This window comes from Hordeum vulgare, chromosome 7H, assembly GCF_904849725.1.
Source record: "Hordeum vulgare subsp. vulgare chromosome 7H, MorexV3_pseudomolecules_assembly, whole genome shotgun sequence".
NCBI classification, from domain to species: Eukaryota; Viridiplantae; Streptophyta; class Magnoliopsida; order Poales; family Poaceae; genus Hordeum; species Hordeum vulgare.
Genome location: NC_058524.1, coordinates 524,724,264 through 524,796,352, shown reverse-complemented (window position 1 = coordinate 524,796,352; position 72,089 = coordinate 524,724,264). Strand labels below are relative to the sequence as shown.

Genomic DNA, 72,089 nt, shown 5'->3' with positions numbered 1-72,089 from the left:
TTGCCGCACTAATGACCAAAGAGTTTGAGATGTCTATGATGGGAGAGTTGAAGTTTTTCCTTGGATTCAAAGTCAAGGAACCTTCATCAATCAAGCAAGATATACTCAAGACATGCTCAAAAGGTTCAAGATGGATGACCTCAAACCATCCAAGGCAAACACTCCCATGCCTCTCAACTACCATCTTGACCTCGATCTCAATGGTAAAGCTCTGGATCAAAAGGTATATCACTCTATGATTGGCTCCTTGCTTTACATTTGTGCATCTAGACGAGATATTATGTTGAGTGTGGGAATTTGTGCATGATTACAATCCTCACCTAAGGAAAGTCACTATGTCACTGTCAAGCGAATCTTTCGATATTTGGCTCATACCCCAAACTTTGGCTTGTAGTATCCCAAAGGTGCTTCATTTGATCGCATATGATACTCGAATTAGGATTGAGCAGGATACCGTGTGGAGAGGAAGTCAACTTCCAGAGGTTGCCAATTTCTTGGTCGCTCTCTGGTAAGTTGGTCTTCCAAGAAACAAAATTGTGTTTCTCTCTTGTCCACTGAGGTCGAGTATGTCGTTGTTGCAAGTCGTTGTGCTCAGTTGCTTTCGATGAGGCAAACTTTAAAGGATTACGGTGTCACATGTGACAAAGTGCCTCTTTATTGTGATAATGTAAATGCAATCTCAATCTCCAACAACCCGGTTCAACGTTGTAAGGCAAATCACATCAGTATTCATCACCACTTCATCCGAGATCATATCAAGCATGGGGAAATTGATCTCATTTACCTCAACACTAATGATCAACTTGCAGATATTTTCATGAAGCCATTGAATGAAGCCAAATTTCATGTGTTAAGCCATGAGCTAAATATCATTGATTTGAGCAATGCGGATTGAAATTAGGCACACCCCACCACTCTCATCATACTATCATGTTTAGGTGTAGGCATGAATTTAGGGGGAGTGTTGTTCTCTCAACGAAATCTCCCTCCCCCTATTATGCATAAATAGATCAAGTCTTTCACTTTGATCATGTTGATTCGTACTGGTGCTTCAAAGATGAGTTTTGGTCATGGGCCCAAGGTTAAAATCTTCGCGGTGCCATACCAATTGACTCAAACATAGGTGGCCTCAGCCACTACCCCCTCCTAGTGAGACATTTGCTTTTCACAACTTCTTCATTTGCGGCGTAAATCTTGGTCTTGTTTCTCATCTTTTATGTCTATCTTTACTCCCTTGGAGTATGTTCTCTTTTTTCTTTGTTGGAGTGTCTCGCTTTTAACGATTTTTATTGTTGTTTGGGCAGGGTTGTTACTATGAGAGAAGCGGTATTACCGCTCGAACGTGGCCAGTACTACCGCACAAGCGGTACTACCGCTCATTTTCCATGGTACTACCACTTCGGGAAATGCCTCGGGGTTAAGAGATGGGAACGGGGTTCTAACTTCCCCCATACCCATTCTATCCTCCTCCCTCACGTTCTCCTTTCCACAGGCGACCGCAACGCCCCCGGAGGCCGGCTCCAGGTCTCCCTCTCCATGTCGTCCCTCGCTCTTCTGACCGGAGGGGCTCATCCCCCTCTCCTCCTTGCGCCATGGATTCTGGTATTGCCCGCGTTCTTTTCCCATCGGCTTTGTGTTTTCACATATAGTTCTAGGGCAATGCATGAGATGTTTTCTTGATTTTTTAGTGGGTTCCAGGCGTGAGTAGGTCGGAAGTTGTATCCATGTATAGAGTACTCTCGCTTTTCACAAAAAGTGTGAGATTTTTCTCACCGGTACTTCCGTTCCCGTGTCGCGGAAGCGTTTTCGCCGCCCGAGTGGTAGTACCGTTGTTGTGTGACCGGTACTACCTCGCAAGCGTAAGTACCACTCCCGTAGCGCGGTACTACCGCTCGTACTCTAGAACCTCTGTTTTGTGTTTTTCTTTTTCTGAGGCCTTTCTATTTCTTGCATTTTTGTTTGTTGTTTGGAGTTCACTTGTGTCTTGTCTATTTCCGCTATTTTTTCTGCGTTCCAGGTCATGGTATCTCCGCTCCTCCTCGTTGAGTGAATCTAAAAGCACATATGCTCCCTTGGTGATTTTGATAATTCATGACAACATACATTCTCTCTTGGACTAACATCTTTGCCTAGATATTTCAGGAAAAATCCATAGAGTGCATTGGCTAAAGTTTTGTGTGGAGACACCCCTGGATGCAAGAAAGGAACAATATTGGCTCAAGCTTCAAGCTAGAAGACTCTTCATTTTATATTTGTGAGAAATCACTTTTGAGTCCATAGGAAAGCCAATACTATTAGAAGGGGGTGAGGTAGTAAATGAACTTATTGCTCATATGCTCAAAGTTAGCCACCAAAACACTTAGTCATTTTTTCCACATATCAACTTTGTCAAGTTCCACAATCACAAAATCGATGTAACTAACATTGCCACTTCGAACCCACCGAGTTTGAACCTCAGACAAAACCCTAGCCATTCCCACCAAATCAGTGCAACCGAAATTGCATCGGTGCTACCGAGTTTGGGTGACCAACATCATGTTGCCAAGATACAAAAAATCGTAATTTCCGAGTTTGAGTATCGGTGCCACCGAGTTTGTGTTGGAAATATGCCCTAGAGGCAATTATAAATAGTTATTATTATATTTCCTATTTAAAGATAATCGTTTATTATCCATGCTATAATTGTATTGAATGAAAACATAGATACATGTGTGGACACATAGACACAACAATGTCCCTAGCAAGCCTCTAGTTGGCTAGCCAGTTGATCAAGGATAGTCAAGGTTTTCTGACTATATGCAAAGTGTTGTTGCTTGATAACTAGATACATCATTAGGAGAATCATGTGATGGACTAGACCCAAACTATGAACGTAGCATATTGATCGTGTCGTTTTATTGCTATAGTTTTCTGCGTGTCAAGTATTTGTTCCTATGACCATGAGATCATATAACTCACTGGAACCGGAGGAATACCTTGTGTGCATCAAACGTCACAACATAACTGGCTGACTATAAAGGTGCTCTACAGGTATCTCTGAAGGTGTCCGTTGAGTTAGTATGGATCAAGACTGGGATTTGTCACTCCGTGTGACAGAGAGGTATCTCGGGGCCCACTCGGTAATACAACATCACACACAAGCCTTGCAAGCAATGTGACTAAGTGTAAGTCACGGGATCTTGTATTACAGAACGAGTAAAGAGACTTGCCGGTAACGAGATTGAAATAGGTATGCGGATACCGACGATCGAATCTCGGGCAAGTAACATACCGAAGGACAAAGGGAATGACATACGGGATTATATGAATCCTTGACACTGAGGTTCAACCGATAAGATCTTCGGAGAATATGTAGGATCCAATATTGGAATCCAGGTCCCGCTATTGGATATTGACCGAGGAGTACCTCGGGGCATGTCTACATAGTTCTCGAACCCGCAGGGTCTGCACACTTAAGGTTCAACGATGTTTTAGTATAGTTGAGTTATATGTGTGGTTACCGAATGTTGTTCGGAGTCCCGGATGAGATCACGGACATCACGAGGGTTTCCGAAATGGTCCAGAGACGAAGATTGATATATAGGATGACTTCATTTGGTTACCGGAAGGTTTTTGGGCATTACGGGGAATGTACCGAGAGTGACGAATGGGTTCCGGATGTTCACCGAGAGGGGGGCAAACCACCCGGGGAAGCCCAAAGGCCTTAGGGGTGGCACACCAGCCCTTAGTGGGCTGACAAGACAGCCCAAGAGGGCCTATGCGCCAGAGAAAGAAAACCAAAGAAAAAAAAGGAAGGTGGGAAGGAAGAGAAGGACTCCACTTTCCAATCCTAGTTGGACTAGGATTGGAGTAGGACTCCTCCTCCTCCCTGGCCGGCACACCCTTGAGGGCTTGACGCTCAAGGAAAGCCTCCTCCCCCTCCCTCCAATATATAGTGGTGATTTAGGGCTGATTTGAGACAACCTTTGCCACGTGCAACTCAGATCTAGACACCATAGTTTTACCTCTAGATCGTATTTCTGCGGAGCTCGGGCGGAGCCCTGCAAGAGTAGATCCTTCACCACCACCGGAGCGCTGTCACGCTGCCAGAGAACTCATCTACTTCTCCGTCTTGCTTGCTGGATCAAGAAGGCCGAGATCATCGTCGAGTTGTACATGTGTTGAACGCGGAGGTGCCGTCCATTCGGCAGTAGATCGGAGCGGATCGTGGGATGGATCGCGGGACGGTTTGTGGGACGGTTCGCGGGGCGGATCGAGGGACGTGAGGACGTTCCACTACATTAACCGCGTTTCTTAACACTTCCTTCTGTGCGATCTACAAGGGTATGTAGATCCAAATCTCCTCTCGTAGATGGACATCACCATGATAGGTCTTCGTGTGCGTAGGAATTTTTTTGTTTCCCATGCAACGTTCCCCAACAGTTTGGTCATCTGACCGTTAGTCACATTTTTGGTGCCACCGAGTTCTATATATCAGTCTCACCAAGATTCAAAGTTCACACCTTTAGTACTAGTCGGTACCACCGAGTTGTCCACTTTGGTTTCACCGAGTTTGCACTTTTGTGTGTAACGGTTGGATTTTGGCTGCTGCCAATATATACCCCTTCACCCACCTCTCATTCGTGGGAGAACCACTTAAAACACACACTTCATTTCCAGATCCATTTTCTGAGAGAGAACCACCTACTCATGTGTTGAGACCAAGATATTCCAATCCAATCCTTTGAAACTTGATCTCTAGCCTCCCCAAACTGCTTTCCACCAAATCAACCTCTCCTACACATGCATATTTTGTGAGAGAGTGATTTGTGTTGAGGAGACTATCTTTAGAAGCACAAGAGCAAGGAGTTCATTGATCTACCACATCTATTACCTTTTGGAGGGTGGTGCCTCCTAGATTGGTTATGTGTCGCTTGGGAGCCTCCTACTGTGTGTTGTGGAGTTGAACCAAGATGTTTGTAAGGGCAAGGAGATCGCCTACTTCGTGAAGATCTACCGTGAGTGAGGCTAGTCATGTGTGGACGTAAACCGTAGTGGAATAGACAAGCTTCTTTGTGGACCCCTTGTGGGTGGAGCCCTCTGTGGACTCTCGAAGCCGTTACCCTCCGTGGGTTGAAGTCTCCACTAACATGGACGTACGATAGTGGCACCTATCGGAACCATGCCAAAATTCGTCGTGTCAACCTCATGCGTTTGATCTCCCTACCTTACTCCTCTACTTTACACTTGCATGTTTTACTTTCCGTTCCTATACTCTTAGAACTGCATGTGTAGGGTGACTTAGACTTGTTACAACTGCTAGATTTCTGCCCCTCCTAGAAATTACGATATGCTAGATTTTTAACTTGATAAGTAGTCTATTCACCCCGCCCCCTCTAGACACATCTTCTATCGATCCCTAAGAATCCTGGCCGGGCTGGTGCGTCCAAGCGTTTCCGTACATCTGAAGATGTCGGGGCAAGTGCTAGTTCCAATCAACCACAACAATATGTGAAGCGGCATGTCACCAAGAAGAAGGCTCCCAAAGGCCCTGATGAGATGACAAATGCTGAATTTGTGGAGTTCCGCAAGCGTAACTCGTACCATCAACCTCGGGACAAGAACATGGTTGGTCGTCCCTTCTAGAACAATTTTTCATTCTTACATAGGTCCTAAAGAACAAAACCAATCTATTTGTGCCTGATGCCAAATGCATCGACACGGAGCACAAGGGAAACAATCCCCATACCGCCTACTTTGCTCAAGCCCGGGCTTTATGTGCTTAATGGGATGTGTCTCCCATCATCAGTTTCAACAAGGACTTCGATTGCGAGGTTCTGGCTCAATTTCTGTAGTAGTTCGCTTTCACGCAGATGAGAAACGCCACTTGACTTGGATGACTGGTGACAAAGTTCTACGCTTCGACTGGAATAAATTCATGAACTCTTTGGGCTATGAAGATCATGGTCTGGATAAGCCTATCAGACTGAGGCCACACACTCAGGAAAGGGCTATTCACAAGGCCAAGCTTGTTCGTTATTTCAAGATAGTCAAGACTGTCAAGGGTACTCGCACTGAGCTTATTCCTTTTCTCGACATTATCCGCATCTTCCGCAACACCCTGTTTGCTCGGGTTGGGAACAAGGATCGGGTTCACTCCTATCTTGTGAATCTTCTACTTTTGTGCATTAAGGAGAAAGGTCGTGATTCTACTTTGGATGTTTCCCACATCATGTGGAAGGAGCTCCGGTTTGTGGTTCTTGATAGGAAGGTGCCCATCTATGGGCCATATCTGTTCAAACCCATTGAGGATACCTGGGCTGCTACGTTTTCCTGGTGAGCTCATGGTGACTGATCATATGGTCATGGTATCCTTAATCTTTGTGTGAAGAAGAACTGGGGAGTTGCACCTTCGATTCCAGAGATAGCTCCCACTGACTCTGACAATGAGCCTCAGCCGAGCTACTCTGATGATACTTATGCTCATACATCTGAGCATGTTCCGTCTTGGGCAGCCAAGCTAAAGATGAAGATGAAGAACCTTTTGTGCTTCCAGGTCAAAGGATAGTACAAGTCCCATGTGGAGTCCAAGAAAGCTCGCAGCTGTGACAAGATCATCATGAGGAAGATGGGATTAACTGTTGACAGCGGGTCTGAGGATCGGTTTACTGATGAGGAGGTATGGGTCAAAAAGAATTTTCAGTGGGCTGAGTCAGATGAGGATGTACCTGTTGCCTCTGATGAGGATGATGATGATGAGGAGGACTGATCTCTTTGGGCTTGCCATCACCTTGTCTCGTTTTTAGTTCTCTTTGCCCCTTTTGGTGTCTCGATGCCAAAGGGGGAGAAGGTTAGGGATTTTCTTTCATATGCTTGCTGAGTCACAAGTGTTTTTATCTACGTGTGTTTCCTCTCTCTCTCGTAAACTCATTTATTGCTTGTTTTGGTTTATGTTTGTCCAAGACTCATGTGAACTAATGTATGGTGTAAGGCATATGCTACCCCTTCTATCCTATTATGTCTACTTTCTTTATGTTGTGAGATTTTGTGTCTCATATGCTTTCTTACTTGCTTTTACCATCTTCTGATTATGCAATTATATGGTTGTGTCTATAAAATATAGGAGGAGTGTTGATCCTAGTGTGTGCTCTTTTCTTTCCAAAAGCATATTCAAATAGATCACATATCTAGAGGGAGCCTGTCTATATTTTATAGGTATTGGGACTGCCTATCCTTACTGTTAAATCCTACTAGCAAATCCTGTGTTGTCATCAACCCACCAAAAGGGGGGGGAGATTGTAAGAGCATAATTTTCCCTAAGTAGTTTTCCTGGTTGATGACAATACCTTTGCGGACTAATCATGTGCACTGAGCTTTCAGAGGTTATCACGTGGCACGAGACGGTTTTTCTACCCCTCATATGTTAAACGAGAAGACAGAGTTTTCGTATGATTTAGTGTTGGTGGACTTGAGTCATAGGAAATTCCGTACTATCAAAAGGGGGTCTGCAATTGGAAAGGTTGGGAGAATATCTCACGTGCACATTCGTCTCCTACCTTCCTTCCCGACACTTTGGAGTTGTTCTCTGCCCTTAGGACCATATGCACCATCATAAGCGGCAGTACCTCTACCATGGGCGATAGTACCGCTCAAGCGGTAGTGCTACCCTGCGGCACCGGGTCATGTACCGCTTATGACTGTGTCTGGTGTCTTCGGCATTTGTTTCTTGGTAAGCGAAAGTACCGTTCGGAGTAGAGCGATAGTACCGCTTGGGCAGTACTGCCGCCCTCCACTTCCGGCCCCACTTCCTCTTATGATTTTCCCTTTGTTGTCTTCTGCCTCGAGTGGATTTTTGAGCGACAGTTCTTAGCGGAAGTATCGCTCAGGGTGGCACTACCGTACTGCCCCCTCTTTCCTACTCGATAGGTGTGTCTGTCAATGCTAAGCGGAAGTATCGCTTGCGGGAGCGGTAGTACAACTCCGGTGGAACTACCGCCTCCTTGACCCTTGTTAGTTGACTGCACAGCCCAGTACTTGCATGCAAGCAGAAAACGATCAGTTTTCTTACCACCATATAAGTGGGTCTTCTTACCCATGGAGACTCATCTCTTATCCTTCCAAAAGCTGCATTGTTGCCCCCTAAGCTCACTCTTGCCCGATCTCTTTCCCAAGTCATTGATTCTTGTTGATGTTCTAGGGTTTGGAGGAGAAGGCCTCGATCTATAGTTCCACCAAGACAAATTTGACCCCCCACTAATTTCTTACGGATCTTGTTACTCTTAGGTGTTTGAGCACCCTAGATGGAAGAGGTCACCTCGAAGCAATACCTCGAAGCAATATTCCATTGTGATGAAGCTTCGTGGTACCGCTGGGAGCCTCCAATTGAGTTGTGGAGATTGCCCCAACCTTGTTTGTAAAGGTTTGGTTGCCGCCTTCAAGGGAACCACTAGTGGAATCACGACATCTCGCATTGTGTGAGGGTGTGAGGAGAATACGATGGCCTTAGTGGCATCTTGGGGAGCATTTCCACACCGCTCCAACGTAGACGTACTTCCCCTCAAAGGGAAGGAACTTCGGTAACGCATCCTCGTCTCCAGCGGTTCCATTTGTGGTTACTTTTGATCTTTACTGTGTGCAAGGTTATTTGTTGTTATTATTGTTGCTAGCATCATATAGGTTGTTCACCTAGTTGCATATCTAGACAACTTATTTGTTGCTAAACCTAAGTTTTAAAAGAAAAGCTTAAAATTGATAGTTGCCTATTCACCCCCCCCCCCCTGCTCTAGTCAACCATATCGATCCTTTCAATGAGTCATAATAATCTAACAAGCTACACAAGGAGAATAGTTAAGAAAGTAATAACAACAAGTAAATCAAGGGTTAGAGACAGTTGAAGTTAGAGAGATGAAGATGTAAATTCTAAGTTCACACTATTGGGGGAGTGATAATCTCCATTGAAGAGGTGAAGAACAATAAACGCTTCCACTACAACAAATGTATCACCTAGGTCTCCAAGAACCTTGGTCAACGAATTCGCAAGTTACCTCTCACTAGGGATAACTTATATGGATTCTATCTATTAACTCCCAAGCCTGAGCAATAGTATACTCCGTAACATCTCCTCCAGATGGTAGATCTATTTTAGTTTTGTGTTCGTCATCTTGTCCTTATAAAAGATATCCACACCAACGAGTGGTAAATTTTGAATGCTTGCTCTGCAACAGTTCGAGTAGACTCAGATTAATCTCATAAATCTCTCCATTAGGTCTTGGGTTCAAAGGTGTGAAGATATATTTTATTGGCGGTGTTGAGAGCTTCATTGTAGTGAGTTCATACATATTTTCAAACTCAGCCATGGTTGCTCAGAACCTGCAAAGCAACTTAGTACACAATAATAAACCAAAACTTGAAACAAATGACCGAAGGCGCTTAGCTCCCCGGCAACGATGCCAACATAATCTTGATGTCTTGCAAGTGCATAGATTAAAATTGTAGCCTTTTCTAAGTAAGTGTATCGATCCCATAGAGAGTTTAGGAAATCGCCTTGTGCCTCTTATAGAGGTTTATCAAATGTGCCTGGAAGTTAGCTACAACACAAAGCAAAGTGATGTGAATATGGAAATACTGCAAGTGTATGTGAACACAAATTAAATGTGATAGAGTAGTACCAAAGAACAAGAGAGTAAATGAGAGCAATGGAAACTACAACATGGCTAGGCGTTCTTAGGGAGGCCGGATTCACCACTAGCATTTATGTTACTTAACCATGTGAGAGCACAATTCTTAGGTTAGATATATAATCTTTCTTATATGTTTTTGCATGTGGGTGGAGCTAAATAAAGATATTTGTGTACTATTGCAACCATGTATCATCAATGCCACAATCGTCCTTCCACCTCTTCACGGAAACAACGATTATTAAGGGTCTCCTAGTGGATGCGACTTCAAGTTCTTGGGTCTAAGTTATTCCCATACCAGGGGTTGACTAAGGTGAGCGATAACTTTTCTCACCATAGTACCTCAACTCCATTCTTCGCAATGATAGTAGCATCACTCATGTCCATGAGGGATAAAATTTGTGTGGTCGACTTCACGCAACATCATGAAGAATAGATTAATACAAACATACGTCATGGATCGAATATCAGTTCAGTTCAATTCATACACATACAAGGATTCGTTCATATCCTCGAGAACTAGGGAACTACTCAGACATGGAGACACAAAGCATCACCAAAGTATTCATGGAAAAGATAGATGGATGAGTAATGTAATACATGTATGAGTCCACACTAGGGTTTGGAGTTACAATGAGATGATTGGAGAAGTCCATGTTGGGGATGTGGATGATGATGGTTGATGTCGTAGTCTCCTTGATCGAGGCAATGGCGTGGTGGTGCCCTTCTACAGATTCCCCCTCTAGATCCCTTTCCAGAGGTGAGGTTTTCTTATTTTGTTTTGTGGTTGTGGCCTCTCTGTTCGTTCAACGCAAGATCCGATCGCACTAGGTTAAGTAGTCGGCTAGAGGAAGACCAAACCACATGGTATGACCAATTTTGGGCGTACCACATACCGTCTCCTCTCCTAGATAGTTTTGCGCGGCTAGTTTTCATATGCAAGTTTTTTATGACATCAATTAGCATTATTTATACCTCATTAAAGTATCTTTCTTCTTTGGCATCATGGTGAAAGCAGGCAAAAAGGGTGTGCGAACTGGTTCTAAAAAGGATGCTCAACAGATTGCATCACCTGGAAATATGCATCTTGGTGAAGGCGACATGGAGGAGAGGAGTAGGATAGGGTCGAATCCTCTACAAACTTTTTTCCGATAAAGGGTGTTTTTATTATCTTAAAATGTAGCATCAAGCGAATACAAAATATTACGAGTAACACCCGACCTCTTCATAACTAAGATGCACACGGCCAAACACCAAAAGTATGGCAATACAAAAAATAACAAGACCAACAAAATGGCAACAGTACAGTCCTATAGACCGACACTATTCCCATGAGTAGGATATGGTTGAAGCCTCTACAAACTTTTTCCGATAAAGGGTGTTTTTATTATCTTAAAATGTAGCATCAAGCGAATACAAAATATTACGAGTAACACAAAATATTACGAGTAACACCCGACCTCTTCATAACTAGGATGCACACGGCCAAACATCAAAAGTATGGCAATACAAAAAATAACAAGACCAACAAAATGACAACAGTACAGTCCTATAGACCGACACTATTCCGATGTCATAAGTGATGGTTGATCAATCTGGTGGTTATGATACCACCCATGTTAGTAAAAAAAAACCTCTGTAGCTGTCTGCTCCAACCGGGTACACATCGCCATGAAAAGCGGTTGTTGCTCCGATCGTTGTAGCATAAACCACGTACAAGGACCGACACTATTCCGATGTCATAAGTGATGGTTGATCAATCTGGTGGTTATGATACCACCCATGTTAGTAAAAAAAACCTCTGTAGCTGTCTGCTCCAACCGCGTACACATCGCCATGAAAAGCGGTTGTTGCTCCGATCGTTGTAGCATAGACCACGTACAAAGCGAGTGCGTACAACGAAAACTAACCTGCCCAGGTTATGGAATTGGAACTATGTAACTGATCTTTTAATAGGTGAAGTTGCCGAATTCTGAAATCACTACAGGCACAGTGCAGGAAATTGTGAGTCCTAAAAAACAGATGCCCCATGATCATTGACTTACATCACGATATCTTGTACTCCGTCGAGCCGAACCTGCCCAGGTTATGGAATTGGAACTAATTGTATTCCGTCGAACCGAGTTCCAGGCTTTCCTGCCAACCAAATATCGCCTCCTGGTAATATCTAGGCATATTATTGCTTTATGGGTAGAATTTTGGTATGCTAATATGTCACACGCATGCCCAAAAACCATGTCCCGGTGCCCTTTGAAACTCGGTTGGGTAGCGAAAGGTTTTGTGCCTTACCCTCAAGAAATGACCTTGAGTTATCGAACCCATGAGAAGATATGCGCTACGACAAAGGTTAGGACAAGTTATTGCTAATGAATTAAATTCTAGGTTTTCAACCAGACCTTTAACAACCCTTTTGAATGTAAACACTAGTATTAAAAGATGCATGAGTATGAGGTCTCACTCTTACAACCTTATATTTGTGTGTGGGATCTTATCTTTGGTAATAAGCATAGCTCTATAAGACAACCGCTATGATGTGTTTGTGATGCGATGATGTGAGGATGTCCAGTACATTTTGACCGGTTCATGACCTACATCAAAAAACAGTGTTGGTCCTTACCGCCGTTCAGTGACTACACCTTATTCGCCCAAAGATTTTCGCTGCCATACTAACCCTTTTCTCGCTGCTATTTGGAAAAGCATTCCACGTCCTCCTCGCTCTTTATCTTCTCCTTGATCGATCTACAGCGACATTCATGAAGGCTATCTCTCCATCTCTCGTTATTTCCCTGCCTCCTGCCTAACGACATCTTCAGAACGGAGCCCCATATACAGTTTATTGTGGCCATAGAAAAATGCTTCAGCAATTAAATTGTTAATCTCCCTAGTACTCCATCACAGGTGAGTACGTCTCAACAAGGGCTTCAAAATAAGATCTCCCGTGCATATTATCTTTTCAGATGATGACCTATATGAAGGATTTCTTTAGAGGACCTATACGAAGATACTGATTACAGGTTTAACACCATCTGCTAGAGATGTTTTTAAGTAACCAAATAATAAGAAAATATTGTAGTTCTGCCAAACAATACACACTGAACAATTGAACAACTATAGTCACCTCTCCAACAGAAGACTTATCAAGACCAACCCAACATTGTTCTTTAATTCTGTTCCAACCCTCCATCCACCACACAATAACCAAGAAAGATCTGGATTTTTTCTGTCATATCAAACTTTGTGATTTCGCTAGTACATAAATCCCTAGATAGCAAAATTCTCAACAAATGCTTGGATGTAATGCAGGTAGTCGCAACAATATATGCCAGTGACTACTGAAAATGGCTGCAACTTAACTGATTCCATTGAAGATTTGTAGTACCCAATATATGGTGCTCAACCCTAACCACCCTTCGCTCAGTCCTCCTTCTGCCCAACATTAAACTTCGCAATGAAGAAACCCATCGTATCCAGTGATGATGATGGATCAAACCTCTGGACAAGTTGTGCTTCATCCTCCGTCAACCACTGCCTGCAAGAGCATTTGATTTTTAGAGTTGCCAGGCAACTTTTACTGGAACACATATGCAAAATAAAAGTCTCATGGGTAAAAGGGTAGGTACATGACTATACACATAGTAATACAAGCCTTTTTATATATTGAAGCAAGATAAACATATATTCATTCAGCCAAGTGTCGCCTGCTAGTCGTTATATGTCTGAACAGCTGATAACATAATTACCAATAAATACATTTTTTACAGGAAAATGCCATAGACCATAAGATCTTCCAACAATGTAAAATGCTTCTAGTATTACAGAGCAGCACGCTGCAAGAAAGGCCAGAATTGTTAAAACAAACCTTGTCCATCTGTTTGATTAACAAATCAGCTTATTTGGCCCAATACAATCTTATGCAAAAGGACAGCTTATTAAAGGGAAATAGATATTCTTGGTTCATCATACTATTTTGCAGAAAACAACCCGCATTCCTGATTGAAAGTGGTAAAATATGATTCGGTTAAAATAAATAAATTGGGGCAGTCGAATCCACGAATTAAATTGGCAGAGAAAAATAACACACGAACAGAATTGCTGTTCGTGGTTACGATCATCCGCTAGGCCGGTCTCTTTTCCATCGCTTGATTCAATTCCACGAACTTCGCACCACGCCTCCGGCCGCCTGCACGGCTTCGTCGCCTTGGTGGGACGACCTCCCGCCCGAGCTTCTCCGCAACATCTCCGGCCATGGTGGACGATGAGGAACCCACGCATCCGACGATGCAGCATAGTGGCGCTCGACATCCCCAAGACCTCTGTGCTCAATGCACCCTTCACTAGACCGGTGCGAGCTGATGCCCACCCCATGACAATAGGACAGCAGCACTCGACGCCACCAATCCCCTCCCTGCTCGGCGTCCTCTGGATCTCCACCACTTCAAGCCTTCCATTGTGGGCTGGTTGACGACGCAGAGTGAAAAACATGATGGCAGGAGTCCCTTGCAATAGCGGGCTTGCATTATTATATGCCTCGCGATCCGTCTAAGGTATGCATCTTCTGTCTGGTCCGAAATTTCTCAAGCTGGACATCAGGACCTAGCACGTCGGGCCATTGTTCAAGGCTGATGTGGTGGATTACTATAACCTGAAGTTGAGCAACACCAATTTGCCTATATTATTTTACTATGAGTTCATTACTGCATTCAGTGCACAATGCTTCTGCAACCGCCGAGATCAGGCTCATGGTACAAGTAAGTTCCATATTTCTCCTATCAGATCCAATAATTGGCCAGGCTTTGGTATGTGATGTGTACCAGATCGATGGATTTGTCTGATTGAAACTGTCGTCTCTCCATAAACATGTCAATCTATGAAATGTGCATTTACTAATTGTTTGTGGATCTGCTAAGTGGATTGAGAATTGCAGATTTTAGCACTCACATATTGAATGCTTTCTTGAAGGTATGGTTTATGGACTGAAAATTTGTAGTTGATCCTTGATATGTGGTCTGGGAGAAAGCCAGATAATGAGTGAACTGTTGTTTGTAGATAATTTGCAGTATTTTCTTGTAGATAGTTCTTTATATTTTTTATCCGAATTCTGTTAAAACAAATAACTGTGTTGTATGTGGATCATTCATCCAAGTGCCACTCTATTTTGTAAATCTGAGTTGCTTGTTACTTCATCAGAGTTTTGTAGGCTATAACCGTCAAAAATATAGTTTCTACATGACAAATTTTCATGACTTCAACAGGTACCTTCCATCTCCTTGATGATTTTATTCCCAAACTCCTATGTACTTATGCTACACTCTATCACACATGAGCAAGTTCATCTCTCTCTAATGTTTCAGTTCACAAAACAAAAGTGTACCTTTATTGCATTAGTCATGTAGGTGTTTTAGTGCTCCCTTAGATTTATGTTAACATGACAGTCTTTAATCTTTCCAGGTAAATCTTGATATTGTGTACGGACTGCATGCTTTAATCCCATGGATGATAACCCTAATCGTAAACCCGTGCCATGTTTTCTTCATAATTTGCCTCATGTAATGTGCTTTTGTCAGAATTCCTAATTTGCTCATATGGAAAATATTGATTACAGATCAATTGTGATGTACATTTGTTGCTTAGATAGCTTGATTTTCCTTTTATTTGAATTTCCAAAAGAATTAGTATTGGGTAGCACATTGCTGAACTATACGTTATGAATGTACTGCTGACATTACGCTTTTCAACAATGTGGTTGTCTATCTGTTCTCGGGGTCATGACCTCCATGCAAGTATTTCTCGTTCTCTGGTTTAGGTTCTAATAATCTACACTTACGAGTACAATTCATCTTCAAGTAAATTCAACATCTTTTTATCTCACATGAACATAATACATCATGCATGTGAAACTTTGATCAATTCACAACAATTCCTGATGATTTTCTTAATTTTATTTTTCTGTGCAGGCCAATGAAAAGTGCATGCAAAACACTAATAACCAGAGTCACCCAAGGGAGCTCTGAATTGTAACAAGTGACACTAATTGGAACATCGTTTCAGTTTTTGTAGGTAATGTTAGACTTACAAGATTTTTTTTTCATAGACCCAGAAGGCCAGAACACTTGCGAGCCTCCCATATACATGGTTGAAAAATGAGATATACAGATGAAAAGTCATCGCCAAAGGCCCTTTCATGTTTGATTTTACTTTTGCTCGTGAATTTGCTTTCCTGAATCGATGTCATGGCTACTGGAAGCTGGAAAAAAGTTGCCACAGAATTTGCAATATCAGGCAAAGCTACAGAGCAATGCAAACACGGTACATAATCCTTTCAGTGTGCAAGGTATGGTACTTAATCCTGCAAAGATTGTGGGCGTATTTAAAGATCAAGATTCTGAAAAAAGAATAAACCGAAGATAGCTTATTTTTTTCAAAATCTGAATTTAATAAAGTTTTTTTACAAAGGAAGAACAACAGAGAATTTTTGGTCAAGTAAATAACAAATATACAGTTGGCCATATAATCGGGCTTGTATAGATTTATTTATTTTACTAGGGTCTGTACCCTCGGACTGCAATCGGAACAACGATATTATTGAACATGGGGTGCATACGGGTAGTGCTGAGATTCCACATGATCAAAGAGCATGAATAGCCTTGAAGTAGCAGGCCTGTTCTGTTTTTGAATTTATTTAAAAATTGAAAAAGAGCATGAATATATCATTCAATGGACTAAACTAGCTGCGGCTTGAACCTTTGCCACTCCCCCCGCGCTATTTAAAACCATGATTTGAGCTGACCAATGCTGAGGTGTGGAGCAGACTGATAAAGCAGATACCCTACTCTCATGCATTATTATTCATGCAATATGTAGTACTAATGGAGTTTCCTTGTAGCTAACTTACTGCTCTCAGTCCCTTGTGGGTTTATTCAGTACTCCCTCTATATACAAATGTAAGATGTTCTTATAGTTTAAATTAAACTGCAAAACGTCCTACATTTGTTATCCATGCTTTAATCACACATAATGGTCGAGGAAGAAGCAACCTGCAGAGATTAGTGCTTGTCGCGACGCATTAAAAGGCGGTCCTCGCATTTTGCCCGTAGCAACGCACGGACACATTTACTAGTCAAACTAATGTAGATTGCTGATGCCTATGCGTATGAAATGCCTCATGTTATTCTACTATTCTCAAAAGAAACAATGATAGTTTCGGATGCAATCCCCAAATGTACCACATCCGGCTGTAGCCATGTGCCAAATTATGGCATTGAGTTTTGCCAAATCACGAAATGGTCATTCCACAACATAATCTAGATAACAGGCTCAGGAGCCAGGTTCAAACAAAGATATAACAAGAATAAATGGATCTTACTCAGTATATTCCTTGTTGGGCAACTTACACGAGCCAATAATACCAGGTCCTCCAACTTTTGGGTGCTGAAAAAGGGTTGACAATAGAAATGGTGTCGGAAGTTTAGCAATGAGTCGTACAGCACAGCAAATTTGATTTCTCCAAGCACACATATATATCCCCTTTGTTCCGAATTATAAGACGTTTTGGATATTTCAATATGGACTACATACGGACTGAAATGAGTGAACAAACACGCTAAAACACGTCTCTATACATCAGATTCAAAAAAGTTAGAACATCTTATAATTCGGAACAGAGGGAGTATAAGAAAAGCACTCAGTTTTTCTACTCAAGTCAGAAATATGTATGCATGTTTGAAGCAAAAATGCAGATGCCACCAAAGGGTGCAAGACCTAATTTGCTTCTACATTGTCTTAAGGCGGCATGCTATCATTTTTAAATCAAGTTCGCCAGCTTTAAGACCTATTGTTTCGCAAATAAACGAATTTCCAGTTTTATTTCAATTATGTTATGAACAAAGCAGGCAGGTGAGCAGCTCAGTGGCATCTTCGCAAATCCATCAAGCTTTTGCGCCAACTTCTGCAACAACCATTAATTTCAAACAAGTGATGAAATGCAACAGATAAATTAATGGTTTTTTTCCAAGTTTTGCGCTGTAAATATATAGCTATTGGGTTTGCATAGGAAGAAGTGTCCCTTGCTTTTGCCACTCCTGTTTGCTTTTAGTACTTCTGCCGCTCAACTCTGTTGAAAAGAAAATTGGGCACTCATGTTTTACCAGTCCTGGATCTCAAGGCCGGGGCCAGCACCGTTAGCACACTGCCGACGGTGGTAAACGGGCCAAGCAGCCATGCGGCATCCAACTGCCCAAGACGAAGACACCCTGGAGAGCACCAGCATGAGTGGAACTCAAGGCATCTCAGCGCTGCGGCGGCTCGACACGGCACTAATACAGTAATGAGGCAAGGAGGCATACTTGTGGAATGTAATGCCGCAAATGTGGAGAACTCTCTGTCATGATGGCACCAAGATAGAGGAACAGATCTGTGCGGTGAAGAGGCCATTTGAAATGCCTCCTGCACTTCCTTAGCACAGGCAGCTGGGGATCAGCATCGAGAAATCATGCCAGTTGGCTCCCAACAGCCAATGAATGAGAAAAAGAAGGATTCGTGGGTGAAAGGAGAGGGACGGAGAGGAAACGGAAAATGTGCTGGGTGACTTCTCATGGCTGCAGTTCTGCCAAAAATGTAAACTCACATCCGTAAAAGGTGCCTGAGCTAACAAGGGCAACGGAAGTAGAAAATGCAGAAGGTAATTAAAAATTTCGAATGGCTACAACAAGACATGTCTCTCCAACAGCAGAATCAAGTAGACACATTGCAGATAAAAGGCATGCATCGCTTTTAAAGAGAAAGGAAATAACTTTACATGTGTAGTAGCACAAACAAAATCTTCTGACACATTAACCTACTGCAGCAAAGACACGACAACATACAAGTCACTGAACTTACCTGTGATCCTAGTGACAGGAATTTGTATGTATCCAAGGCATATCTGACCAAGGCCTCATTTTCTCCTGGATTTATGGTACACCTGGAAAGCAGAAAAATAAGTAAGGTACCAGTAGTAATCAACACTGTTCATCGAGTTGTATTGCTTATTTGCTTCCCATTTAAATTGTAGGTCACTTAAACAATGCACCAGCATAAATGGCGGGCATATGCAAGATAAAATGATTACTAGCAAGTTATGCAGTTTATGGAGCAACTACGGTTATCCATTAAGTAGCTAACATTGATATCGTGCACAGCAGTGCATGTGAATGGAACAAAATTGATCGTTTCACTCGCTGAATACTAATAAAATGTGCATGCATGACTAGAAAAACCATCATTTGTGTTTTTTTGGTATTGCTACAGTGTAACTGAATCTCTGTTGACCACTAGCTGCACTGTTTATAATCCAGGCTGTGATTTTTATCCAAACAGAGACCCACTATCCCAGTATAGGAAATACAGTGTATACTCAGTATGTCTTAACTGTGTCAAGCAATGAAAATGTGAATTGAACTACTGTGTATCAGCACCAGAAAACAGAGCAATATAGCACGAGTTCTTGAACTTCTACCCCAGTAACAATAAAAAAAGTTCAACATACTTACGTGGAATAAACAATTATCCCACCAGGGCGAACTAGCTTAACAGCTTGATCAAACAATCTTCTTTGATACGTCGCATTCTTTCTCAGCGATTCCAGTGTTTCCTGTAATAATGCAATGCATGAAACACCAAATAAGTTAGCAAGTTGTACTAACATTAGCCATCTAGATATTAGACCATCTCCAGCAGGCCCCCTATTAGAGCCAGGAAAATGTGCCCCCACCCCCCTAACACCCCTCCCACCCAGCCCCAAGTGCCACAGGCACCCTCAGGCCCCAAAACCGAACGGCAGAAAGTGGGAGGAAACTTCCCTTGCACGTGGCTCTCCCTCCCGCGTCAGGAGCTCACCAGCGGGCCTCCACTGTGCAATGCTCGCCTCTGACATCCCCAGCCTTCCACTACTAGGAAATACCTTATAGATAGATGCTTAGCAGTAGCGTAGGAATATGGGCTGCGCTGCTCCTAATTAGTACTAGCATGGGGTATAAAACCCGCGCTACTGCTAAGTTGATAGTAATAGCACAGGGTATAAACCCACGCTACTACTAAGTGGTCTTCACTGTGCCCCCCGGGACAAGCCATACTAGTAGAGTGGGGTATAAAACCCGCGCTACTGCTAAGTTGATAGTAGTAGCACGGGGTATAAACCCACGCTACTATTAAGTGGTCTTCATTGTGCCCCCCGGGACAAGCCATACTAGTAGCGTGGGGTATAAAACCCGCACTACTGCTAAGTTGATAGTAGTAGCACGGGGTATAAACCCACGCTACTACTAAGTGGTCTTCATTGCGCGGGGTATAAAATCCCCATCTCCTCCCCCAAATCCCTCCTCTCTCATGTCACTTTCCCCCCTCTCTCCATAGGCTCTCTCACAGGGCTCCTGCCCATTCGCGCCTCCTCCTCCATGGTGCCGAAAGAGGCAGCCACGTCGCGTCGCCGCTCTCCAGGAGCTCGCTGGTCTTCCCCCCGCGTCTCCATGCCACCACACTGGAGCATCTCACCACCGGCAACCAGCCCCGATGCTCCCTCCATCTCCTTCCTCTCTACCTCGTTTCTCCTTATCTATCTCTCCCTCCGGTTTGACTCACCCTCCCATGTCCATGCTCGTGCAGGTCGTCGCCATGGATGACCAGGAGCTCTTTACCTTGGTCGCGAAGAGTAGCCCCACACCGCCGCCTTGCTCTGCCCTGGATTCGGGCCCTATCCAGCAGCCGCCGTCAGATCTGGTCTATCGCTAAGTTGATAGCAGTAGCACGGGGTAAAACACGTGCTACTACTAAAAGTTAGCTATAGCGCCCTAGCAGTAGCGCGGGAACCCGTGCTATTGGTAGGCTAAAACCCAGCGCTACTAGTAGTGTTTTTCCTAGTAGTGCTCCCCCCTCGTCGTGCAGCTCCTCTTACTGGCCTCCGCCCCTCCACGCAGCACACGCTGTTGGGCCAGAGCTCTGCCGTCCTCAAAAACTGCCACACGGACCTAGCATTCTCCACCCTCCCTCCATCGCTGTTGTTACAGTATATGTGGATTGCACTAGCCCTTTCCATCAGTTTGAACTTTTGGTTGCGTTGGCTAGTGCATGAAGCTTAACATGGTATTAGAGCTTAGGTTATTTTTTCTCGCACGTCGCAACTCGTGCTCGTATAGATCGATTTCGTATCGTTCTTGTATTTTTCTTCGATCCTATCTTCTTGAGGACGTGATCTCCTCACGTCTTGCTGCTGCTAGCTTTTCTGCTAGCTTCTCTTCTTCTGGATGTGCCTCGGTTGCAAGTCTCCAGCCGCGTGTGGCATCTGCTCGGTTCTCGTCAACCGGCTTTGTTCAGATTCGCAGGCGTCCCGTCAGCCGTGCTCGCGATTTGACCGTTGGGCTCGATCTGCTGTCCTCTAGCCGGATCCCATCGCCGGCCGCCGTCTCTCGTGATCTTCAGTCGGATTCCGTCGCCGGCCGCCGTGTTCCGCCGCCACCAACCGTCCTCGATCCGGCCGCCGCACTCATCCTCGATCTGCTGCACCGGTCCCGCCGCTTCTGCCGCTGCCAGTCGCCCTCGATTCGGCCGCTGCACCCCGCCGCGTGGCTCGCCTCTACCATGTCGTGAAGCCAGGAGGCCCCCGAGACAGAACAGGGAGCCCTGCGCGTCCCGATCTGGACTGAGCACGCGGTAGGACAAGGCGGATTGGATCTGCATCCCGTCCCGATCTCGACCGGATTGGATCCTCCAGCATCCCGTCCCGATCTCGACTGGATTGGATCCTCTAGTTCCGATCTTGACTGATCCTCCAAAAAAAATTGTCTACTGCATCGGGCTATGTTGTTGTCCCTCGTTTTTCAGTGATCTTCGATGGTACTAACTACACCGAGTTCGTTGGCTTCATGCGCATCCACATGCGTGGCATCCGTCTCTGGGGTGTTCTTTCTGGCGAGGTCTGTTGTCCACCACGTCCGGTTCCTCCTGTGGCTCCCACTCCACCGATCCCTCCGGCTCTTCCTGCAGATGCTCCTCAGACTGCGAAGGATGCAGCTAAGGTTGCTGATGAGGCTGCTATCCGTGCTTATGATGAGAAGGTTTTGGCTTATGAGGAGGCTCTTCAGGTGTATCATGGTGCTCTGTCCGCTTACACCCAGTGGCTTGATGATGATGCTCGTGTTGCAGCTGTTCTCACTGCTAGTGTTCTGCCTCAGTTTGCCTCTGAGTTTTTGGGCCTTCCTATTGTCTTTGAGATGTGGACTCGCCTTCGTCAGCCCTATCAGCCCTCTGGTGATGCCTTATACCTCTTCGTGGTCCGTCAGGAGCATGCTCTTCAGCAGGGTGATTCTACTGTTGATGACTTCTATGCACAGAGTTCTGCTATCTGGCGCCAGCTCGATTCTCTCCGCACTGCTGGTTGTCATACTTGCCCCTGTTGCCAGGCTGTCCAGACCAACTTGGAGTTTCATCGCGTCTACGAGTTCCTGTCTCGGCTCCGTAAGGAGTTTGAGCCCCGGCGTGCTCAGTTGTTTGCTCGTGGCCGTATTTCTCTCATGGGGGCGCTTTCTGAGATTCGTGCTGAGGAGACTCGCTTACGTGGTGCTGGTTTGCTGGAGGTTCCCTCAGTGCTCGCTGCTCGGACTCTTTCTACGCCCCCTGCTGCACCGACCCCTTCTTGCTCGAGTGCTCCGCTGCTCTTGCCCACTCTTTCTGGAGGCTCAGGTCGCCCCCGTCTACATTGTGGCTACTGCAACAATGATGGTCATATTGAGTCCCACTGCTACACGAAGAAGAAAGACTTGCGCCAGGCGCGATCACCTACAGAGACTTCGTCATCTACCTCGACAGCTTCAGCTATCGCTTTGACTGAGCAGGATACTCTGAGACTTAAGCGTCTGCTCGCTGCTTCAGGTTCTTCCTCGACGGGAACTGCTGGTTTTGTGACTGAGGCTTCCCGCACTGAGCAACCACCTTCTACACAGTCAGGACCGTCTCACGCACACTCTGGTTGGAATTGGCCTTCGCCGCCATGATATTATTTTTTCTCTTCCGCTGCCATCATCCCTAATCTAGTGTGTGTTTTCTAGTTTTTTCAGTTCGTCATCCCAAGGAACGCCGCCACGCCGGACCCGGCCTCCTAGTGCGCTGGCCCGAGGTAAATGTAATCATCCTGTTTTAGGCATATGTGAATTTGTCTGTCAATTTGCATGTGAATTTGTACATAAAATTTGCAATGTTAATCTGCATACTATTTTGTAATGTCAATATAATTTCAATGTCTGAGTTGGCTTAGGTCTCCAATGGGAAGCTTTCGGAGCTGAGGAAGATGTATTCGCGCAGAGCTAATGAGGTTTGGCTAGGATGAGTCGTTAGTCATGGGTCCAAGTCCAAGTTGGGATAGGTTTGAAGCGGGATCCAACGAAAGATGGAAGGGGGGCTGGATGTTGACTAGAAGATAGATATAAGTTCAAGTCCTAGTGGACTTCCACTTTCACATGGTCCCGAGAAAAGAAAATGCAATAGAGAAAATAAATTGTTCAATAATTTATCTTATTCTAGGCGAAAAAAATCCTAGCTCTTCTATTAACAACTACTTTTATGGGCATTCAAAAGTGGTATGTTATGATTCCAATTAATGAGCTGGCCATACAAGTCAACTAAATCAAAACTTTCCTTGCCTTCCCCTACCCATACTCAAATCAAATCAAATCTTACCAAAATCTAAAACATGATTGATGTAAGATTTATGTTAAACACAATTGGTGTTGAACCACTAGAATATGTATTCCCCTATTCAACACACGGGCAATTAGCTAGACAGTGTTAAGGACAAGATTACTACATTCAAGATCCATAATAAACAACTCATTCTTAACAGGTGCACAACCATAAAACATATCCTTTAAATATATAGAACAACCATTGTTCTCAAACTTGAAATGAATATCCATAGCGCAATAAACAAGATCCCGATATAATGTTCTTGCATAAGGCCAAACACACAGTAACAATTACTAAGTTGTAATAAGAATCCCAAAGGTAGATGTAGAATGCCGACGAGTTGAAGAGTGTCCGCACTTGTTTTTGGCAAAACTCCTGCCGAACGAGGCATTCCTGTTGTGACAGGACCCAGGTGAGGTGCACTGGGGAAGGTGCCCAAAACATTTAGAAACAGCCAGCAGGCATATATAGGCACTCCGGAGCAAGGTACACACACGAGATCTGCAGTGACCAGTTATAGCTCTCCCAAGGTGATACAAGTTGCCATGTCCCAACTGGCAAGCGGCTCGCTGATTCGGCATGCTCCACAGTCTGGCTGCTATGTGAAGGATAGCTTGAAACCATGGCAATATAAGGTCAGATTTAAGTATGGAGTTTGCCATTGGATGACCCTATTTGAGAAGATCAGAATTGATACAAAAGATGGTCCAAAACAGAGTTCGGACGCGCAAGTTATAACGAGTTCAAAGGTGCACACATTAACACCAGATTATCACATGGCATAAAATGTAATTACTATGGCCTCAAATGAAGTAGTGCTCATCATGCAAAATCTTCTTATCGGTCGAAACAAATAACTTTGTTTTTGGATCATCTCAATCCAAGGTCGTACGCAACCTTTAGAGCCGAAAGAAGATAGGAACAGGGGCTGAAGGAATCTTTATCCGACTGAGTATTTAAATGTGAGTGAGGCATCACTCCGGTAATCAGAGTGAAGCTTTCATCAGGTGACCCGATTGATCTCAAATCCAATTGAACAGTCCTAAAATCTGGCCGGTGTCAGGCAAGGGCAATTCGACCTCAAGCTAAAGATGGGTCCTAAAATCCGAATGGTGCCGGGTAATTCGACCTCAAGCTAAACATGGCCTTGGTTATCTCATAACGTTCCGACCTTGCTTACTGGTGGAACAAAGCATTTAGCTCCACCGATCATATTGTAGGCACTATAGCTCTCAAAAAGTTTTTGAAGCAAGCATCAGGCAGTGCACTAATACGGAGTCATCACTTTTGGTCTAGTAGACATTTCTATCATCATCCGTAGTCTTGTTGCTAAGGGCGCAAGGAATAGCTGCTTGCAATATATATATATTTCTTTCTTTAGCACTCGGACTATAAACCCAATCCATATAATACTGCCAGCTGCAGTCTCTTGGACGATGAAGTGTTGCTGAATTACTACTTCGGTACGAATGGATACTGCAGAGGGGGCGCCTACTTCAACTCTCGGTCATTGGAGAAATTATTGCGGCTGGAATGTATAACCTAGCTATGGGTGTTGAAGAATCTTCACCAACATCTTCTTCCTCTCCGTTGAGTTCTTGTTGGTGAGATTGATCTATCTTTACATCTTCACAAAATCACAGTGTTCGTGGGAGTGATCATTTACTAGCACAAACATTATTCTATTAGATGCAGTTACGTTCTAGAGCATATTGTGTGCGGGCATTGCACAAGTGCTATGTGATTATTAAGATGGATCTAATACTAGATATTTCATGTCGTTTCCTTCAAATTCCAAAGTTTCGATCTTGACGGCATACTGAGATTTTGTTACAAAAGATCTGTTTTTTGTGGTCTTTTTATGTTGCTCATGAGTATGTTAATCGTTTGAGCAAAGTCATGTTGTAGATGCTTTGGTTTCACTTTAGTTGAGAAAAAAATGTATGCAGGCTTTATGAAACACGAGACTTGATCAAAAAAGTCAAGCCCCATACTAAACTTCGTTAAACGCGTAACGTGAAGATCAAATCTATAAGCCATTTTCCTCGCAATTTTTTTCTCTCTGAAGTAAAGTGAAACCCAAAGTATCTACAACATGACTTTCGTTAGACGATCATCATACCTGTTAAGCTTCATGCACTAGCCAACGCAACCAAAAGTCCGAACTGATGAAAAGAGTCAGTACAATCCACATATACTGTAACACCCCCTCTCACGTGTGACGAGGAAGACAAGTCAACACGTGCAACCGGAAGAGAGCGACGGCGCGCGAAACTCACGTATGACTCAAGAGGCCTCTACGTGGACACAAAGGGGGCTACCAGGATTTTTTTAAAATAAATTGCGAAAACCAGGACTTGAACTCAAGACCTTAGCTCTGATACCATGTTAAGCTTCATGCACTAGCCAACGCAACCAAAAGTCCGAACTGATGGAATGGGCTAGTGCAATCCACATATATTGTAACACCCCCTCTCACATGTGACAGGAAAGACAAGTCAACACGTGCAACCGGAAGAGAGCGACGGCGCGAAACTCACGTGTGACTCAAGAGGCCTCTACGTGGACATAAAGGGGCGCTACCAACAATTTTTTAAATAAATTACGAAAGCCAATACTTGAACTCAAGACCTTAGATCTGATACCAAGTTAAGCTTCATGCACTAGCCAACGCAACCAAAAGTCCGACTTGATGGAAAGGGCCAGTACAATCCACATATACTGTAACAATACCCAGGAGCAACATAAAAGGACCGCAAAAAGTTAGATCTTTGTAACAAAATGTCACTCTGCCGTCAAGATCAAAACTCTCCAATTTGAAGGGTAACAGCATGAATATCTAGTATTAGATCCAATCTAAATACCCGCACAACACTCATGCAATGCTGGCATATCACAATATGCTTTAGATCATACCTGCATCTACTCATAGAAATATAGAATAGCTCATGATGCCATAGTTGAAGAACGTACTCTGGAATGAAAAAAATTAACGGTATACGATCACTCCCAGGAACACCATGAAGATGCAAGAATAGGTCAATTTCACCAACAAGAATGCGGCGGGGAGAAAGAAGATGTTGGTGAAGATTCGTGGACACCCGCAGCTAGGATATACCTCCTAGCCGCAAGAATTTCTCCACCGATAGAGTCGAAGTAGACAACCCCACTGCAATATCCATGCGTACCGAAGTAGTAATTCATCAGCACTTCGTCGTTGAAGAGACTGCATCCGGCAGTACCTATATGGACTAGGTTCATAGTCTAAAGATTGTCCTCGGGGGTGCTAAGAAAGAATATATCCTGCAAAAAAAATTATTCCTAGCGACAACACAACGGATGATCCGATGATGATAGAAATGTCTATCAGACCAAAGGTGACGACTCCATATTAGTGCAATATCTGATGCTTTTTGCATGAAACCAGAGCTTCAAAAACGTTTTGAGAGGCATAGCGCCTACAATATGATCATGCAGCTAAAGCTTTGTTCTAGCAGCAAGCAAGGTCCGGACATCATGAGATAACTAAGGCCATGTTTGATTGCAAGATGGTAGAAGGAAGTTTGGTAAGCCATCACGTGCTCAAGTTAGTTCTGTATAAGGGCAGAGGTTGGAATCCTTGAAATTTGCGATCCCCACCATGTTGGGTACTGATCTTTTACTTGTGTCTCTCCCGCCAACCTACAACGGCTTTATCATGGATTATAACATGAACGAGAAGGACAAAAATATGAACAAAATGTTCACCATACTAAAGACTGCAGAAATTGAGGGCAAAGCCAAGAAGGGCAAGGGTGCCATTAAGACCGACATCAAACCGCCATTTCAGATATTGAGTGCTTATGTAAGGAAAAAGGTCATTGGAAGAGAAACTGCAAGAAGTTCCTGACAAAGTACGAAAGTCCAATTCAGGTACGAGTATCATACATGTTACAGATGTTTTCCTTGTCAGTCCTCACTGTAACTCTTGGATATCGGATATTGGATTAGTTGCTCACATTTGTTGGATGGGGGGGCTATTGAGGCCGCGAAGACTAGCAAAGAATGAGGTGCAGATGCGCGTCGGGAACGGAGTTCATGTTTTTGTTCAAGTCCTCAGCATTCTACAGATACCTTTGAGATTCATATCAGAGCTTAGTAGTTGTTACTATGTTTCGGCCTTATGTAAGAATATTATATCAGGATCTTGTTTATTCCGTGATGAACATCCGTTCAAATCTGAGAATGATGGTTGTTCTATATATTTAAAGGATATGTTTTACGGTTGTGCTCCTGTTAAGAATGGGTTGTTTGTTATGGATCTTGAATGTAGTCGTCTTGTCTTTAACACTGATGCTAAACGTCTTAAAATGAGTGATAAAACAAATACCACATTTTTGTGGCACTACCGTCTAGGTCATGTCGAAAAGAAATGCATGAAGGAAACCTATAGTGATGAAATTTTGGAGTCTTATGGTTTTGAATCATTTGGCAATTGCGAATCTTGTCTGATGGGGAAAATGACTAAGCCATTGTTTACCGGCCAAATGGACCAGGCGATTGACTTATTGGAAATCATAGATACTAATGTGTGGGGTCCGATGAGTGTACCGATGCGTGATGGATTTCTCTACTTTGTAACTTTTATCGATGACTTGAGTAAATATGGATAAATGAGAGAGAACTCTTAAACTTTTGAAAAGTTCAAAGAAATTCAGAACAAAGTAGAAATCATTGTAACAAAAATAAATTCTAAGATAGGATCGCGGAGGAAATATTAGAGATTTAGAGTTACAAGTTTAGAGCATCAATGGTAGACAGGGAAGTTTTGTTGCAACAGGGGGGATTCCTACCATCAAGGCAATTGTTTAGCCCTCCAAAAGTTGCAGCACACGCCTACGCACCATCTACTTGTGCCCTCACTCGATGCTAGGATCACAGTTATCCCGATTTCCTCACAATGTCTGTAGCTCTGCCACATATGTCACCTTGCCACATATGTCATCACTGACATGTCACCTTGGCGCAGACGACGAATCTTTCCATCAATTTGAGCAATGAGCATGACATTGCCCTTGCCAGATTTCTGGGTGGACAAAGTCTTCCATATCTCAGGAGTCATGGATAGCCCTTCACAAAGCGTCCACTAGGAGGTACCACCAAGTTCAGCAGCCACCCAACAAGCAGACAGTTGATGACCTTCCACTTCTTTCCCTTCGCACTAGCCTTATCACTTAATTCTTCAATAGTACCCAACGAGCTCCTTTTGCTCCATAGCTAGCATTGCCCTTCGATACCAACTCAGATAATTGGTAACCCCCTCTGGCTTGATGTCAGTGGGCGACAACTCGATCTGAACCACTTCATGCCGAGGAAAAATGGCCCGAGAATTCAAGCACCCCTCCTTGGAGGTGAGGAACAGTGTGAGCTTCTCGAGAGCCTCAGCAAGGCCTTTCAAGGCACTCATCTTCCCGACCAGTTGCATGCAGCAATGTCCCCTTTTTCTCCCTCTGGCAAGCAGCTGCACACAACAGCTATTACTTCCAGTAGAAGCAACAACAATTTAGCCCTCACTGGTTCCAGCAGCACCCTCATTGTTGCCTCCTCTTCCCTCCAATCAGCAGCGGCAAAAGCACAACCACACAGAACCACACAGCAGCAACACAAGCCTCTAGTAGCAGCAATTTCTAGCATCACGAGTGTCTCCCTCTGAACAAACTGCACCGTCACCATGTCTCCCGCGTAGCCCCACCACACATCTCACGTGCCACCTCTACGGCCCCCACGCTCGCATGCAGTCATTCGCAGACCTCCCTGCCAATCGGCGCACAACAGCAAAATGAGTGCCGGCTGCCGAGATGAGCCCCGCCTAGGTCCGTCAACGCCTTCCCGTTAGGCCCCAACGTCGCCAGTGTCTGATATTATGTTGAATGAGGAGAGGTGTACTACCAGCTCGTATCTGTGTGTTGTAGGATGTGCCACGGCTCACCTCCGAACATTGATTAGCCCTCCTCTACAAAGTCACTCACACGAGTTGGGCCGACCTAAGTTGTGATGGGACCATACCAGATCAACATCTACCAAATTATTTTCGTAGGTTGTCCTGTTGGGTCCGGTGCCTCCTGGTATGGAGAAGTTGGGAACTTTAGAGTGCCTAGTTCTTTCTCCAAGCTTTGTTAATCTCGAACCTCTAGGTTCAAGCCTTGGCTTTTACATTTTAAATAAATATTTGCTTGCCCTCTTTCTTCCACATGTAGGCCTTATCGAGTCACACGTGAGAGGAGATGTCCAAGTATATGTCAAGGCCCAACCTTCACCAACTTTTGGTTCTACTAGTTCATGCATGAAACTTAATAATAGATTGAAGCTTGAGTAGATGTCACTATGTTATGTTAGACCTTTCAGCCTGAGCATTGATAGTTGTGGATGACACTAGGAGAGTTGGGACAATTTTCGTTGGTTTATTTCTCACACAATGCCATTGCCAACCTGAGGGGTTGGGGATACATATTTATAGGCTGCTAGCCAGCCAAGCATATGCTAAGATGCTAGTCCAAGATGCTATCCTAACTGCCAGTCCTTGATGGTCAAGGATTCTATCCTAACAGCCACAAGGACCATGTGCTGCAGCCCCACAAAGGACTATGTGCTGCAGCCCCACAAAGACCATAGTACATAGACTTATCCATCATTCTCCCCCTAAGTCTTGTACGTCGTCTTGTGGGAGAGTCGAATCATCCCAATCCTGGAGCAGAGTTCGAGGAACTTGATCCTCCCAAGAGGCTTGGTGAGCAGGTCTGCGAGCTGGTCCGCGGTGTTGATGTAGCTCGCCTCGATGCTCCCTTCTTCCAAGCAGCTGCGGATGAAGTGATACCTCAATCGGATGTGCTTGCTCCGTTCGTGGAAAACGGGGTTCTTTGCCAGAGCCAGGGCGGACTTGCTGTCCACCAGGAGCTGCACCGTTCTGGTGTCTCGGACGAGGAGATCACCAAGCAGTCGAGCGAGCCAGAGCGCCTGAGTGCAGGCAAGGCCGCTATATACTCGGCCTCACAGCTGGACAGGGCCACCACCTGCTGCTTGACCGATTGCCAGCTCACGAGACACTTGCCGAGGAAGAAGAGGATCCCGCTCGTGCTCTTGCTGGTGTCGATGTCGCCGGCGTGGTCGCTGTCGCTGTACCCGACGAAGTGTGCCGCCCCCGGACACCTAGGGTAGTGGAGGCCGTGGTCGAGGGTCCCTGCCACGTAGCGGACGATCCTCTTCACTGCCTGCTGGTGCTCCGACGTCGGTCGCTCCATGAACCGACTGACATAGCCGACGGAGAATGCCAAGTCCGGCCGTGTGTGAGCAAGGTAGCGAAGGCTCCCCACAAGGCGTCGGTACTGCGTAGCGTCCACTTCCTCCGTCGTGCTGTCGCGGCTCAGTTTCAGCCTCTCCTCCATCGGAGTGAGAGCTGGGTGGCAGTCGGTGAGCCCAGCTAGCTCAACGATGCGCTTGGCGTAGGCGGACTGTCGAAGCGCGATCCCGGAGTGATCCTGGTGCACCTCGATCCCTAGATAGAAGGAGGAGCCCCAGATCACTCATCTGGAAGGTGGCCTTCATGTCTTCCTTGAACGCCGCCACCTCTGCATCTTTGATGCCGGTGATCACCAAGTCGTCAACATAGACGCCCACCAGCAGGGCATTTCCTCCGCTGCCCCGTCGGTAGACGGCCGCCTCATGCGGGCTTTGCTCGAAGCCCATCTTCTTTAGCGTGGAGTCCAGCTTGGCGTTCCACGCCCTAGGTGCCTGTCGTAGGCCGTAGAGAGCCTTACGCAGGCGGAGTACCTTGCCCTCCTGGCCAAGGATCGCAAATCCCGGTGGTTGATGCACATAGACTTCCTCCTTCAAGTCGCCGTTGAGGAATGCCGACTTGACATCCATGTGGTGGACACGCCAGCCCTCCTGGGCAGCTAGCGCAAGGAGAAGTCGCACGGACTCCATCCGTGCCACGGGAGCGAAAGCGTCGTCGAAGTCGACTCCTTCCTGCTGCAAGAAGCCTCGAGCCACCAAGCGAGCCTTGTGCTTGATGATGGCGCCGGCTCCATCCCTCTTCAGCTTGAACACCCACTTAAGGGTGATTGCGCGGTGACCACGAGGGAGGTCAGCGAGCTCCCAGGTGCGGTTCTGCTCGACCGCATCCATCTCCAACTGCATCGCGGCGCGCCATGCCGCGTCTTTCTCGGCCTCTGCAAAAGACCGAGGTTCGCCGTCCTCACACGCGAGTTGTAGCTGTGCCTCCAGGTCGCGTGGCACCAGTCCCGGCACCGGCTGGTCGCCGAGTAGATTATCCATCGTACGATACCGTAGCGGTTCGCCGCTATGATACGCGTCGATGCGCTCCTCGTCGTGAGTGAGCGGGGAAGCGAACTTCATCGGGTTGTGCTCTGCGTGAGCTGGTGCTGATGAAGACGAGCCCGGAGTGGTGACTGTCGGGGCTGGAGTATGCGGCGTCGCCGGTTGTGGTGCCGTCGGCGTAGCAGGCACCGGAGTCGATGTAGTTTTGGGGGCTGGGGTAGACGTGCTCGGCGAAGAGGAGCTGCTTGCTCCCCCAGCTTCCTTGAAGTGGACGTACTCGACAATGAAGTCGTCATACGTCGGCGTCGAGCCGTCGTCCACCGCCTTGTCCCATTTCCACCCTCGCCCTTCGTTGAACACGACGTCTCGCGCCGTGCGCACACGCTGTGTCTCTGGGTCGAGGATGCGGTAGGCCTTTGAGCCCTCCGCATAGCCGATGAAGACTCCCGGAGTACTCCTGTCGTCGAGCTTGCCGATGTGGCCGAGCTCTTTGGCGAACGCAAGGCAGCCAAAGACCCGCAAGTGAGAGACCGCCGGCTTCCGCCCATGCCAGGCCTCGTACGGCGTCCTGCCGTCGAGTGCCTTAGTAGGCGAGCGGTTGAGGATGTAGACGGCCGTTAGCACCGCCTCTCCCCAGAAAACAGCCGGCATCCCTCTCTGCTTGAGGAGAGCCCGAGCCATCCCCACAACCGTCTGGTTGCGCCGCTCGACGACGCCGTTTTGTTGTGGGCTGTACGACGCGGAGTAGTGGCGCTGGATGCCCTCATCATCGCAGTACGACGCGAATTCAGCCGCCGTGAATTCGCCACCGTTGTCAGTGCGCAACACGCGCAGTTTGCGGCCGCTCTCCGCCTCCACAGCAACCTGCGCACGCCTGATGGCGTCCGGCGCCTCTCCCTTACTGCCGAGGACCATCACCCACATGTAGCGAGAGAGGTCGTCGACGAGCAGCAGGAAGTAGCGTCGACCTCCTGGTGTGGCTGGCGTCACCGGGCCGCACAGATCTCCGTGCACGAGCTCCAGCCTCTCCTTGGCCCGAAAACTCGCCTGCTGGGGAAAGGGGAGTCGTCTCTGCTTCGTCAGCACACAGATGTCGCAGAACTGCTCCACATGGTCGAGGCATGGCAGGCCTCGCACCATCTCCTTGGCACTTAGACGCTTCAGGGCCTCAAAATGAAGGTGCCCAAAGCGCTCATGCCATTGCCACGCCTCGTCGTCCCGGCGGACAGCGAGACAGACCGGTTGTGCCACCTGCACATCAAGGACGTAGAGTCGATTTTCACCTCTGGGTACCTTGGCGAGAAGGCGACGCTGGCGATCCCAGATGCGTAGGACCCCATGCTCAATCAGCACGCGTGAGCCGTTCTCATCCAGCTGTCCCAAGCTGATGTCGTTCTCATCCAGCTGTCCCAAGCTGATGATGGAGTTCCTTAGCGCGGGGATGTAGTAGACACCGGTGAGCAGCCGGTGCTCTCCCGTCTTGGTGGTGAAGATGACGGAGCCGACGCCCTTAATTTCCACAGCTGAGGCATCCCCAAACTTGACGGAGCCTCGCGCGTCGGAGTCGAGCTCGGCGAAGAATTCCCTTCGACCGGTCATGTGGTGGGTGGCGCCGGTATCGAGGCACCACCCCGCAGTCTTGTCCTTCCCGGAGCCATCGCCGAGAAGAGCGTGTGCTTTTGGCTCGTCGAGGTGGAGGGGAGCCTTTGCGACTGGTGTCGCTGAAGGTAGCTCGATGCTTGCATGCGCCATGAACAGAGCCGTCTCCTCCTCCGCCGCCTGTGCGACGTGAGCCTGGCCTTGTCGTGGTTGGCGACACTCATTGGCCCAATGGCCAAGCCGGCCACAGTTGTGGCAGCTGTTGTCCTGTGCCGGCTTGGGCTTGCCAGCGACGCCGTCCTTGGCGCCTCCGCGGGCGTCACCTTCGGCGCGTCCTTGTGCCTTGCCGCCCCTTCGCGCCTTGCGCTGCTTGCCGCGCTTGCGGCCGCCCGTCGTGGAAGAAGGCTCCCCCTTCTTCTTGTCACCAAGGCTGGCATCCCACTGCTCCCGAGTTAGGAGCAGCTTCCCGCCGGTGGTGATGGGCCCCGAGGGAGGCTGTGGCTCATCGGTGTCGACGACCTTGAGGCGACCTATCGCCTCCTCGATCGTCATCGTGGAGAGGTCCAGCAAAGACTCGATCGAGCGAGCCATCTGCTTGTACTTCTCGGGAATGCACCGGAAAAGCTTCTCGACAGCTCTCTCCTCGGTGTAGGTGGCATCGCCGAACTTCACCATCTTCTGCAGTAGAGTGTTGAGACGGAGAGCAAAGTCATCAACGTCCTCACCTGGCTTGAAAGCCAGGCTCTCCCACTCCTTACGAAGTGCCTGCAGTGTGGACTTGCGAGCACGGTCGCTGCCGATGCGTGCCGCGGCGATGGCGTCCCAAGCCTCCTTGGCAGTCCGCTTGTTGGAAAGCGAGAACTGCATCTCGGGCGGGACTACGGCGATGAGGGCGTCCAGCGCCCGTCGATCTTCTTGGTGGTCGACGTTGCTGTCCTGGACTGCCTCCCACAGCCGCCGCACCTGGAGCCTGATCTTCATGATCGCGGCCCACTCGACGTAGTTGGTTTTAGTGAGGGTAGGCCACCCAACACTGGGACCAACATCCCTGACCACAGTCCGGACCTCGTAGAGGCCGCGGTCCTGGTCGTTGCAGCCGCCGTCGCCGTGCGCACCTGCACCTGGAGCGCGGGCGTGCTCGGCTGCCCACTGCGTTGTCCGCTCTTGCGCCACTTTGGCACGATCTGCGTCGGCACCGTCGTCCGCAGGCGCGGAGCCGTTGGAGCTGCCGGAGCCGACGCGGAGTGCCTTGGCACCCGCTGTAGCCTCACGTGCTGCCTCCGCTGCTGCTGCTGCTTCTACTTCCGCCCTGGCTGCTTCTACCTCCGCTCTGGCTGCTGCCAGCTCCGCTGCAGCCAGCCTTGACACCCTTGCTGCCGCAGCAGCTGCTGCTACAGCTGCTCGCTCACGCTCCTCTGCCACGGCGCGCTCGGCCTCCTGCCGGCGCCGTATGCTCGAGGTAGCCGTGTGCTGAGAGCGACCTGCAGACATGGCTCGCTGCAGGGGGGGCTGTTGCGTGAAGAGGAGGCTGTTGCTGACGAGCTGCTGCTCGACAGTCCGGAGGGAGGGAGGTAACTAGGGGCAGTCGGAGCAGCAGCTGCTACCGGCTTAGGCTGCTCAGCTCCCGGTGAGAGAGGTGAGCAGGAAATGCTCAGGGTGCAAGATAACTTGGCTCTGATACCACTTGTTAGACCTTTCAGCCTGAGCATTGATAGTTGTGGATGACACTAGGAGAGTTGGGACAATTTTCGTTGGTTTATTTCTCACACAATGCCATTGCCAACCTGAGGGGTTGGGGATACATATTTATAGGCTGCTAGCCAGCCAAGCATATGCTAAGATGCTAGTCCAAGATGCTATCCTAACTGCCAGTCCTTGATGGTCAAGGATTCTATCCTAACAGCCACAAGGACCATGTGCTGCAGCCCCACAAAGGACTATGTGCTGCAGCCCCACAAAGACCATAGTACATAGACTTATCCATCATGTTAAACATGAAAGATCTGAGTTTATTTTATAATATAAAAGATAAGACGGATAGTAATTATAAATTATGATTATTTGTTTTGTCGCTCTTGTATTCATATAGTGATGTGAAGAATGTAAAGTGCAATTTGATGACCAACAACATACGCAATTTAGGTATAGTAGTCCCTTACCTCACCAGCAAAGAGACGAGGTCTCAAGCCAAGTGCAGAACATGGAGCATCAAGGAGGACACGATCAAAGCTGCTTGGAAAGAATCCTTTTGACTGTTCAACTCTACCTCCAGAGCAGTTACTTCTTCCTGTCCCGTTCCTCATTCGCCTTATATTCTTCCTGAGGTCTGCCTTGCTAACATACCTTTTGGCATCTGGTTTTCCATCATTTAAAAAAATGAAATTCCTGAATAGTGGTAAAGATCAACATATACAATATCCAATATGTACAGCAAATATAAATATTTTTTTTCGAGAAAACGCAAAAGACTTTGCGTTTCATTGTATTGAAAAGAGGGGAAGACAACCTCCTAGGAGGCTAGTACAAAGGTGTTACAACCAGATCAGTGCACGTCCCAGGTGGGTGGCAGGGTGACCCTAAGCCCCTTGGCCCCTGCCTGCGCCCAATTCCTGGACTCGTCCTTGATCGCATCGGCGAGCTCTACTAGCGATGGGGTTACATGGTCGAATACACACGCGTTCCTATGCTTCTAGATCATCCACGGCACGAGAAGCGCAATCGAGGCCAGCGCTTTGCGGAGCGGGTGAGGCGTGGCATCGCGAGCGCGTAGCCACCAGTCCTGCAGCGAGGCGTCCTGGTCGGGCACAGGTGCCGGTAGTCGCAGCCAGGATATGATCCCGTGCCAGGCCTGCTTCGCGAATGGGCAGGAGAGCAGCAGGTGCTGCATCGTCTCCGGTTCTTGGTCACAAAGAAGGCACCGAGGGTGATGCGTTAGGCCATGCCGAGCAAGGCGCTCCGCAGTCCAACAGCGGTCCTGATTAGCGAGCCAGTGGAAGAATTTGACCTTAGGCGGGGCCCAACCCTTCCAGATCAACTTCCAGGACCGGCAAGTGATCGAACCGTGGAAGGTGGCAAGATAAGCGGACCTGGCAGAGTAGCTGCCGCTGGCTGTCCACTTCTAGGAGAGCGTGTCCGGCTCTGCGGAGAGGGTGATGCGGGACACCAACAGCCAGATCTGGAGATACTGCCCAATCTCCTGGAGGCCAATGGTGCCGTGAATGTCCCTCGCCCAGGCATTGCCGGCTATGCCTGCTGCCACCGTCCTGGACTTTCTGCGATGCTTGGGGATGCACATGTAAAGCGAGGGCGCGTGCTCGCGGATGGAGAGGCCGAGGAGCCATCTGTCCTCCCAAAAGAGCGCAGTCGATCCATCTCCAATCTGCATGGTGGTGGAGGCATAGAAGAGGCCATACTCCTCGGGGGTGAACTGCAGGTCCAGGCCGTGCCATGCTCGGGTAGTGTCCGTCCGTGAGAGCCATAGCCATCGGAGCCGAAGGGCCAGCCCCGTGCGCTCTAGGTCTCGGACACCGAGGCCGCCGTACTCCAGCGGCCGACATACCCGTCGCCAGTTCACGTGGCAGTGTCCACCGTGGGCCGCCTCGCGCCCGGCCCAGAGAAACCCACACTGAATTTTCTCAAGCTGCTTCAAAGCTTTCTTCGGGGGCGCTAGGGCGAGCATCTGATGGACGGGGATGGCGCTGAGCACAGACTTGACGAGCGCCAGCCGCCCGACCTTGTTCATGAGCCATGCCTTCCATGATGGTAGGCGGCCGGCCACCTTGTCGACTAGGGGCTGCATCTGAGCCGCGGTGGGGCGGCGCGTGGAGAGGGGGATGCCCAGATACGTGATGGGCAGAGCCGCTGCCTGGCAGCCCAGAATCGCCAGTGATTCGGCTGTCGACTCATCTCCATACAGTGCGGTGGCGGAGCTCTTGCCGTAGTTCACGAGCAGGCCGGAAGCGGAGCCGAAGATCCCTAAGATGCCCTTCACAGCGAGGACCTCGTCGGTCGAGGCGTGGCAGAACAGCATCACATCATCGGCGTAAAGTGAGATAGCCGGGATGTTGCGACGGGGGTGGAGTCTCCGGAGGATGCCGGCCTGGAGCGCCTGCTGCATGAGGCGGCTGAGCGTGTCGACGGCCAACACGAAGAGCTGCGGGGATGTCGAGTCACCCTGTCTCAACCCGCGGCGATGCCAGATCGGGGGTCCCGGCACGCCATTGAGCAAGACGCGGGTGCTAGCCGAGGAGAGGAGGATGGCCAGCCACTCCCGGAACCTCGCTCCGAAGCCATATTGGTGCAGGGCCTCAAAGAGGAAGGGCCAAGATATGGAGTCGAAGGCCCGGGTGAGGTCGAGCTTGAGCGTGATCCTCGGCGCGCCCAGTTGGTGCAGGAGCTTGAGGGATTGCCGGACTAGGACGAAGTTGTCGTGGAGTGTACGTCCGGCAATGAAGGCATTCTGATAGCGGCTCACTAGGCCGTCGAGCATCGGTGCCAAGCGCAGGGAGAGGACCTTCGCAAAGAGCTTAGCCACAATATGTATCAGGCAGATCGGACGGTAGTCGCCGAGCTTGTGAGCATCGGAGCGCTTTGGCAGCAAGGTGAGCAGTGCTTGGTTGAGCCTGTGAAATCCACGCCCTCTCAGCGCATAGAGCTGCTCAAAGACCTCAAGCACGTCCTGCTTAATGGTGCTCCAGCATGCTCGTAGGAATTCCGCGGTAAAGCCGTCCGGCCCCGGTGCCTTATGCGCCGGCATGCGCCGCACAGCCTCCCATATCTCGTCGGGGCTGAAGGCGCCTCTAGGCCAGACAGATCAGCTGGCTGGATTAGGTGCTCAAAGTCCAGCGTGTGGGCACGGTCAGCCGCTGTGCCCAGCAGCCCGTCGAAGTGGGCAAAGGCCGCCTGGGCCATCTCGTCGTGGTCGCTGATCGTCTGCCCATCTACAAGCAAGCCGTACACTCTGTTTTTCTGCCGCCGATAAGTGCATTGCCTGTGGAAGAAGCTCGTGTTCGCGTCGCCGTCCGAGAGGGAGGAGATGCGAGCGCGCTGCCGGGCAATAGTGCGCTCAAGCGAAGCCAAGCCCAAGTAGGAAAGCTTGGTCTGCTTGCGCAGCCAATCCTCTGATGGGGAGAGCGTGCGGGTCTCCATGGCTTGGTCGAAGCGTAGGATAAGCTCGCGGGAGATGGCAAGCTTGTCCCTTATGTTGCCCGTGGACTTGGCGCTCCAGCTCGTGAGGGCGCGGCCCGTAGCCTGCAGGCGACGCACCAGCCGTCTGAAGGGGTCTGGGTCGGACACCGAACCCCAGGCCGCAGCAACCGTGTCGTGGAAGCCGTCGAGGCGCATCCAGAACTCCTCGAAGTGGAAGCGCTTTTGAGCTGATGGCATGGGCGAGCAGTCCAGGAGCAAGGGGCAGTGATCGGAGACAACGGATGCCAGGCATCGGAGGTGGCACTCGCCATGACCGTCCTCCCAATCGGTGGTGCAGAGCACCCGGTCGAGGCGCACGAGCGTAGGAGGGGATTGCTCGTTGGACCACGTGAAACGACGCCCATTGAGGTAAACCTCCTTGAGGGCAAGGTCGTTGATGACGCGGCGGAATCTACCCATCATGCGGTGGTTCACGTTGCCTGAGCTTTTGTCCGAGGCACGACATATCAGGTTGAAGTCCCCACACAACATCCATGGGCCTGGGCTAGTATCGCGAATGTCGCGCAGCTCTTGCAGGAACAGCAATTTGTCCTGGTCGCTTTGGGGCCCGTAGACCGTGGTGAGCCACCAGGGGTTGCCATTGGGCGCGCGCACCTTCGCAGTCACCGCGTGCTGCGTGAACTGAAGGTCAGAGAGCGTGGCAGCCCTGGTTTTCCAAGCCAGGAGAATGCCGCCGCGCGTGCCATCGGCCGGGAGGTAAGTTGACCCATCAAATTCAGACCCAAGCATTTCCAGCACAACAGACGACGAGATCAAAGCCATCTTAGTTTCTTGCAGGCATACAATAGATGCGCGGGTGGTACAGAGTAACGATCGAATCGCGCAGCGCCTGGCGCGTGAGTTAAGGCCTCTAACATTCCATACAACAATCTGCAAGCCGTGATCCATGAGCAGGGTGTCGACGCGTGGCGAGCGGCGCTGCTAACACGCACTAGCTGCCGCGGTGCTGGGCACGGCCGTCAGACAGGCCGGGAGCTCCCTGTCGACGAGGGTCGCGATAGCCTGCAAGACCGACATCTGCAGTGGCGTGGCGAATAGGTCGTCGTAGGCCTTCATCGCAGCAGCGGAGATGGGCTGATGGATGCCAACTATGCCAAGGGTGCGGAGGATCTGCACTTGGGCGCGCCTCTCGACCTTTGGTGGCGTAGCCACTGCTGTGTGAGCCGAAGCCGACCGTCCCCTCCGCGGGCTGAAGTTCAGTGGTGGTCGCTGGCGTTTCCCAGGGGACGGTAGGGCAGCGTTGAGCTGCTTCATGGCTGCAGACAGGAATTGCCCCAGCGTCCAGGAAGAAGTAACCGGGGCTAGCTGGCTGCGCAATCGGCGCAGGGTGATCGGGGGCGAGGCAAACCGACTCGGCGCTGTCACGCGCGGCGCTGCATCAGTGCCCTCCCGATCAGGCCGAGTGGGCCGCTGCAGGATGGTGATCGGGACTGGGCCGGGTCGGCCTGGGGCTTCGGCAGCCGCTGCAGGAGGGGCCCGTTGGGAGGGCTGCCCAGGCGGAGCTGGCTCGGGCGTGGCCTGCTCGGAGGTGGGCGTCCCTGCTGTGGGCCCCGGAGCCAGGCATGGGTGGGTGGCGACAAACGACGAGGCTGCCTCGGCTCCGAAGGGTTTCCCGCGCGTGGTAAAGCGCTGCCCGCGCTGGCCCGCGGCGTCTGATCCGAGGCGTCAGGCGGGGCCCGCGCCGCGGTGGGGATAGCGCAGCTTTGGCCCGACCGGGCGGCAGGCGAGACTGGCGCGGTCTAGGCCTCTGGCTGGGGATCCGTCGCATGGCAGGCGAGCGTGATCTCAGCCGAAGCAGGTGTGGCCCCGATGGGATCTTCCAGTACGGGAAGGCGTGTTGTCTCGTGCGCGGCTGCGCTGGTCGTGGTGGGGGCGCGGGGATTTGAAACGGCAGGAGGAATTGGGTCGTCTCCAGCCAATGGCGGGGCGCCAGCTGGCGCCGAAGGTGGGGTCGTTCTGCCGCGGATCAGGGGCAGCGCAGGTAGGTGCGCGCGGGTCCCGGCCGAACCTCCCTTTTGCAGGCTGGTGACGCGGTCACCCTCTCCTTTGTTGACGCGATGACGGCGGTGCGCGGGTCCCAGCGGCCTGGGCCAGGCTTGCATGCCCAGTCTGGCAGGACGGGGGTCCCTCGACGGCGCCGCCACGTCGGGCCAGGAGGCCGCCATGGCCGTACCATCAGCGCGGCCGGGGCGCCGCACGCGCCATGCCGGCGTGTCGATGGCCATGCCATCCGCGCGGCCGGCCGGGACCTCGTCGGCACGCCTGCGCTTGCGGCCACGGCGGCGCGCGCGTCCTGCGGCTGGGCCTTGGACGTTGCCCTGGCCGCGCCTGCTGCCCTCGCCTGCGTCGTCGCCGGTATGCCCGCCGGCCGCCTGAGGAACGTCCGGCGTGCCCCTGATACGCTCCGCCACGGTGAGCTCGATGGATATGGGGTAGGACAGGGTTCGGATGGCCGGGGCTTCAGATGGCACGCGGGCCGGGAGCTGCTCGACGATAGCCAGCACCGCCGCGCGCTGGATGCCGGCGGGGTCGTGAGTGCGGCCGGAGAGGCGGAAGACGTCGAGGTCAGCTCGCGACCGCGTGCGGGGGTGCATCCGCTCGATCCAGCAGCTCGATCCGAGAACGTGCTCAGCCACGGAGAGGTGCCACGCATGCGCAGGAATGCCGCGGAGCTCCAGCTCGACACGATATCCGGGGTCATCGGCGGTGGCGTGCGCCAGCTTGCACCATGGCCGCAGCGAGAGAGAAAAACGCGGCGAACAGAGGATGTGCTCACCATTGAGCCAGCGCTTGGTGGCCATGGAGGAGAAGATGATGAGAAAGTCTTCTGGGTGGTGCGCGTGCACGGTGAAGTCGCCCTCGGCGAGGTCCAGCGAGGTCAGGAGCAGCTCGACCACCTCAGGCGAAGAGACGCGCGGCCGGTTGCCCGTGATGGTGGCCACCATGGCACGAGCAAGGACGAGCTCCGCATCGTCCATCTCCATCGTCTGCGCCATGATGACCCGCGCAGGGCGATCTGCGGGCGACGGGGCGGGAGGAGCCGAGAGGAGCGCCGGCGCCGGGGGAGCGGCGCGAGGCTGCGCGGCGGCAGGGATCCGGGCGACCACGCCGCGAGGAGGGGGCGGCGCGACCGCAGACGCGCGAGGCGGCAGCCTGGGGGCGTCCTTGGCGCGGGGTTGCGCGGCATCCGTGCGAGATGGCTGCCGGGCCACGTCGGCCGTGCGACGGCCGCCACAGGCGCGCGAGGCATGGCCGAAGATGAGGCAGCGACGGCAGCGGACGTCGTTGGGGCAGTCGCGCACGTGATGCCTGGGGTCGAGGCAGCGGAAGCAGAGGCCGGCGGCCTCCTCCGGGGACGGGCTGCGGCGCGGTGTCGGAGATGCTGGGCAGGGCGGGGCGTCGCGGCGCGGACGGCGATGGGGGTGCCTGCGGCGGGCCTGCTGGAACCCGTCCGCGTCGAGCACCGGCCCTCACGTCGCGCGGCGCACCTCCGAGCGAGGCCCGAGGCGGTCCTGCACCGCGGGTCGGGGAGCGGGCGCGGCGCGTCCGGAGGCGGCGACGGCGCGCTTGGGAGCGGCGGCGGCCGGCGGGCCTGGGGGGAGCGAGCGCGCGACGTCGTTGTACGACCTCGACGAGGTCTCTCCCTCCGAGCTGCTCCAGTGCTCCCCGTAGGAGACGCGCTCGCCGGAGGGGGTCTCTGGGGAGCCAGCAGGGACAGCGGCGGCGAAGGCGGCCATCACGCAGGCCCTGAGAGGGGCGGGGGCGGGCTGAGCGCTGGCGCGAGCAACGGCGGCGGGGGGGGCGGCGAGGCTAGACTAGGCGCGAGGGCAGGGGCGGAGCGGGAGCGAGAGCGGAGCCATCCTTTTGTTGCATTTATGAAGGCTGGTCGTCCACAGCAAATATAATTGCTACTACTTCAGGAAATAGTGTAACAATTTAGGTTATAGTCTACATAATTCAGACAAATTCAGAAACAGTTTTCAGTTCAAACTAGAAGTACCTAAGGAGCATTAAAACATCTATGTTATCCGGAGATCTGAAAAATCCATATGATACCATCAAGTGAACAAAAAGGATCCAGTAAACATGATGCACAAAAATAGAGCTGATGTGGTGAAACAAAATGAAGGAAGACATGGGTATGAATTGGCATGCTGCTTACCAATCTGCTCAACTATTGCAGTTGAGCTGTCTTCAGCTGCATCTGTAGCCCTGGCACCGATTGTACTACAGATAGGGCCAGAATTCTCCACTAGTGTCACAATTGCTTCAGGGCAGTTATCAGACACGCCAAGATTTCTTTCCTCACAAGCATTCCGTACAGATTTGAGAGCATCAAGTTTATAAGCTCTTATACAACTTAGGCCCATCTCATCAGCCAACTTCAAAATACCCATCACCTGGAATATACTTTTATGTTACAGAAGTACAAAGACAATATGATTCTCAGGATAAAGATATACACCATCAGGGAACACATGATAAATGTTAGATACATAAGATATACACCATCAGGGAGCACATGCTAAATGTTAAATACATAAATAAAGGCATACTTTCATGTGCATGTGCATCATGACAGATTTTTTGTTGCTCAGGTGATGACATCTCATAAAGCTTTCTAACACATCAATGTGAACATGACCTTAGGAGATAAACTAGGAATCCAAAAGAAGAAATACAATAAACCTAGTACAATACATATATGATTTACTCCCTCCATTCCTAGGTATAGGGTATATTGTTTTTTGAAGAAAAATCCAGATTATACGGTGTGTTTCATTTGTTGACGATTTTACCCTTCCACTAATCACATCCCACGCGTTACATCCCTAGAAAAAAGAAGATGATTCATCAAGACAACCCCGGCCCATGCGTTTTCTACATGCTGTGTGTAGATTAGTTAGTATGTTAGTTTATCTCCTAAGACATGGTGCAGATCGCGCAGCCGGATGTTAGTTTTAGGAACCAATAATCTTGTTCCTTCCTTTTTCTTGTTCATTCGTGTTAACACATCAAGCAACCGAATGTCTTTATTACTTTCTTCACATGGACAATCAGCACACCAAGGAGGCGACCTCCCATCCCATGGAGCCGGCGACCACCCTTTTCAAGGACGGGGAGATAGAGTTGGCGGACTCTGTTTCATTGGACAAACAGGAGATCAATCAGGCGACCGTGCCATGTGCATGTCTCTTCAAGTGCCCGAGATGACGAACGACTTAATGAATTGGTTCTCAGATTTGTCATCCTACAAGTGTACGGTCTACGACGAGATATGAGTTTTGTTCAAGAGGCCCTCAAAAGAATCTTCAACGAGCAGCTCGGAGTATAAAGGTAGCAATAATGAAGATAATGGCAGCGACTCCGACGTCGGATTGAAGATTAGAGAGTTTGGAAAAGCAAATACAAAAACATGTAGGACTAGATCAGTACTCTACTTTCTATACGTTCCCGATGTAGGACTTGAAGATTAGAACATGCCGGTTTGAGCATGAATAATTTTATTGCCATATATCTACTTTCGATGTGTTCCAAATGTAGGAGTTGACGATTATCACATGCTCGTTTGACTATGAAGAAAAATACAGAAATGATAATCCGGAACATTCGGATTTTAAGCATGGCAACCCAAAAGGTTTTATGGTAACTTTAGTTGACACAAGGTGGCAAGTTTAGTTGGCAAACATGGCAATTCTTTGACAAAAAACGAACGGGCACAAAAATTGACATGTTTAACAACTAAACTTGCCACCTCACGTTAACTAAAGCTGCCATGAAAAACGTTCAGGTTGCCAAGCTTAAAATCTGAACGTTCAAAATTTATCGGGGTCCTAAATTTATTGTCATATATGTATACTCTACTTTTGATGTGTTCCCGATGTATGCATACAGCTCCACATGACTTTAGCATGTGCATGTTAATCACCATACACGTATTATTGTCATTGAGGGGGGGCAGTTGAAGCCAAGAAGAAAAACATCAAGAGTTGAATGGGTAAGCATTATGAGTAACACTAATCCGACTACATTAGTGAAGACCCTTGAATAAACCCATTTAGAGATCAACGGAAAACACTAAGAGTTTTTTTGAGAAAACGCAAAGGACCTTTGCGTTTCATTTTATTGGAAAGATAGAGTTTGTTACAGTCCTCCTAGGAGGCAGAATACAAGCATTCTAATGATACTTAGTGTACATCCCATGTCTGCGGTAGGATAACCCGAAGCCCGGCAGCACCAGCTCTTGCCCATAAGGTAGCCTCCTCTTTGATTTTTGACATAAGTGCAGCAATTGAGGGCTGTGCCCTGTCAAAAACACAGTCGTTGCGGTGCTTCCATACCATCCAGGGCAGGAGCAGGGTGATGGATGCCAGCCCTTTTCTCTGTGGGTGGGGGGTGTTTTGTCGCGCGCGGTTCCACCAGTCCAGCAGCGAGTCCTCCTGGTTGGGGCCTCCTACTGGCATCCGAAACCACGCGAGGATCTCGTGCCAAATCTGTTGGGTGAATGGGCATTCGATGATGATGTGGTGGATGGTCTCGAAGGCTTGGTCGCATAGAAGGCATCGTGGAGGGTACTGCAGGCCGCGGCGGGCGAGCCGATCTGCAGTCCAGCATCTGTCCTGCTGCGCAAGCCAGAGGAAGAACTTGACCTTTGGCGGCGTCCATGCCTTCCATATCATCTTCCAGGCGGGGCAGGTCACTGATCCATGGAACGTGGCGAGGTAGCCGGACCGTGCTGAGTAGGTGCCCGTGGTGGTCCACTTCCATATCAGGCGGTCGGGCTCCTCGGTGAGGATGGTGTCCGCGATCATCTGCCAGAGCTGAAGAAATTGCCCGACCTCGTGTATGTCAAACACGCCCGGGATGTCGCGGGTCCAACTATTGCCATGTAGGCCTTGTGCCACCGTCCTCTGCTTCCGCCGTCGCTTGGGGCTGCAAGCATAGACCAGCGGCGCGATCTCGCAGATTGATCGCCCCTGGATCCAGCGATCCTCCCAGAATAGGGACGTCTGCCCGTTTCCCAGCTCCATGGTCGTGGAGGCAAAAAACAGCGCGCGCTCGGTGGCTGAGAATGGAAGGTCAAGCCCAGCCCATGCGCGATCTGTGTCTGTTTGGGAGAACCATAGCCATCTCAACCTCAAAGCAAGTCCAGCACGCTCTAGGTCGCGTACGCCTAAGCCTCCTAGGGAGATAGGCCGGCATACGCGTCGCCAATTTACATGGCAATGTCCTCCATTAGCGTCAGCTCTTCCGGCCCATAGGAATCCTCTCTGTATCTTCTCGAGTTGCTTGATGACTCGTTTTGGCGGGGCGAGCACAAGGAGCTGGTGGATGGGGATCGCGGCGAGGACTGACTTTACCAACGCGAGGCGGCCGGCGCGGTTTGTGAGGTGCGCCTTCCAGGCCGGCAGGGCATCGACGGTCCGGTTAACGACAGGTTGCAGCTGCCCTGCGGTGGGTCGTTGCATCGTGAGTGGGATGCCGAGATATGTGATGGGCAGTTCCACAATTGGGCATCCCAGGTGAAGAACGATCGGTTCAGCCTCGCGTAAGAGGGTTGCGGAGCTCTTACCAAAGTTGGCGTGCAGTCCCGAGACTCGACCAAACAGCAGCAACATCTCCTTGACTGCAGTAATGTCGCTGCGCACGGGGTGGCAGAACAGCATTACATCGTCCGCGTAGAGGGACATCGCTGGGATTGCGCGACGTGGATGCAGCTATTGTAGGATGCCGAGATCAACGGCGCGTTTGACCAGTCTGCCTACCACGTCGACGGCGAGGACGAACAACTGCGGCGATAACGGGTCGCCTTGGCAAAGTCCGCGCCGGTGCCATATGGGAGGGCTAGGCTCCCCATTGATGAGCACCCTAGTGCTTGACGAGGATAGCAAAATTGCTAGCCACTCAAGGAATCTGTCTCCGAACCCAAACCGGTGCAGCACCTCGAACAAGAAGGGACATGCAATGGAGTCGAAGGCGCGCGCTAAGTCGAGTTTGAGCAGCACGCGTGGCGCTCCCAGCTGGTGCAACATCCAGGCTGATTGCCTCACGAGGACAAAGTCGTTGTGGAGGTTGCGGCCGGGGATGAACGCGTTCTGGTTGCGACTCACCAGGTCATTCAGCTTCGGCGCTAGGCGCAAGGACAGCACCTTGGCGAAGGTTTTCGCCACGAGGTGTATCAAGCTTATTGGGCGATAATCGCCCAGGCAGCTCGCATCAGGTCGCTTCGGTATCAGCGTGAGGAGGCCCTGGTTGAGCCGGTTGAACCCACGCCCTCGCATCTCGTAGAGCTGCTGGAACACGGCGACGTAGTCCTGCTGGACAATATCCCAGCAGGCGCGGATGAATTCAGCGGTAAATCCATCCGGGCCAGGTGCCTTCCAGGCCGGCAGTCGCTTCACGGCACTCCAAATCTCGTTGGCCCCAAAGGGCGCGTCAAGGTCTAGTAGGTCGCGAGTCTCGATGAGCTGCTCAAGGTCCAGCGCGCAGTCGCGCTCCACCGGCGTGCCCAGCAGCGCATCGAAGTGCTCGAAGGCCGCCTCCACCATGTCCGTCTGATCCGTGAGAATACGGTCATCAACGTTGAGGCTATGTATTCTGTTCTTCTGCCGACGGTAGGTGCATTGCCGGTGGAAGAATGAAGTGTTGGCGTCCCCGTCCTGGAGCATGGTGATGCGCGAACATTGGCGTGCGATGGAGCGTTCAAGGGAAGCTAGGCCGAGGTGGACCAGTCTCAGCTGCTTGTGCAGCCATTGCTCGCTGGGGGTGAGGGTCCGGGTCTCTTGCGCACCGTCGAAGCGCAGACACAGCTCCCTGGCTATCGCAAGCTTGTGTTTCACGTTCCCAACAGAGCGCGCACTCCAGCTAGTCAGGCCGCGTGTTGTGGCTTGGAGGCGAAGCGCAAGGCGTCGGAAGGGGTCGTCGTCGTGGACAGAATGCCACGCAGCTTGCACAGTTTCCTGGAATCCGTCGAGGCGTAGCCAGAAATCTTCAAAATGGAAGCGTCGGCGCCCTTTTGGCAGTGGCGAGCAATCCAGGAGCAGCGGGTTGTGGTCCGATATAACGGACGCAAGGCAGCGGAGGTGGCATTCTCCGTGCATGTCCTCCCAGTCGGATGTGCAAAGCACACGATGCAAGTGGACCAGGGTGGGCGGTGATTGCCCTCTGGACCAGGTATAGCGCCGCCCATTGAGGTATACCTCCTTGAGCGCCAGGTCATTTATTAGGCGTCGGAAGCGGCCCATCATGCGCCGGTTTAGATTTCTATTGTTCTTGTCCTCGTCTTTGTATATGAGGTTAAAATCCCCACACACCATCCATGGCCCGGTGCAGTCTGCACGCACATCGCGAAGCTCCTGCATGAACGCGATTTTAGCCGCGTCATCTTGGGGCCCGTATACCACGGTGATCCACCATGTGGTTCCTGTTTCGGTGGAGAGCTTGGCGGAGACGGTGTTTGTGGTGAACAAAGGGTCTGTGATGGCCACGGCTTTGCTTTTCCACGCTAGGAGGATGCCTCCTCTCGACCCATCGGCGGGCAAGTACGTGTAATCGTCGAACTCTGATCCCAACGCCTCGAGGACGGTCAACAAGCAAATCAACGCCATTTTTGTTTCTTGCGGACATACAACCGATGCGTTTGTGGTGCCAAGGAGCGACCTAATGCTCGACCTGCGCGCGCGCGCGTTCATGCCTCGCACGTTTGCCACTACTATCTGAAGGCCGTGATCCATAGACACGAGATCGATGGGCCTTGCGGTGCGACAGGGCTAAGTCGCGACACTGGCGACGATGGGGTCAGAGGTGATCGACGCCTCATCGAGGCCAGGCGGAATCTCCCAGTCAACCAAAGCAACAATGGCTGCTAGCACGGTCAAGGGGATGGATGTGGCAAAGACCCCATCATAGGCACGCATCTCGGCCTGCGTGATCTTCTGGTTTATCCCGATGATGCCGAGTGTGCGCAGCACTTGGACCTGCGCCCTTCTCTCTGCGGTCGGAGGAGCAGCTGACTGTGCAGCTTTGGTGGCCGATCGGCCGCGGCGCTGAGTGGGGGAGAAGATCAGTGGGCGATGTCGTGGTCCTCTCCCGGGCGCGGGGAGAGCAGCGTTCAGGTGCTTGGTGGCGGCCGTGAGGAACTCTCCCAGCGTGAGCGCTCGAGGCCTCGTCTTCCGCACCCCGGTGCGACGCATTGTGACAGGAGGCGAAGCAAACCTGCCAGGCGTTGGGTTTGCCGACGCGGGCGTGGGCTCGTCGTCAATCAGCTGCGGCGTGCGCGGTGTCTCGGCCACAAAGCTGGGCTCCAGGCCCAGTAGCCCAAGGGGCCCCAGCGGTGGTGTTGGCGTTGTGGCGTGGTCATCGGCTGGTGGAGTTGGGCCTTCACATGGGTTGTCTGCGTCGGGGCCTTCACATGGGTTGTCTGCGTCGGGGCCAGCACCGGCCAGTGTGGCGGGAGAGGCACCGTTAGTCCCGTCCTCCCGCGCCAGGCTACGTGTGGACCGGTCTGCAGAAGCCTCCAAACCGGCAGCAGGGCGTGACACAGGCGATTCGCCGCTTTGTCCCGACATAGGATCAGTGCCAGGGGCACGGATTGGCCCCGCTGGCTGGGAGTCTGGCACCTCGCTGCAGGGAGGGGGGGCCTCCTGATCCCGAGGCGCGCATTGGTTGGTCACAACAGGGCTGGTCCCAGTGAACTCGCTCGAACCCGCGCTAGGCGACATGCAGTTTGAACCGTCGTTGGTCCGGGCCGCAGTCGTGGGTGGGTTCGGGGCCAATGGGCGTTCACCAGCTGGCGGCGCCTCTGATCCTGTCGGGCGGGCCTCTGTTGGCTCGCCAGCTTTCGCAGGAGCAGCCACAGGGGGGCCCCCTTTCGCTGCCAGATTTGCTTTCCTCTTTTGGCAACACGACGAGGGTGCTGGGCCCCGCCACGCTGACCGGGCCAGGCCGCCATCTTCTTCCCCGCGTAGTGTACGGACGGCGGCGCTGCAGAGCGAGCAGAGGGCCAGTTGGAGATGGCCATCCCGTCAGCTCGAAGCGCACGACCTTCCGCGTGCCAGCCGTGGGAGTCGATTGCCATGCCATCAACACGGCCAGCCGGCGGCGCGTCGGTGCGGCGGCATTTGCGGCCGCGACGACGGGCGCGGCCAGGCCCTGGGTCAGGGGCAGGGTCGTTGCTGGTTCCAGCCCCTCCGTTGCCATCGCCAGGGTCTGCGCCACCACCCGCGTTACGGGCCACCGTTCTGTCCACCTCGGAGCGAGCGAGCGCGACGGTGAAGGGGTAGATGAGCGTGCGGACAGAGGGCGCGACGGAGGTAGAGCCGGAAGGGATGAGCTCGACGATCTCGAGCTCGCCGGAGCGGCGAATGTGGTTGGAGTTGTGGGTGCGTCCAGAGAGGCGGAACACGCCGAGGTCGACGCGAGAACGCGTGCGTGGGTGGAGGCACTCAATCCATACGCTGGGTCCAAGGATATGCTCTGCCGTTGCGAGGTGCCATACGTGGGCAGGAATACCGCGGAGCTCGAGCTCAACGCGGTACTCGAACGCGCCGCAGCCGGCATGGGCTGAGCTTGCTCCAGGGACGAAGCGTGAGGGTGAAGTGCAGTCCTCGCACAAAGTGGTCGCCGCGGAGTCGATCCATGGAATGCTGGGAGCCGAAGATGATGAGGAAATCCTCGGGATGGTGGGAGTGGACCGTGAAGTCACCTTCCTCGAGCTGGAACGAGCGGTACATCACGCCGGCGACGTCCTCCGGGGTCACGCGCGGCCTGGTGCCCGTGATGGTGGCCACCAAGGCGCGGGACAACACCACCTCCACCTCCTCCATCTCGACGGAGCGAGCCATGATGATGCGCGTTGGCTCTGGGCCAGCGGCCATCGGCGCTGCCGGAGTTGGGGCAGGAGGGGGTGGGGCTGTGGCCTGGTGTGCAGGTTTTGTGCGCGGCGCGGCGGAGGGCTGGGGCGCAAGGCTGGCGCGCAGGTGGGTCTCGCAGTCACGGGAGACATGGCTGGAGATGAGGCACCGCCGGCACCTGACATCATAGGTGCAGTCCCGCACCCTGTGGCGGTGGTCGAGGCAGCGGAAGCACAGGCCGGCAATCTCCTCCGGGGAGGGACTGCGCGGGCGTGGAGGGCTCGGCGCGGGCGCACGGCGAGGCCGGCGGTGGTTCTTGCGGCGGGGCTGCTGGAACCCGTCCGCGTCCACGACGACCTCGCATCCGACGCGGTGCACCTCGGAGCGGGGTCCCAGGCGGGCCTTGGCGGGGAGCCTGCCCGCAGAAGTCGCCATGGCCGACGCGGGGCCGGGCGCCGCCGGCTCGGCGGCAGCAAGGTGGGGAGGACTCACCGTCAGACTCACCCCATCGGCGCTCGCCGTAGGAGACGCGGTCGCCGGAGCGGGAAGGGGAGGCGCTGGGAGAGGCCATGGAGGTGGGGGTGGGGGCTAGGAGGAGGGGCTGCTGGCGGGAATCGACGGCGGCGGGGCTGGGGTGGGCTAACCTAGGCTAGAGAGGGGGGTGGGAGCGGAGCGGAGCCATCTTCAAAAAAAAACACTAAGAGTTGAACAGGAAATTGCTTGACAAGTTATCATGATAAGCACTACAAATCCGATAAAGATCCAATGGCCGTTAACAATGCTTGCAACGCATTGTAATGCCACCAGGAGATCGCCAAGCCTCTAGGGAGAACCGGAAGAGAGGATCGGGAGAACCAGGAGAGAGGCTTGACGATCTCCCGGTGGCATTATTATGCGCTGCAAGCATTGTTAACAACGCCATTGCATCTTTACCAGATGTGTTGTGCTTACCATGATAACGTTGTCGAGCGGCTTCCAGTTCAACTCTTAGTGTTTCCCGTTGAACTCCAAATGGGTTTATTCAAGGGTCTTCAATAATGTAATCGGATTACTGTTACTCATAATGGTATTCCAATCAACTCAATTTTTTCTTCTTGGCTACAACTTTTTTTTACACTCAATGGCAATAATACATGTATGGTGATTAACTTGTGAATGCTCAAAGTCATGTGGAACTGTATGAATACATCAGGAACACATCAAAAGTATAGTACATGTACAAAATTAAATTTGGTCATACTCCGGCATGTCATAATCTTCAACTCCTACATCATGCACACTCGAAAGCAGAGATACGACGATAAATTTATTCATGCTCAAACCAACATGTTATAATCTTCAACACTTAGATAGGTAACACATCGAAAGTGTTAGAAAGCTACTGTAGAGGAGCAAGAGGGGAGCTAGGGTGAGGACAAGAAAGTGGTTTACTGAAGCTTGAGGCATATATATAGTTCAGGGTTTACGGAAGCATGTGCATTCGGTTTTTTTGGTTTGATTCCGTTCGGTTTATACAGTTTTATACTTCGATTTATACGGTTTTATACATAGATACGGTTCGGTTTCGATAATAACCATTTACTTTCGGTTAGGTTTTGATAATAACCAAAGTTGACGCGAATTTTTGAGCCAACACACAACTTTTCCACGTGTAAATACATGATATATATCATAATAAGGAAAAAAATAGAAAAAGATAAAGAAGGGACGTTGGACAAGCAGTTAAGCTAACCATGTAAACTTAAACACTAATGGGCTAAAAAGTATTGTACCATATCAGCCCATTATGCTTTTGAACCCAAAAAACTTCAATTTCGGCTTATTCGGCTTAACAAAATGGTTTTTGGTTTCTAACCAAAAAAAAATATGAAACGCAAATGGTTTTTAGATTTCAAAACTGAAACTGAAACCAAAACCTGAAAAAACCAAAAATTCGGTTAAGTTTGGTTTTATTGGTTCGGTTTTTGGTTTTTGTTCGGTTTTGCACTCTGTCAAACAGACCATGCAGCTCTAGCAACTCTTGGTACATGCAAAACCAAATTGACTATCGTTGTCTACATGCATGCACTACCTTACTTATTAAGGAAGCTCCAGCCGACCTACCACTAGTCTACAACTCTCTCTGTCCCAAAATAAGTGACTCAACTTTGTACTAACTTTGTAAACTTAGTACAAAGTTGAGTCACTTATTTCGGGATAGAGGGGGTACTTCCCTAACTAAGTAAATATAATATAAGGATTACTGCTAACAAAAAGTAGAGTACCGATCAAGTCCTACATCTTCCCATATTTTATTTTCATAAACTCATTAATCTTCAATCTGGGGTCCGAGCCGCTGCCATTATTTTCATCGTCGTTACCTTTAAACTGCGAGCTGCTCGTTGAAGATTCTTTTGGGAGCGGCTCAGACAAAACTCGCATCTCTCTACAGACGATACACTTGTAGGATGCCAGGTCCGAGAACCAATTCATTAAGTCGTTCGTGTCCCGAGCACTTAAGAGACATGAAGCATGGCACGGTCACCGGCTTGATCTATTGTTTGTCCAATGGAACGGAGTTAGCCGGCTTGATCTCCTCTTCCTTGAGAAGGGAGGTTGCCGGCTCCATGAGATGAGAGTTCACGTTCTTGGTGTCCTAATTGTCCATTGAAAGGAAGGAAGAAAGATAGTGGGCTGCTCGATCTGTTCACACGAACGGACGGAAAAAAAAATAAGGAACAAGATTATTCGTTCCTAAAACTAAGGGCCAGTTGCACAATCTACACTGCGTCTTTTTTTAGTAACAAACCCATGCGCAGCATGCAGAAAACGCACGGGTTGGGGTTGTGCCTAATAAAGCATCTCAGACCCCGAATTCGATCAATGGAAGGGTAAAATTGTCAACAAATACAATACAACATATAATCAAGATTTTTCCGCAAAAAACTATACACCCTATATCTAGGAATGGAGGGAGTACTACGTTGTAGTGCCATAATGTAGTCTTCCCACACCGCAACCAAAGAGATCAATACGTGCAAGCATGACGACAACAAACATTGCTTAAGTTTCACATTTCTAAAATGTTTTATCTCTCAAACCTTTTTCACCGATGGCTTCCTGTGACGAGATGTTCACAACGAGATCAGATGTTGATATAATTTGGTGATTGTTATCCATTGGCACCAGATTATTGTCGTTTACTTTCCAAGTTATACCAGATTATAGCCACTCAGTTACCAGATTAGTAACTTGTTTAGCAGGTTGTTGAGACTCATTCTCCTCGCATGCAATACTTGTGTGATACTTCTTTTGTGATATGATACCATTTTTACATGTTGGTAAAAACTTGAATAGTTACCTCTAGCTCTAAATGACATAGAAATGTCTAAAAACAAGCAAGTTATTAACCTGCTAACCATACAAGTTTATGGTGGTACTGCTCGTTGCCATGGTAATATAATCTGGCAACTGGTGGTGACGAAAAACAATTATCGAAAATAACAGCATGGGATCTTGTTTTTATAACATACCACTTCTCAAACTGTAGAGAAGAAGTTGTTACTAGAAGGGCTAGGGGAGAATTCTCTTAGAATAAATTATTAAGTAATTTATTCCCTTTTTCAACTTTTATTTCTGCGGAGCTACTAGCACTTGAGTTTATAACCATCCTCTAGCCAAAACCCAGCCCACCTCTCATTTTCTGTTTTGATCTAGTAATTTAAGGGTGTGTTTGGTTCGGGACACGGGGTGTAATAGAACGGGTCCATCCCACACCAGGGGCCTCATTCTCGCGTTAGGTTGATTTAGGAATCGAACCCCACTCGTTCTCCCGAACATAATATTCTACCGATATGCGGAACACACTCATACCTTCAACTTAGAGGAACCACACGGAACCGTTATCATCTCCCTTCCAACACGCTCGCCCCGCAAACCCTCTCCCTCAGGGTCGTCGCTCCTCCTCTCTCGTCTCTCCCAAAACTAACGGTTCTCCTCTCTCGACTCTCATGTCGACGGCTCCCCCCTTCCGTCTCAGGCCGACGGCTTTGGGTCGGTAACCCCGGCGGCGTCGCACCACAGATCTAGCCGAAGGAGACGAGCAGCGGGCACGTCAAAGGGTCAGTGCCGCTCTCATCGTTGTGTGCCATGTCGTTGTTTCCTACAACGGGCATGTCGGACCTTGCTTGTTGGAGGCGACCTGACTGGATCTGCTGGAGGACAACAGCGACCTTGCTTGCTAGACGATGCGGTCTTCCGTTTAGGACTGGCAGTAGCCACTTCTCATTCTTCCTCCAATCTGATGCTTACTCAATGGCAACGAGCCAACTAGCATTAACCCTAAATTTAGTGCTTAGAGTCAACTAGTTATTCTTTTTGTCTTTACTATGTTACCATGAAAGAGAGAGAGTTGTCTTAGGAATATGCAACTTGTATTCCCTAAGGGCTCATGGTGGATAAACAACACTAAGTTTGGAGAGATAGAAGCCATGTTGTGCTTTAGTCTGGACCTTCGTAAAGAAATCTGCCAACTGTAACTCGGAAGGCACATACTGAAGAGCAATAACCTGATCCTGCACACCAGCGCGCCCATAGAAAGCATCAACACCAATATGCTTGGTGAGCTCATGCTTCACAGGGTCGCACGCGATGCTAATAGCACATGCACTGTCAGACAATAGCAGAGTAGGTGTAGCGACAGAAACACCAAACTCCTAAAGTAACCACCGTAACCAAGTCACCTCTGCCGTCAACAGAACCATAGCTCGCAACTCAACCTCTGCACTCAAACGGAAAACTGCAGTCTGCTTCTTTGTCTTCTGGGCAATGAGAGAACCACCAAGAAAAAACAGTAAGTAGAAAGTGAACAGCGATCCAAGAGATCACTAGGCCACGTAGCATCCGAATAGACCTGGAGCTGTAATGAACCAGAGCAAGGAAAGAACAGGCGGTGAGAGATCGTGCCTCGAAGATATCAAAGAACACGAAGTAGGTGACTATAGTGAACCGCAGTGGCAACGAAGACAAACTGACTCAGAATATGGACCGGATAAGAGATATCCGGACGAGTGACAGCTAGATAGACAAGACTCCCAACAAGATGACGATAACGCATCGGATCAGGCAAGGGGTCACCATCAGTATCATGGAGGTGAACATTGAACTCCATGGGAGTCCCAACAATGTGCTCGTCAGTAAGAGCGAGCAGCACGAGCAAGAAGATCATGGATATTCTTCTCTTGGGAAATAGAAAAGCCATCAGAGGTAGAAGAGACCTCAATCCCAAGAAAATAGCGAAGAGGGCCAAGATCAGACATAAGAAACTGCTCACTAAGACGAGCCTTCACAAAGGAATATACTCGGGGTCGTCGCCAGTGATAATCATGTCATCAACGTATAGAAGAAGAGTCCGACCATGAGCAGAAAGGTGGACAAACAACACTGGATCATGAGCACTCGTTGAAAAAACAGCGGCAGTCACTACAGAGGCAAAACGCTCAAACCAGGCGCGAGGGGCTTGCTTAAGGCCATAGAGAGAGCGACGAAGACGGCATAGCATGCCATCAGGAACAAAATACCTAGGTGGGGGCTGCATGTAAACCTCCCCACGTAGCTCACCATTAAGAAAGGCATTCTTAACATCAAGCTGAGACACAGACCAATGAAGAACGGAGATCACGGCAAGAATTGTGCGAACAATGGTCATATGGGCCACAGGAGCAAAGGTCTCATCATAATCACGACCATGCTCCTGCTGAAAGACACGAGCCACAAGACGAGCTTTTTAATGCTCAAGAGAACCATCAGAGCAAGTCTTAACCTTGTAGGCCCACTTACAAGTTATGGACGAACTCCTATTCAAGTGTCGGCGTCTAAAACAACCTTTCTTCTCATTAATAGCCAAAGGAAAATATAAAGGGTACACGGCTATGTATATATTACTTTAATAGTAACAACCACTTTTCTAAGGTTTGTAGGGTTTGGAAAGTAGTTGTTACTACTTTTGAAGACCCTCGTCAAGACGAACTCACTGGTAAAGACGGGTCGCTAATTGGATTAATAGTTTGTGTGATACATCATTTGAAAATTTGGATTTAGCAATTAAAGCCGATGATGCAAGCATGAGGTCGACGATTATGCATGCATGCATGCATGTGATCCCTCCATAGGGCAAAATTCTCTTGAGATGCCACAGCGTCATAAAATTATCTATCACAAGAATCGCTAATTGGTCTTTGCCCTCAATAAATGTTGTGAACTCCTTTTTGGGACACATATTTGACGTACAACAGTAAAGTCCAATTTTTAGCAGCCATTGTTTAGTTCCAATTTGCAGCAGCGCCAAGCTTTGAGGTGGAGAATTGTCAGACTGAGCAAAGGATTTGGAGGTTTGTTTTATAGGAGATAAAACCCAAATCACTGAGTCGGAGTAAGAAATGGAGTAAGGTCTAACATGATGAGAGAACTAGCTTTAGCCTTTTGGAGAAGCAAACAGAAAGCACCCATGTTGCATACAAGTCCATCAATTAGGAGAAAAAATGGAGTTAGAAGTGAGTTATCCTAGAGTAACAGTCAGACTACAGGATCATCCCAACCGATAGAACCAAGTTTTGGTTGGATGGCGAGAAGGTTAATTGGACCCCTAGCCCACCAGGGTTCTGTGGTGACTTCATCAATCTTAAAGCTCTGTGGCTATTCTTTTCTGTGGCTATTCTTTTGTAGGTGCATGTACATGTGTGCTTTTAAGTTGTACTCGGTGTTTCTAAAGAAGAAGATCACCGAGCTTAGAATAATTGACTATCCGCTTTTGAAATTCTATTTTTACCTTCCCCAAATAAATCAACCATAGCTCAGAGCTCGTTGACACACATGAGGGTGAGCATGCGTTATTGTGTTACCCAATCCGATCAAAGCCTAAGATTCACAATCTTTTCTTCCCTTCTCTAATTCCACAAAAGACCAGCACAAACCATTGTAGTTTCTATTTGCCTTTCATCGTGAAAAGAAGGATATTTCATGAAGCCATATATAACACATCAAACCATGACCCGGACATAGCATGCAGGGGAGAAACATGACCACAAAAGTTCAAATGGCAACATTAACTCGATGCAACATCATATGCTGAATCTAACATAATGAATTACCTTATTGTGAGATCTATCAAGGGCAACAATTTCTCCTTTGTCCCTCATAAGGATAGCAATTGCTGTTGTTTTCCCTCCTGGAGCAGCACACATGTCCAGTATTTGCTCTCCTGGCTGGGGATCTGTTAAATAAAATAAAAATTTGCACATAAACACATCTGGACATGAAACACTGTTGTTTATATGAAAAAACACTCAAACCCAGGATAACCTAGCGTCTAGAAGCCAATATAATTACAGCAGAAAAATTCTAAAGCATGCAAGTAATATCTTGTAGGTCAACCATATGTGGACATGCATGTTGCTAGGAAAAAACTAAATCAAATGTCCCACGATTCAACATTGCAACTGCTTTGTTTCTAGCAAGAGTAATTGGTTGACTATCCCAACAGCTTCCTTTATAGTATCAGTTAAATAAAATACTTTAAGACAAGCTATAGCTCGTGCCCTCTAACCTACCCCTACCCCTCCCAGCGCCTCCCCTCCCAACAGCCCCACGCCAGCTCCTACTCCAAGTTTGGCGGCCACCTCCACAGCCATGGCCTCCCCCTGCTCTCTATGCCTGGAGCCTACCCCTCCTCCCTTGGTCTCACTGCCAATGCCTATACTGTTCCAATTAAGGATGTTCCAGGAAAGACCTCTATCCATATTTAAACAGTTAGAGGAGATCATAAGGACAAGCGGCATAGCTGTCCGTCAGTGACATACACCTAACGGCATGGCCATAGCAAATGAGATAATCCAAAAGCAATCCCAACATGACACATAAGCAAACGGCTATAGACCAACAGGGATAACAAACATAGATGGAGTTCAAAGAAACCAAAAGATTTGAAGGGCACAAGGAGCCCGTCCCACCAACCCCATCAGTCTACATCTTCATTGATAATCCTTGGAAGCTGAAGCTTTGCTGAATTGGAGGGATGCCACAGTAGCCAGTTCGAATGGCCTAGATGGTGTCCAGGGACCGATAACGGCGATAAGGTGCAGGCTGGCGATAAGGTGGTGTCATGTCCAACTCCAGGTTTAGAAGAGGGCTTCTTCTTGCAGGAACGAGACGAGACCCCTGGGAGCTTGCCCTTCATAGATTGCAGAGGGTATGGCGTCTTGAGACCATCATGAAGCTAGCTTATGTGAGGGCTGCTCCTGAGTGAAGCTTCAGAGACATGAACAGTGTGTTTGCACCTGAAGTAGGTGATCCGAACACCTCTAACATCCTGGAAGCAATCCTCAAAATGATTAAAACAGGACACATGCTGTGGGAGCAGTAGCAGCGGGTCCTCTGACAGATTCTGATCAAAGCAAAGCTTCTTAGAGGCAGTATGAACGTCAGCAGAAGTACTCACATTGATAGTAACTTTGAGGGAAAGGGTGGGCTGAGATCCTGCAGGTCTTCAGTGACCCTCTTTCCAGGAGCTCTGATGTTAACAATAGAAAAAGACATTTAAGAATCTGAATATTTTGCCATTCGGAGCAACTCCACTGCTTCCTTAAGACTGACAGGAGACTTAGCGCAAGCAGTGTCCACAATGACACTGTCATGATCAGGAGCACTGTGGCTAACACTGTCTGAATATGCATTAACATTATCAATCAGCTAGATCTTAACAGAGGAAGGAGGCTCTGAAAACTGACCATCTTGCAGCTGTTGATCTCTAACCAGGGTAGGAGGGTGTCCAGGATCCATGGGCAATTGAGCAGACACATTATCATTCCCATTGTTATGCTCAGCATGGTGGAACTGACCCCACACCATATCAACAGGATGGTGATACTGGACAAGACCATGGTAAGGATGTGGGCCTACATGTGCGAAAGAGAGGTCCTCAGCGTATGCAATCTGTCCTAGTGGCCTGGGAAGTTTGGAAGCATTGGAGTGCTTAGGGTGGCTGACGGGTGTGCTTAGCAGTGCATCTGCCCTCCACGAACACCTCCTTAGGTTGCTTGTCTCCGACTCTTAGTTGGTCTCAGTGAGGTCGCGACACCATTCTATAACTACTATTTCCTTAGCTGTAACCATTCTATTGTTTACCCAGTACCTGTATTTAATCCTAACTTTGCTAGAAAGCAAGCAACAGTTTGTTTTCAGATACAAATTATATGTACTAATAATAAAGACCACAGCAACAGATAAAATGACTTGGATGAAATCACACTTCTTGTTAAGAAATGGAACAACAAAGAAAATGTTCTAAAAAAATACAAGTCATACCAAGGACACGGGCAGCCACAATACTTGGCAAATTTTGAAGAAATATCTCCCCTTCAAGCACGTCTAAATGATAAAAGAAAAAGACAGTTAGTTGTAATGGATCTGAAAATGTACAGTACTATAATCAACAGTGATGCAACGATCAACTGTACATCAGAGTAGAGGCACTTACAGAGAACATTAAGTATTGGGCTAGTTGAGTGACCCACATAAAAGACGAAAAAAATATAGCAATCAAACCTCAAAAGTAGAGTCACGTTGACAAAACTAACTAATTAAGGCATTTTGCATCATCCACAGTTCCATACTATATCACTTTTTCTGAGCTTTGCGATGCATATCACCACGAACTAGTAGGTCAAACTCAAGATAAATATATGTGTTGGTTACTAATCCAGAACAAAAAATATGATTTACAGTGAAATATTCAATGCAAATACGGAAGCTAACTATGGCTAATGGTAACTTCGTGGGTATCATTGGCACTAGTCCTCACTGCCACAGATGATTGCTCATTGCTCAGGTAAAGTTAGCTTTAGGCCAGATATGCTTCATGAAGATCATTACATGGTATTCCCATATTCAATATACCTCTTAAACAAATCTATTATATTGATTTTTCATTCTCAAAATATCTTATTAATTATTCTAAGATACCTCAAATACCAGTCTTCTGAAAAAATATCACCAGAGACCTAAGTTAAGGTATAGAAAAGTAGTATATGTGTATTAAATATATGAGCTCAAACGAAATTTTTCATAAAACTGACTTTGGGGTATCTAGTAATTACTAATGAGGTACACTAAGAATGATAACACAGTAAATCACTTTATCTATGTGATTAACTTGGTCAAATTTCTTGAACCTCACTTCTCTATTCCTCTTCTTAAATGGACCAGGCTCTTACAAACACACGCGCGCGCGCACGTGCAAGCCACGAGCAGCCGCACCTCTCCCAGTTGTCTCCTATCACCTTGATGGCCTAGCATTGGCGATCTGCTGGTGTCATATTAGGGTGCTACCAGCAGCCAATGTCTCCATCAACCAATTTTTGGAACCTCACTTCTATATTCCTCCTCTTACTATACATGCATCTATATAATGGCCTCATGGGCTAGACTCCAATGGCCAACTGTCAGAGATGATTCCGGCAGGTCCCTCGGTAGGGTATCCCGGCGTTGTGATCAGGTCGGAAGGGAAACAAGGAGGCGAGTTTACCCAGATTCGGGCCCTCTCAGTGGAGGTAAACCCCTACTCCTGCTGCGTATATTGCGATTGGGGTGTTCAAAGTACAAGTAGAACCAAGGGATTGTAATGTATCTATCGACTAGCTCGGCCTCGGCTTATATAACATATGAGGGCCCCTAGGGTTACACAATCTAGTCGGCTACATCCGTGGAGGGGAGTCCTTCACAGCTCCGGCTTCCTTGTCTTGGACGGTAAGGCTTTCAGAGTCTTCTCTTACAAGGCCCGTGTACCACACTGATGGCCCAAGGCAGAACCCACAGGGGGAGGGGGAGCGGGGTGCGGGTTACAAGCCAGCCCTACTTGGACCGGCAACCGACAAGGTGAGGCACCTCGGGGCCATAACACCGTTAGTAGTCCCTGAACCGGTCTTCAAGTTTGGCTGCACCTTGAACAGCACCCAACTACACATTGTCTTCAGCTTGCCGAGGTTGAAACTGGTTCTTCGAAGATTCCCCTAACAGCATCTACTCGTAGTCGGCCTCCGATTGACGGAGTGCTTCTGAAGTTGCACGAACCACTCCGGTCTTGAATTGATGAAGATAGCCGGCCTACGCCGCAGATGGTTTCCCGCGCAGCCAACCCTCATGGGCTGAATTCACCACGGCATTTACAAATTCAACCCGTCCAATCTTATTCGTCAGACCGAACTGGTCTCATCAGCTGGTCAAGCCGAACCATCTGTCGGACCAAACCCGGCGGTCAAAGTGGCGTGCGTGAGTGGGTGTGGGCCCCACCAAGACCATGTCCCATCAACTGATGCCGTGAACCTCGATTCCCACATGCAGTTAATTGCGGACTCCTCGATCCTCACGCGCCTTTAACATTGTTACCGGGATACGAAGAGATAGCTTGTCGCGTGGCGTTAATTGTCCGCCGTCGTTCAACCTCCCATCCACCTATATAAGGGGAATGAACAGAGAGTGGGAGGGCTTTACGCTCTCACCTCCTCCGCTTCCTTCCTCGCGTCGCTATCGCGCGTTGCTGCTCCGCAGCGTCGCCGCACTACAGCCCCAACGCAGCGCTGCAGCACCACCAAGCTACCATGGACAAGCGCCGCCTGATGAACACCGGGAAGAAAGTCATCGCCCCCAGGAGGTCTCGTCGAAGACGAAGGGCAAGTGGATGTCTTCCACTGTCACCGGTGGCCAGCTAGAACGCCTCGTGGACGATGGCTATCTCCCTTAGCTTATCGTCGCCTTCTCGCTCTTCGATCATTGTGGCGGAGAACGGCAATATCCTGGCGGAGGTCGGGCCCAAGTCAGAGCCATACGAACGGGTTATTTTCATTCCCTTCCTCATTCACGGTCTTGGATTTCCCATCCGTCCTTTCTTGTGCGGCCTTTCTTTGCGTCGAACCCCACTTCTGACTTTGTAGGAGGTACTTCCAAGTTAAGCTCCAAACAAACATGGGCGAGACTTGCGAGTGCAGAGGAGCCGCCATCTACAAGCCGACCGGATCCGACTATCTCGCTGGCGACTTCTCAGAAACCAATAAAAATGTCAGTAAGAGTGGTTCTACGTCCGAGGTGTAGAACTGGATAACCCTCCCCAAGTTGGTATGATCACACCTTTTAGCCAGGTTCCCCCAGTCAAACCTCATTCCTGAAGTCCCAAAAACAATCCAGAAGAAACAGTAGTGGTCAAGAGACTTCCCCGCAGAGTGCGCGATCTAGCTAACAAAGGCACAACCCTAGTGCACGTGATGCATGTCGCCCTAACCCAAGGTATCCAGACACTTCAATCCCGAGCTCACCCAATGCATTAATACACCGAGGAAGATGATCCCACGGGGGCAATCCGGGGTCCCTTCTTTGAATCGAAATTCATCCAAGAGATGCTCTCCCTGCTATTCAAGAGGAAGATGTAGGATTTCCCCATGACACTAGACAACTCCCGGGCTGCCACACGTACGATGTACGCCAAGGCGCCTATGGTGGATGATGACTATGACACCGCCTCTCACAAAAAGGGGGCGTCAAACTCCAGTATGGAGGTCGACACGAAAGGCTTTATTGCCGTGAAGCGCACCCGAGATGAAGAAGCGTCAAGCTCCCAAGTCGACCTGCCAAATTCGCCTGAAGAGGAACAAAGGCGGGAGAAGCACCAGAAGATACACCAAGACCCGACGACCAGCTTGGCTCCAACCATTCCTCACCCGTCACCAAGGGTTGTCGCTCTACTGGCACCACCTCGAAAAGTCCAAGCAAGGCCTCCAAGAGACCTGCAAGTCATTTTTTCAGTTGTTGATCTGGTTGGTGCCTCAACAGGCACTCCAGCCATGACCCTTGATACCCCCCGCGCACGCACTTCTGCGGGGGCACTAAAAGTGGCGCTAGTCGCCCAAGAGGAGTCGACCAAAAGCTTCACGGGCGCGACATCTAGAGGCACCCCTTCAAGAAGCATGTCTGCTGTTGACGCAGGCGACTTAGGCCAACCCCGAGCTCCTAGAGTGGAGAATCAGGAGGTCGAGAACAAAGAAAATGTCGGGATGTTTAATTACCCGGCTCCACAGACACAAGAGCACCAATCGACACCTTCGCCATCCTCCATTATTGAACCATCTTCGAGCCCAGGGACATTGACGACCCTCGTTGTTGGCATCGCCGAGGCAAGATGACTGCCTAGCACATGTGTCTCTGCCAATGCTGTCATGACCAAGGTTCCATCTGAATTTTCGGGCACCGTTTTGAAACGTTGTCCGCTTTGTGCCACCAGCAGACAAAAGTCTTGGCTCAACCCCTTTCTAAATGACGACCAACTGGACACCCTGCGGTTCCTGAAGGAGAGAGCAGACAAGTTGAACCTCGGCGTTAACCGGATGACCAATGTCTTTGCGCCCGGTATGGAAGCGATGTTCTTTGCTCCTTTGCAGAATATGTTCAAAAAATGTATCAAAAACATATTGGTGTATTAGGCAGGAGCTGAGTGGTTTTAGTACTTTAATTGCTTCGGTCATTGTAGTTTTGTTGTCGCGCATATCTAATTTGGTGTTGTTTGTGTGGATTTGTGGGGTTGTACTTCTAATCTGGAGTATACACTTTGTCTTAATGCAACGATATGCAGCTCTCTTGCGTATTCAAGAAAAAACATACCATTGAAAGATGGTAGTTTGTATACCCTCTCAGTCATCTCTACTGCAACTCCATGAAGAACACGAAATATTCCTGTCCTTGACATTGCAGCAATCCCTTGACCAATGTACAAACCCTTTCTCTCTTCATAATGTGCATCTGCAATGTTAAGAAGACTTTACAACTTATGACCTTGTATTTTGATCAGGGGAAACAACATTGTACACCAAACTATAACAAATACAGTTCAACCATCATTCTAAGGCATATAAGAAAAACATATCAATTTATTCAACAAGGCATCAAAGAGAACTGACAACTTCCACTACAAAAACTCACCTGACTGCGACCCCTGTAGAACGATTCCTCGTGTTATACCAACAGCCCAACCACTGTCCTTAACAGGTTGCTCAATAGCAACTGACACTGCAATCTTATCACCCTTTTCAACATGGGCACTGCAAGCTAAAACACCAGGTACATACACCTAAAGATAAAGCAAATGAACAGGAAAGATCAAAACATGTAGAAAAGGGAGTTTGTGTTTTGTAACTAATAACAGTGAACTTACAGTGAGATAGCATCGACAACCTCCATACAGAATTAACTATTGCTGAAATGAGTGTATCTAGACGCGTTCCAGTGTGTAGATACACTCATTCCAGCTACAGTCAATTCCGGACGGAGGGGGTAGTAATTAAGGTATTCCAAAATTCAAATTCCAGAGGAAAGATGTAAATGGATGAAGACATTAAGATTAATGTACACCATCCAGTCTAGCACCAAGGACTTCGAGAACTTTTTTCAGTAATTTATCGAATGCAGGTCAAGAAGCTCAAGAGAAAATAAATAGATGTAATAGCCAATAAAGGAAAGAACAATATAAGCATATTACAGTTAACCAGAAAAAAGGAAATAAATTAGCTTAACTGTAGAAGGCCAACAACAATAATTTCAAACTTGTTGAAAGTAGTCTAGTAAGATACATTAGGTATTCCCAGTGCATGATGAGCATGTTTGTGACATTACAACCGATGTTTTGACTTACTGAGAAGTAGATAAACATGCATTAAAAAATGTGGCAGCTAAATTTGGAATTGGGACTGACAACGCAAATCTTGGCCATCATGCAAGACTTGGCAAAAAAGAAGTCTAATGTCCTACGTCACATGAGAGAAAATATGGAAGGAATAACCAATAGTGTCTTTTGAAAGATGGTGCTCGTTTTTAGAACACACCTGGGCTCCTCGAAGAACTGACTCTGCACATTTTCGACTTACAATTATCTCCTTCATAGAGTGACCAGGTTGCCCATCGTAATGCAGAGCATGTGGTCCTGAACCTCGAACAAATAAAACATTTTCAAGGCCAGAATACGGGCACTTGTCCACCTGGTAACTCCCTTCATGTGCTTGCTCTCCACCATTCTGCTCACCGATCTTCAAACCATTAAATCCACCAGGGAGTTCATTCTGATTTACCAATTTCAGTAGTTTTTGCATGACAGTATCAGTGGTAGACTTTAGAGTATTCACACGGATGCAAGAGTAGCAAGAAGGATGTCTGATCAAGAAAATTAAACTTAGTTTAGTCATAACATGACATTAATAGCCATAGGTCATTGGAATTGGCACGAAACTGCAGATTTAGCTCCTTTTACTACTCCTTCTTGCTACTCTAGTTTTCCACCTAGTATTTCCCAAGACAAAACATAGTAAAGAAAAATATGTACAGTATACTGTGAAAGAAGCTAAGGACACAAAGTACTATCCCAAGAAAACTCACCATAAGCATAACATCCTTGAAGTGTTGCTACGATTTAGCAACATCCACATGCTCAGTGAAGTGATACAAATGGTGTTTGTAGTAATAAGTGGAAGCAGCGAAAGCACATGCTCAAACCCCACAAGCTTTAATTCTCAACCCAAAACCATCTTATTTTCATCTCTTTCTCAAAACACATTCTCCTCGCACCATATGAATTAGGAAATTAAAAGATACTCATGGGATCAGAAAATTAGACAATCAATACACTTTACTGGTGAGTTGAAGATGAATTTCTATAAACCAATTGGCTAAGCAAAAGCACACTTCTGTTCCAAAATGCCCCTTTTTGAGTTATATTTCTCTCCAGATTAAATGCTCATGTGTTTTTCTTTTTTTTTAGAAAACGCAACAGCTTTGCACCTCGTTGTACTGAAAAGGCAGGGACAAAGTTAATTACACAACCAAGTTGGCAAGTTGGAAACTGAAAACAAGACAAGCAAAGGCAAATGCTCATGTTCCTGTCCTTAAACCTAAACACGTGAAAAATCCTAAACTTTTACTTAATACACAAAATTACTTAATTAACTACTATGCAAAAAAGGTGCATAGCGTATGGCTAAAGTGTGCTGATAGTGTCGAGAGGTCGGGGTAGACCAAACTTGACACGGGAGGAGTCTGTAAAGAGAGATCTGAAGGACTGGAATATCACCAAAGAACTAGCTATGGATAGGGGTGCGTGGAAGCTAGCTATCCATGTGCCAGAACCATGAGTTGGTTGCGAGATCTTACGGGTTTCAGCTCTAGCCTACTGCAACTTGTTTGGTAATAAAGGCTTTGCTGTTGTTGTTGTAACTACTATGCAAAAGGACATTTTTTTCCTTCAAACATCAGAGCAACTAAGTAGAAAGTCTAAAGTCAAACAAGTATTGGGGAATCGTAAAATTGTAATACTGATTGTGTTTTGATATAGCCATTAGATTAAGAACTGGTCTTTCCATGATCATATCAGCACCTTGTTTCTGTTTGTACACAGCCATTGCAGTCTCACATTACTTCAGAATCATAGTTGACCGACTTAGGATAGAACAGTCTCAGAGTTGAGCTTATTTTTTCAAATCATGCAGGAGATATCAGAGTTAAGCTTGTTTCCTATTGGGATTTTTAGGGCATCTTTGTCCCTTTTATTCGCATGAATCTATGCAAACTATGCATAGTAATATGATACAAATGCATGTGCAAAAATAGAGGAAGTGGTAAACGTTTTGATTCCTATGAAATTGCTTTGGTTTCATAGAAATGGCGAAGTATTCCTATCACCCAATGTAGGAGAAATTAAATCACGAAGTCTTCGAACCAAAGAGGCTGCTATTCTTTCAAGACATTAGAAGCTTAACTGAGCTCTTGGGCTCCTCTGCAGGAGAACCTTAACAGATGACCATTGTACACTGTAAGCAGGCTCGTAAGGCATGGTTTGCAGCATGCCCCATGGCATTTGCTTTGTGAACAGTCCGAGGAGGCCATCGCCCACCTCCTCACAGGCTGCCCCTTCCCTGCACCTTATGACCCGAGGCCCTTTAATGGATTCGATCGACCACCCAGCTGCCCATTGTTGGAGAACAAATCATGGATTGGTGACAGCAAGACATCCACTCTGCCCACACAGCCCACGAAAGGGCACCTATTCAGTGAGCATGCTGTGGCATGGTGGATCTCGAAGCAGCACAATGCCGCCGTCTTCGACAATGTAGCCCAACACCAACCAGCTTCCCCGAGACAATCAAGGCAGAGGTCTGTCTGCAGGCGAAGACAGGGGCAGCGCCGCAGTGGGTCTAGCGGTGTTGCTTCCGGCTCTTCCTTGGGCTCTTACATAACTTAGTACGTGCTCCCTCTGTCCCAAAATAACTGTCTTAACTTTGTACTAGCTGTAATACAAAGTTGTACTAAGACACTTATTTTGGGACGGAGTGAGTACTTATCAATGCATCGAGATGAAAAGTTTTCGTGTTTCCTCTGAATCAGCGCAGCTGCTCCGATATAGAATACTGAAGTACACAAAACAAACGAAAGCATAGGCACCCACCGGCTGTCGAAGGACAACGCCACCGGCAGCAAAATCTTTAAGCTTATCCCAGCAAAGATCCTAGGGATCTATTCCAGGAACCCTCATCCAAACTCAAAGCAATAGCCAGCAAGGAACCTAAGATTAGCAGGAATTTAACCAAACTCACGCGAGGGCTTGGGAGATGCGGGCGAAGTGGTCGCGGCCGTACGCCGAGGCGAAGTACTCCTCAACTTCCGGCTGCCACCGCAGCCCCGGACTGAACGTGTACCGGTCCGTGGTGGCGGCATCAGCAGGCGCAGGCGCAGGCGCCGGCGCCGGCGCCGCCGCGGGGGAGGCGGAGGAGGAATCCATAACTGCGAGGGCGGTCGGGAGTTGGCACTTGGGCGGGTTTGCCTTTTTTTTTTCTTATTATGCAAGGTTTTGGGTTTGGGCTTCTTTCGGCAACGATTGGACGAACTCGGACATTCCACTCCGCTCAAGCTTTGAAATAAAAAAGAACATGAAAATTTATAGGCATGTACTTTTTCTATGATTTCCAGTGATCCGTCACCTTCACAGCCGTTTGATTTGATGAATCTAGCCGATTTCATCCGATCCGCACGCGGGGCTTTTGGCCTAATTCCTGAAACGATCCTCGAGTTTCTGGAACAATCACTTTGTTGCATGGTTTTTTCTTCACGTGCGCTTCGGCTGGGTACCCGCTAAATCCTGAAACAACGCTCGAGTTTCTGAAACAATCGTTTTGTTGCATTTTTTTCTTCGCACGCGCTTCGACTGGGCACCCGGTAATTTCTGAAACAACGCTCGAGTTTCTCGCTTTGTTGCAGTTTTTCCCTTTTTCTATACCTAAATAATTGTAGTTGATGAAAACTATACATAAACATGTTTATGTAAAGGGGACTGCTAGGCATCCATCGATGGATTTGTAGTAACCATCCGCCACCCTTGTAGTCGTCCGATGTATACGCGTGCACCGTCCGATCGCCAGTTCGGTCGCCTCCGTTCATCACAAAAAAACCTGAAACAACGCTCCAATTGCAGAAACAAGCACGCTGGATCTACGCGCAGTCGTCCGATCCGCTCCAGTTGGGCACCTCATAATTCCTGAAACGACGGTCGAGTTGCAGAAACTTTCCCTTTGTTGCAAGAAATAAACTTTGGACCCATTAATTCCTGAAACAACGGTCGAGTCCCAAAAATAATTTGCTTGTTGCAGATTTTTTTTTTCTTCGTCTTTTTATAACATAGGTACTTTTGAGGAAAAAAATTGCAACAAAGGTCATTTTTTTGTCTTTATTTTTTGCAACATAGGTGATGTTGTGGAAGGACTTTTGCAACATGAATAATGTTGCGGGAATTATTCATTGAAATAGATGATGTAGTGTGCGGTGCGAACTGATAATTTCTGCAACACAGATAACTTGCAAGTAGATTTTTGCAACAAAGCCTTTGTTGCAGAAAAGCATCAAATTCCCAAATAACATCGCTGGCCAAAACGACGATGGTGGCGATAGGGGAGGCTGGAGCAGAGATCGGGCGTGCCCGCTCGAGCGGCGATCATGGCTGCAAGCGGGGCATAGGGAGGCGAGGAGAGGAGCAATCGAAGAGGAAAGTTAGGAGAGAATGACTTGCATCTCAATGGGTGACTTGCAGCTCGAGTGAGGCGGCGACGACGATGCTTGCAGCGCCATGGTGAACGGTGGTCGGGCTGCAGAAGTTGTCCCCTTTCACACCAGTGGCGCGGTGGACGGACCCGGCGAGGGATCCATGGCGGCCTTCAGCTTGCCCGCCGACGGCAGCCGCGCAGACGCGTCAGGTATGTGCAGTGGATCTGTAGCGGGAAGAAGGAGTTATGCAAGAGAGATGGAAAAGCACGACTGTGCGTCGTTTCAGGAGTGGAGACGGGCGAAGTCTCCAGGGCACGTGTCGATCATGCAAGGCGGCGGACAAATTTTGGGTGACCAGCCGACTGATGGTAATCATTTCCCTTATGTAAAATACACTTATTTGAAAGAAGAAAATGCCTATTTGTTGTAATTTTTGTCAAAACACTACCCACACCATCCTCTTCGAATAGTTGTCAAACTACTTTGGCTTTTGTTGTTTTCTCGTCATAATGGAAAGTAACTTAGACTAGTGTTATGCATATGATATTAGTTTAAATTATTATCTTTATAGTGTGAAGTAACTTAGTACTAATGTCATACATGAATTAATTTATTAGTTTATAGACTCATCTTTTTTTTTAAAACGTTATGTTACGATAATATATTATGTTACTTTAAACATATTTTCTTAATTAATTACATGTCACATAAGTAAACTTATCTAGAAATGTGTTATGTTACTAGCTAAGTTACTTTTACTATGACCAGCCTCAAAGACTCGAAGCACCCTTCGTGCATGTAGAACTGGTCGGGACCTGCATGCTCTCGTAGTCCTTTAAAGGCGTGTCGGCCATGGGTTCATGCTAGCGTGTGTGAAAATGTCATGTTTTGTGTAGGTTAAAACTAAATTTAATTGTGAAGCAAAAGGACATGTGCATTGCAACAAAAAAAAAAAATCATAATTTTAAATAGTCAAGAACACATTTTGCTGTATCACTCAGATGCACTATCACTTTTAAATTTATAAACATTTTTTAAAACTCAATCACATATTTTAAATTGTGAACATTTTTAAAATTCGTGAACACTTATAAAAAATTTCGAACATTTTCTAAAATCAAGAATATTTTTGAATTCATGGACATTCAATACTACACTCAAACCTTTAAAAAATGTGAAAAAATAGTCAATTTTCTTGAATCAGTGAACATTTCTATAATTGACAAACATTTTTTTGAAATTGGTGGAACAATTTTTTAAATTCACAAACATACAACAAATATTTTTAAAATTTATCAAGCATTTTTTGAAATGCATGATCATTTTTGAATGAATAAACTATTTTGTAAGTCATGAACAGTTTTTGAATTTTTAAGATATTTTTCCATTGATGAACATTTTTTGAATTCATGAAATTTTATTCAATTTCATTAACATTTTTAAATACATAATTGTTTTAAAACATCAATTTACCTCCCGAATATTTGGTTTCAGTATTGCAAACATTTTTTAGATAAGTAAACATTTTTTTACAAAATCACGAACATTTTTTGAATGCTTTTAATGACTTATTAAACATTTTATATCAAAAAAATTATTTTTCATTTTCGGAACATTTTATGATTTATTAAAAAAGTAAGTCCTAAATTATTTAAAGTGAAACAAGACAAAATAATAAAAATAATAAAAACACGACACCCGGACATGGGTCGGCCCAAACTTGTACGCTGCGTCTTCTTCCAAGTATAGGTGGTCCATATTGCATGGGCCGGTCCAGATGGAAATTACCGTGTGTGAAATGTTTTTTGTCACTTATAGGTGGCATTGATGGGTAATATTTTGTAACTCTAGGGGCGACGTGCCGTTAGAACCAATAACTCATTTATTATTAAGTATAGAAATGTTCTTTTATGAATCATCGCGAGGGAGTTGATGAAAAGGGGAGAGAATCTCCACCCGAATTATATCACTTCAAAAGCAACCAATAGGGTTAATGATCACAATACCAAGGCCAAGCGCAATTGAGATTCTCTCGCTTAAGTCACATTAACAACCCAAATTCACCTCGAATAAGTCACAGTATTCATATCCGACCAAACGTGAGGAAGTCATATCACCATGAGGAGCCGGCTACCTTATCAGTTTGTTCTTTAAACATATGTGTCCAAAATGTATGAATCTATCAATGACTAGGTTGTGACGGTTTTTGAGTATTTTAGAGTTTCTAGTTCCCAAAGTTTCCACGAAATTATGAAAGGCCCCTCCACGCAGGTCACTGGATATGTTTGATGAAGATTGTTGAAGGGGCTAAGCAAAGTTGAATGTGGCCACGAAGACAAATAACGCTTGACTTCTGAGTAATCTATGATGTTTAAGCATGATAATTAAGTGTATGCATGATGATTTTTTATATATATTATGGGTAATAGCAAAATTTAGATGAAGGGAAGCTCTTATACTACTTTGGATGTTCATCCCCAGATTCCAAATTACAAGTGTATCTCGTGCTTTCTTATGGGTTTTAGATTATTGTTGACAACAAATTATGGACCCAGTATTTATCAGTTCTAGATCTAAATGATGCCCCGCGTGTTGCTGCGGAATTTTTGATAAAAAATACATAAATAATTGCTACAAAATAACTAAAACTAAT

The 72,089-nt window shown here is 48.4% G+C and overlaps 1 protein-coding gene across 3 annotated transcripts; it reads right to left on the bottom strand.

The window, feature by feature from the left end:
• Positions 1 to 12,576: 12,576 nt before the first annotated feature.
• On the bottom strand, positions 12,577 to 68,195 carry LOC123407033 (rRNA (cytosine-C(5))-methyltransferase NOP2C). Of its 3 annotated transcripts, none has more exons than XM_045100065.1 (12): positions 67,996 to 68,195; positions 65,239 to 65,563; positions 64,340 to 64,487; positions 64,022 to 64,159; positions 59,681 to 59,743; positions 57,469 to 57,590; positions 42,652 to 42,889; positions 35,441 to 35,634; positions 19,184 to 19,284; positions 18,534 to 18,615; positions 17,020 to 17,084; positions 12,577 to 13,185 (listed from the first exon to the last, which is right to left on the bottom strand). In XM_045100065.1, the coding sequence occupies exons 1-12, from the start codon at positions 68,178 to 68,180 to the stop codon at positions 13,071 to 13,073; spliced, it is 1,776 nt and encodes a 591-aa protein (XP_044956000.1). In that variant the 5' UTR covers positions 68,181 to 68,195; the 3' UTR covers positions 12,577 to 13,070. The 3 variants fall into 3 exon arrangements, with proteins under 3 accessions (XP_044956000.1, XP_044956002.1, XP_044956001.1); XM_045100067.1 differs by lacking the exon at positions 67,996 to 68,195 and adding an exon at positions 65,786 to 65,884; XM_045100066.1 differs by lacking the exon at positions 12,577 to 13,185 and adding an exon at positions 15,851 to 15,900.
• Between the last annotated feature and the right edge of the window lie 3,894 nt (positions 68,196 to 72,089).

What these genes read in the sequence shown, in the direction of transcription:
- LOC123407033 (XM_045100065.1), bottom strand. Translation starts at nt 68,180, where the DNA reads ATGGATTCCTCCTCCGCCTCCCCCGCGGCGGCGCCGGCGCCGGCGCCT. An exon ending in TGTGGCTGCCCGTGTCCTTG is followed by an intron (nt 57,591 to 59,680) that starts GTATGACTTGTA and finishes TTTATTTAACAG; the next exon opens with ATCCCCAGCCAGGAGAGCAA. An exon ending in TGCAATAGTTGAGCAGATTG is followed by an intron (nt 35,635 to 42,651) that starts GTAAGCAGCATG and finishes ATGGAAAACCAG; the next exon opens with ATGCCAAAAGGTATGTTAGC.